This window comes from Neolamprologus multifasciatus, chromosome 15, assembly GCF_963576455.1.
Source record: "Neolamprologus multifasciatus chromosome 15, fNeoMul1.2, whole genome shotgun sequence".
Lineage (NCBI taxonomy): Eukaryota > Metazoa > Chordata > Actinopteri > Cichliformes > Cichlidae > Neolamprologus > Neolamprologus multifasciatus.
In genome coordinates this window covers 8607484-8679572 of record NC_140453.1, presented here as the reverse complement: position 1 = coordinate 8679572, position 72089 = coordinate 8607484, and the positions used below count along the sequence as shown (strand labels likewise).

The 72089-nt window shown below is 40.8% G+C and overlaps 3 protein-coding genes across 4 annotated transcripts; 1 reads left to right on the top strand and 2 right to left on the bottom strand.

Moving 5' to 3' along the window:
• Positions 1–21515: 21515 nt before the first annotated feature.
• Positions 21516–28875, bottom strand: aldh8a1 (aldehyde dehydrogenase 8 family, member A1). The gene is made up of 7 exons (XM_085132906.1): positions 25989–28875; positions 24996–25143; positions 24647–24802; positions 24407–24556; positions 23476–23732; positions 22171–22332; positions 21516–22079 (listed from the first exon to the last, which is right to left on the bottom strand). Exons 1-7 carry the CDS (start codon positions 26133–26135, stop codon positions 21627–21629), a joined length of 1473 nt encoding a protein of 490 aa, XP_084989032.1. The 5' UTR covers positions 26136–28875; the 3' UTR covers positions 21516–21626.
• A 112-nt stretch (positions 28876–28987) lies between these two features.
• hbs1l (HBS1-like translational GTPase) lies at positions 28988–53978 on the bottom strand. 2 transcript variants are annotated; one of them, XM_085132904.1, is made up of 18 exons: positions 53704–53942; positions 53018–53086; positions 52659–52790; positions 52212–52463; positions 40808–40916; positions 40382–40587; positions 39376–39541; positions 38497–38614; positions 36240–36386; positions 35233–35307; positions 35001–35118; positions 33463–33531; positions 33242–33346; positions 32669–32759; positions 32329–32437; positions 32072–32172; positions 30134–30278; positions 28988–30046 (listed from the first exon to the last, which is right to left on the bottom strand). In XM_085132904.1, exons 1-18 carry the CDS (start codon positions 53744–53746, stop codon positions 30035–30037), a joined length of 2067 nt encoding a protein of 688 aa, XP_084989030.1. In that variant the 5' UTR covers positions 53747–53942; the 3' UTR covers positions 28988–30034. The 2 variants fall into 2 exon arrangements, with proteins under 2 accessions (XP_084989030.1, XP_084989031.1); XM_085132905.1 differs by lacking the exons at positions 28988–30046; positions 30134–30278; positions 32072–32172; ... (9 more) ...; positions 40382–40587; positions 40808–40916 and adding an exon at positions 45431–51917 and having other exon boundaries at positions 53704–53978.
• An 8746-nt stretch (positions 53979–62724) lies between these two features.
• On the top strand, positions 62725–69465 carry myb (MYB proto-oncogene, transcription factor). Its single transcript, XM_085133826.1, has 15 exons — positions 62725–62855; positions 64453–64570; positions 64697–64768; positions 64866–64958; positions 65655–65875; positions 66316–66544; positions 66631–66690; positions 66775–66879; positions 67284–67544; positions 68001–68089; positions 68198–68312; positions 68427–68522; positions 68847–68945; positions 69122–69205; positions 69288–69465. Exons 1-15 carry the CDS (start codon positions 62833–62835, stop codon positions 69399–69401), a joined length of 1779 nt encoding a protein of 592 aa, XP_084989952.1. The 5' UTR covers positions 62725–62832; the 3' UTR covers positions 69402–69465.
• The last annotated feature ends 2624 nt before the right edge of the window (positions 69466–72089 follow it).

The following is a 72089-nucleotide window of genomic DNA, read 5'->3' as shown; positions in this document are numbered from 1 at the left end:
CAGATTAGACATACAGCCCTACCTCATCAGGGAGTTGACAAAATTGCTGACTATACAAAAATAACAGCAGGTTATAAGCTAACATTGTCACAGCTAATGTTAGGCTTGAGTGTCCTAAAAGTCACACCCTATTACAAGCAAATTGATCATATTCTTACATCATATGACAGTTTATTTACTAAGTGTCACTAAGAGTACACCCACTCCAAAGATTGTTTTATGAATGCCACCGAACAACAGCTAACAGCAGCTAACACTGGTGATCAAAAGTTAACATAGGCTAACATTAGCTTACCGACAGTTCAGCGTATCTTCAACCTCAGCCTCAGTATGGCTGAAAGTTTTACAGCCTCCTATGGGATAAATGATGGCGGACATCTCTCACCCAACATTGACAGCTGAGGTAAACAGTTGACTGACAGCCTTCCACAAATAGGGAAAAACTACGGAGCAGATCCCTTTCCAAACAGTAGTAGAAACACACCTGGTATGGGGCATATTCTAAATTTCAAGTTTCTGATTTCTTAACTCACTTAAAAATATATGTTCTATAACAGCCATCAAGCTAGGATTCTGCACTCAGATTAAGAGGAGAAAACAACTCAGTTCATTGCAATCTGTATTCTACTGAGATCCGGCTGGAAAAATGTTACAGATACATATGATATGCAGCTTTTGCCTTTAGTTGGATGAATGTAATATAATGTTACAAAGTCACAATGACTCGTAAATATCAATTTCCTTAACTGTCTTATTTATTAGTAATATGAACTGAATGTCAAAAAGCTCCTTATCCAAAGATATAAGTTTCATTTTGTCTGACTTTGTAACTATTGTGGAGCTTCTAAAAGATGTTGAATCGATAGCCTGGCCTATAGGTTATGGACTCAAGCATGGATTGACTTTAAAAAAAATACAATAATTCACTGTGTTAACAATCAAAAGCTTGTTTGTCACCCTCTGTCACCTAAATGATGAGGGATCAGTGTGGTCGGGTTGGACAGTCCTGGTCAGACTGTCGGTCAGAGATGTCCAGCAACTGTAAACAGACAGAAAGGTGCCATTTCTGTCATGTTCCAGGATAAGTCAGCAAGTGGAAAAATCCTATTTCAAATCGAACTATGCTTATTTTCTTGACTGCAAAACAGATCAGTCCAGTTCATATTACGGCTTGCAGTGGTCTGTGATCTTTGTAGAAACCATTTTCGAATTATTTCAAAATGACATTCCTGGGAAAACTAATGCTGATTCATTGGTTTCAGAAACTTGTTCAACATTCACTACCCATCTTCTATTCTCAGAAGTCTTCAGCTCTCTCTTTTCTGTCTCTGGCACTTCCTCTCTTCTGTATGCCTTCCTCTTGCTCTTGCCATCTCCCCAGCAGGTCCTGATGTATCCTAAGCAGAGTCTCCCAGTGGGCCAATACATGTCTACCCTACAGCTGTTGTGAGGGCCTGCTGTGCATCTATAAAGCCCTCCTTCTTGGTGTGTCTCCCTTTGATTATCTTCATTACCATCTCACTCTCCCTCAGTCTCCATCTCGCTCTCTCTTTATTTAAACCCACAGTTGGTTTCAGTGGCACAACTGATGGCACCCTAGGAAAAGTACTTGGCTTCCTTTTCAATCACTTCTCAAACAGAGGGTTATGCAATGCACGACAGTCAGCACATACGCACTCAGAGTAGGCCGCTAAACACAAACAATGCTTAAGGCCAAAAAAATTCAAGGAGAGGAGGGGAGAAGATAGCAATAGATAAAAACAAATGCAAAAAAGTCAAAGAAAATTAATGACAAGTTAACAACTGAATATTTTTTGGTGGCTAAATAAATAATCAAAACATTGCTTTTCAAAGTGACAATATACGTGAGCTTTGTTTAAACATTTAAATCATGAGTAGCAGAAAATGTGATTGGTCACTGCAGGAATGCTTTGCGTAAAAATACACGCAACCTTCAATCATGTGAGGAAATTAACTCCAGCCAAGGAAACAATGAGTGGCGAATGCTTATTGTCTGCCTAAGCAGCGCCACTCTAGTGACTGTAGACGACAAATTAGTGGAATGAGGACCATTCATTTTATTTCCCTCCTGGGAGTGCTTAATTGGACATTGTGCACAAATGTGTGTGCATGCATTTAAAAGAGTGTGTTTCATGGACAAGGTCAGTGTAGCAGAAGAATCCCCGGAAAGTTTCCCTTTCTCTGCGCAGTGATTCAGGAAATGCACCGAGACAAGGAGCTATTGTCATGAAAAACCAGCTGCAAGGAGTGTGTGTCCGTGTAAGGTCAATGCACTTTTAATGCTATTGGACTGAATCTGAGTTGTGTAAGCATTTCACTGCATATTGTACTGTGTATGACTGTGTATGTGACAAATAAAATTTGAATTTGAATCTGAGTTGTCTGACCAGCTGGATAAATCTTGTATTTATTGTGACAGGTAAATAGTAGGAGTTATGAAACAAACTTGGCCTGTGGGTTGTGAAATTGAGCACAAATTTGTAATTAACCAATTCATCCACAAAAAAATGATAAAACGGTTCAACAATTCATTGAGTGAGCAATCAAAAGTTGAAGTTGGGTTTGTGTTTATCACCCTGTGTCAGCTAAATGACGAGGGATGAGTTCGGTTAGACGGTCCTCTTCAGACTGTCGGTCAGTGACATTTAGAAAATGTAAACAGACTGACAAATGGCGCCTTTTCAGTCATGCGTCAGGAAGGGTCTGCCCCTGGTTGTGTAGTTAGGCATGTTTGATCTTTTGTGGCTGTGTTCCCAAAAGGTGGTGTGTCACCAGCTATCCAATAAAATGGCAGGAAAAGGTACAAGCGCCCAAAAAAAATGATATGATGTGACAGAAGTTCAAACAAAAGTAGGATGCAATAAAAGAGACATTGTGTTCTTGTACAATATAGCATGCAAATCTTTTTGACTATTGATTTATGCATTTAATTTCATGATAACTGAGCAAATAGATTTATGACAATGTGATACACATACAGTATTGTGCAAAAGTCTTCCGTCATTTCTTTATATTTTCTTAGGGAAATAGGAAGTAGTTGCAGAGTTTGCTGAAAATGGCTGAGCCTGGGACTTTGATGTTTTCCCTCACACTTTATCTGCATCTTTTCATGTAGTGTGCATCAGATCATCTCCAGATTGTCTTCACCTCTTCGGTGGTAATCCGGCCAAATAGTAATTTCTTGCCTTGGTCAATTGTAATTTCCAGCTGGAAATCATTTCAACTATCCATGATTTCCAGCTTTCTTTCATGTAGATTTCCAAACACAAACTAGTAAAGGACATGACTAGGATACATTTTAAAATTAGGGTTTTTTTGCTAAGTTGTCTGTATTTACTGGTTCATTCCTTGAGTTAGGTGCAAAAACAATCAAACACACACAGAGACAATCCTCGTTAAATGATCAGGTACAAGAACTGGACTAAAAATGAGCTACAAGAGGTGGCTCAAGACTTTTGCACAGTGGTGTACCTATAGACCTTTATATACCCGGCTGATTATAGGGGTTAAAGAACATGTTAACCATAGCATTTTATCTCCGTGGCTGTTTTGTCGGCTGCACCTGATTAACACATCTGAGTTGAGCTTCTTATGTGTTTCCTTCCTGTCACCATCTGTTCACACGTACATATGCATACAGTTCCATATGATTTCCTTCAAGTTTTCTTTTTCTGTCATTTAAGTCTTTTCATAGACTTAATTTAAATGTGGGAGGATTAGAGATGAAACTGAAAGCATTAGCTTGGATGATGAGGTCTTTTATGCTCCATATGCATATTTTGGTGTATTTATGTGTGTTTGTTTGTAAGTGTAGACAAATGTTTACCTGGAGAATGGCCTGAGGAATCAGAGGCCAAACCGTGCCATCTGGTCCTACAGCCTGGAACTGACCAGTCAGCATTAAGTCAACAGCTCTCTCTCTCTCTCCATCTCTCTGGTTCTCCCTTCTCTCCCCCTTTCTGCACATATCCACCCACGCACTGACAGACAGGCCTTGGCTATGTGCGGTCTCAGTGGAGCTCTGATGGCCTTTGTGAGGCAGCCATGCTGGAGGCAACAGGCCCGGCTTAGTGCTCCACTGTGACATGCTGGCTTCGTTATTTCTCCATTCAGCGGAGGATTTGGTGTCATCCTTCCTCCTCTGCGTGAAAAATGAAATCAGGCTTTGTGAGCATTTTTTCCAGTGAGGCACTAACATGAGGAGATTTATTTTAAAAAAGACTGAAAAGAATATGCATTCAAATTTATCAGTATGCAGCACAACTTGATACTGGTTGAGGCTAACTGTCTTTTGTGGTCCAGACTTGTTTTGAAGCTACAGTGTGCTGATCCTGTATCGTTTTTTTCCAGTATGAAATGTAAAATGTCTGTTGATCAAACATGTTGTTTGGACCGGATTCTCTGGATTAGCTTGTAACCCAAGTTGTATAAAAATTCTTGCAACATTTTATAATAATAGCTAATGCCTGGTCTAATCAAATGCATTCAACAGTGTAAACCTTTATTTTTTGTTTTGTTTTGGGTTTTTTTTTTTTCCTGTAACCAAGTTTGCAACAGCAGAAATGCTCACCTCAACACTTCAGAAACCAACAGGTGATATGGTAGTAGCAACGTCCAACTTTTATACTGTCTATACTCCCAACCAGTGTTGGGAAGGTTACTTTTAAAATGTATTCCAATACAGAATACATGCCCCAAAATGTATTCTGTAACGTATTCTGTTACGTTACTCAATGAAAGTAACGTATTCTGAATACTTAGGATTACTTAATATATTATCATGGTGTTTACAACTACGTGAATGTACTATTGCTGTGATTTATTACTGTTACTGAAGGTCCGCGGCTCCAAACCGTAGTAAAGGGACCTCTGGCTAATACAGTGGGTTCTGTGTCGGGCTCGTAGCCGAAAACTAGCTTTACTTTGTTGTCTAGGTCAACTTTGCTAGCGAGAGACAGAGAGAGGCGTTGAAACGCTGCTCCAACGGAACTTATTGTTTTTGGAGGAAAACACGAACACGGTGTACAGTCGAGTCTTAATAGCTTACTTACAACTGGGCTCGTCAGGCTCTCTTCTTGGCTGCAGTGGTTATTATTATATTTACATGCTTCCAGCTCCCGTTTTTGCTCGGTGACAGCTCGTACTTTTCCTTTTTCTCCCTTCCTCGCTCACAGACACATAACGTGTATGACAGTCCATTCTCCCTGCAGCACGGACTACACTGCCTATGATGCTACATTCTTTAGAGCTATACCGGTAGCATTCTGCCTATTAGCTTAGCACAACAACAACAAAAAGGCCTCTCTCACCCAGGAAACACGCAGAGAGAGCGTCACCCTGTAACCATGGCAACCGTAATGCTGCCACCTGGAACAACAGAACGTAGCTGTCAAACAAAACCCAAACAGGCCTGACCCGCCACAATATGAAACAGGGAAGTACCGCCGTGTAATCCATTTATTTCAACAAAGTAACTGTATTCTAAATACCACCTTTTTAAACGGTAACTGTAACGGAATACAGTTACTCATATTTTGTATTTTAAATACGTAACAGCGGTACATGTATTCCGTTACTCCCCAACACTGCTCCCAACATACTCTAATATTCAATTTATTTTATTTCAGTTTCATTTATATAGCATAAAATCACAACATCAGTCACCTCAAGGCACTTTTATAATACAGAAAAGCAACAATAATAAAGAAAACCACACATACCAGATGATCACCTGTAAGCAAGCACTTGGTGAAGGTGGGAAGGAAAAACTCCCTTTACAGGAAGTAGCTTCCTGTAGAACCAGACTCAGGGAGGGCCAGCCATCGGCTGTGACTGGTTGAGGGTGAGGAAATGCCCAACTCTAAGGTAGGATAAACATGTTTACTGCCAGATAGAAACCGTGGCTTCAGTCTCTAGCTAATTTTTCCTTGTATAAACACCATACAGAGGGAAACCAGTGTGCCTGTTTATGTTGCATTAAAGTTTGAAAGTGAGTGACAGACACGTGCTGTCACATAGAGTCACATAGAGACTGACTGTCTGAAAGACGGTTGCAAAAGTTGGCTCTGCACTTTTTTTAATCTGGTAAGTGTATCACAGGATTTCTTGAGAAGTACTAGTAGACATCTTGATCGAACGAACAGTGATTGCTCAACTGAGTTGGTGCTGTTGAAATAATGTTTTGCTTTTTTTTCTTAAATGTCATTTAATAGCTTTAAACAACATTTAATGATACTGTAATCGATTACAAAACAAGCATGCTGACCGTAAGACACATTTACTCTTCTGCGATAACAGGTCACACAATGTGAGTCACGTATTAGCAAGTAGCGAGTGTATAGCACTGTTGGTTTCTTGGTTCAGTGCACTCTACACCCAGCATTTAGTGGGTGTAGAGTCATAACATCTTGCATAGACACAAATAATCTCTATGCGAGACGTAGCTATTGTTGCACCCTTTGAATTTAGTGATGGTGTTAGCATTTATGTTTAACTGACCTAACCGCTTACGGCTTACGTTTCAACTAAAGAGCAACAAAGTGCATAAAAGCTGCCAAACATCTATTGTGGCTTTTTTGTATCTGGCTCATTCTGACCAAACATGAACAAAAACACTAATTACTTTGAATATTTTTAATGGTTCCATACAAATTGAGTTCACAGCTGACAGTCGTGAGGTCGACGACTCTCTTGGGCCACGTTCACACTGCAGGTCTTAATGCTCAATTCTGATTGTTTGATCAAATCCGATTTTTTTGTCTGCTTGTTCACACTACAAATAAAATGTGACAGCAAACGCGCTCTAGTGTGAACCCTCAAAGCGGCCCACATGCGCGAAAGAAGACGTCACACACAACGCGCTCTGTTTAGACCAAACAGTATTGTTTGACTGATGGCCCTTAATATAAAGACTTGTTTCGGACTTTACGTTTCCCAATTTTGCTTTAAGTTATAAAGTTATTTTGTTATTTACATATGACCTAATAATTATCCTTGTTGCTGTTTTAGAGAGGAGTGGTGCTTCAAAGGATAGTTGCAGATTTCTGTCAGAATCTGCCGATTATACAGTACAAATAAAATGTTCACGTTTCCCATACTGTCTTCCCAACAGTTTCACTGGATGGCCAGGAAGCGTTCACGACGTCTTCTCGGGCGCTTCTTCGGCGCTGATAATTGGCGTCTGTCTTGTGTCAGTGACGTAAAAGACGGATTTAATATGGGCTCAAAATTTGGTCATAAATATTTTGTACTTGTAAATCGGTTTTGTACTTGTAAATCAGGATTTGTATGTGTAAAAAAAAATTTGTGTGTGCGTAAAAAAGATTTGTATGTGTAAAAAAAATTTGTGTGTACGTAAAAAAGATTTGTATGTGTAAAAAATATTTGTGTGTGCGTAAAAAAGATTTGTATGTGTAAAAAAAATTGTGTGTGCGTAAAAAAGATTTGTATGTGTAAAAAAGATTTGTGCGTGTGTGTGGTATCGCAAGAAATTAGTGGTTATATAAATATATGAGTGTGTTGTTTAAAATGGTAATGCCATGAGAGGCAGTAGTGGTTCTATGTTACATTTATGTTGTAAGGAAGAGGAAGAAGTGTGTGTCCTGTAGGAGGCAGTAGAAAAATGGATGCTCGTGTTCTGTACATGCCCCGAAAGAAAGGTTCAGTAAACCAGTTGCAACGATACTTCATTGTAAGTCTCAGTTATTGTATTTTTATTTTTTGAAGATGCAACATCTTTTTGGCGACGAGGACGTTTAGGGGGAAGGAGTTTGGGCGATCGGACAGAAAGAAAAGAGAAAAAAAAAAAAAGTGATCGAGTCGGCTACAGGTTTGGCTAGCTTTTCAAAGAATGCAAAAGTTTTCGGCTGGAAATAGAAGGCAGTAACCTCGAAGCGGAAATGGCTACAATTGGCACGCTAGTAGCGTTCGATCCAAAGAATCAGACTTGGGATGAGTATACGGAAATACTCGAGCAGTTTTTTGCAGCTAACGGGATCGACGATGCAGAGAAACAAAGAGCGATCTTAATAAGTGTCGTCGGAGCAGCGACGTACAGCTTGATGCGAAACCTTCTCAGCCCGGCCAAGCCCAAAGACAAAACCTTCCAAGAGCTGGTGCTTCTGATGAAAAATCACTTCGATCCGAAGCCCAGTGAAATTGTGCAAAGGTATAAGTTTGACTCTCGCTCCCGCAAGCCGAATGAAACCGTCATGGAATATGTAGCGGAGCTGCGCCGCCTGGCTCAGGATTGTAACTATGGCAACACGTTACAACAGATGTTGAGAGATAGGATCGTCTGCGGAATTAAGGATGACCGAATTCAGAGACGTCTCTTGTCAGAAATAGATCTCACTTTTGACAAGGCTTTGTCAATTGCAGTAGCCATGGAGACTGCAAATAAAAATGCACAGGATCTGCAGACCTCAGGTGCGTCAGCAAAATGTTTCAGTTTCACTAAAGGACAACAGGAGAGTCGTACCTTTAAAGGAGAAAGTAAAGAGTGTTATCGTTGCAAAGGAACCAAGCACACAGCAGCAGACTGTAAGTACAAACAAGAAAAATGTCATGCTTGTGGTAAAATGGGACACATAGCTAGAGCTTGTAGAAGCAAGACTAAACTGAACCAGAAAAAGTATGGATCGACATATGTAAAGAAAGAAAAAAAGCAGAGTTCACACTACAGTACTCACAATGTGGGTGAGAAAGCAGAGAACAACAAAACTGATAGCTCTGAAGATGACTCTTTCATGTTGAACTGTGTCAAGTGCAGTCAAGGGCACAAAAGAAAACTGTTCAAGTTAGGGCGTGGCAGTGTGGTACACTTGAGAAGAGTAGACCCCTACACTGTGGATATGCAAATTGATGGAAAAAAGGTGAACTTTGAAATTGACACTGGATGTTGCCTAACAGTCATGAACGAAGCAACATTCCGAGAAACAGGGAAAGACAGCAAGCCCCCCAGCCTGCAGCCCATCAAAATCAAGCTCGAAACTTATACAGGGGATCCTGTTAAGGTGGTTGGTGCAACACGAGTCAGCGTCAAATACAAGCAGCAGAAAAAACATCTGCCCCTGGTGGTGGTCGAAGGCAACGGCCCCAGCTTGCTAGGTCGAGCTTGGCTTGAGGAAATTAAGTTGGACTGGGGTGAAGTGAAAAACAGTTGTAACAACAGAAAGCTGCACCAAGTCAAAACAACAGAAAAAACACTTCAGCAAGTGTTAAGTAAACATGAGAATGTATTCAAAGAGGAATTGGGCACCCTGAAAGGAATGAAAGCTGCTATTCATGTGAAAAGTGATGCCATCCCACGCTTCTTCCGTCCACGTTCTGTTCCTTTTGCTATGCGAGCAAAAGTCGACGAGGAAATAGACCGACTGTTGAAAGAAGGCATCATCTCGCCAGTGAAATATGCTGAATGGGCGGCACCAGTAGTGCCACTCCTGAAGCCCACAGGGACAATAAGACTGTGTGGGGATTACAAGCTTACTGTAAACACCGTGGCTTCACTGGAGCAGTACCCAATACCCAGAATGGAGGACTTGTTTGCCACACTGTCCGGGGGTAAGCAGTTCTCAAAATTAGACATGAGCCACGCTTACCAGCAAATACTCTTGGATGACAAATCGAAAAAGTATGTGACAGTAAACACGTCTCGGGGGCTGTTCACGTATAACAGATTGCCATTTGGAGTGGCCTCTGCTCCAGCAATATTCCAGAGGACCATGGAAAGTCTTTTGAAGGGGATTCCTCACGTAGCGGTGTATTTAGATGACATCTTAGTGACTGGAGTGGATGAGGTAAGCCATCTACAGAACCTGGATGAGGTGTTGACCCGGTTGGAGGAAGCTGGGTTGAGATTAAAGAGGTGCAAGTGTGCTTTCATGCAAGAGAAAGTGGAGTACTTGGGGCACATAGTGGACGCCCAGGGGCTCCACCCGGTAGAAAAGAAAGTTAAAGCAATCATGGACGCACCTACCCCCACAAATGTCACTGAACTGAAAGCTTACTTAGGGTTGCTAAATTACTACAACAAATTCCTTCCAAACCTGGCAACCCTGTTGGCACCCTTACATGAACTTTTGAGACACGAGGTACGGTGGACATGGCAAAAGAGACAAGAGGAAGCATTCCAGAAATCCAAGAACCTGTTGAACTCAGCAGAGGTGTTAGTTCATTATTCTGCTGACCGTGAGTTGGTTCTCTCATGTGATGCATCCCCATATGGGGTAGGCGCCGTATTGTCACACAAGATGGAGGATGGAAACGAGAGACCTTTGGGGTTCATGTCACGCACACTCTCTCCTGCTGAGAAAAAGTATTCTCAGCTTGACAAAGAAGGTTTAGCTGTGATATTTGGCATCAAGAAATTTCACAAATACTTGTATGGCTGAGTTTTCACGATTTACACAGATCATAAACCCTTGATCTCACTGTTCAATGAAAAGAAGCCTATACCTCAGATGGGCTCACCAAGAGTACAAAGATGGGCCGTGACATTGAGTGCTTACGAGTACAACATCAGGTACAAGCCAGGAAAACACCATGAAAACGCGGATGCGCTCAGCCGGTTGCCGGTACCAGACTCAGCACCTGAGCAAGAGATGGCTGAGCAGGTTTTGATGATGGATGTACTGGATGACACATTAGTGGACACTGCACAGATCAAACGATGGACAGCTAAGGATGTCTTGTTGTCGCAAGTCCACGAGTACACCTTAAAAGGCTGGCCAACTGAGACCGATGCCTGTTTAAAGCCGTATCGACAGAGAAAGCTGGAACTGAGTGTGAGGGATGGTTGCGTGCTCTGGGGAGCCCGCGTAATTATTCCCACCAAAGGCCGAGACAAAATATTGAAACTCCTGCACCAGACTCATACAGGCATGTCGAAGATGAAAGGCTTGGCAAGGTCTTATGTATGGTGGCCAGGGATGGATGAGAACATTGAAAGAGAAGTGCAGGCATGTGAGGAGTGTCAGAAACACTATAAGTCACCACCTACTGCACCATTACACCCTTGGGAGTGGCCGGAGTCACCATGGTCCAGAATCCATGTGGACTATCCAGGGCCTTTCCTCGGGGAGATGTTTCTAATCATTGTGGATGCTCATTCCAAGTGGATGGACATTTACCCTGCGAAATCCTCTACATCACAGGTAACTATAGAGAAACTGCGCCAGAGTTTCAGTGTGTTTGGGCTACCTAAAATGTTAGTTTCAGACAACGGAACATGTTTCACAAGTGCTGAATTTGAGTCATTCATGAAGCAGAATGGAATTGACCATGTGAGATCAGCACCTTTCCACCCTTCTTCAAATGGGCTGGCTGAGAGGGCGGTCCAGACCTTTAAGGAGGGGATGAAGAAAGTCAAAGGTGATACCTTGCAAACCAGACTGTCCCGATTTCTGTTCAGTTATCGCATCACACCGCATGCCACTACTGGTTTATCACCTGCAGAGTTGATGATGTCACGGAGACTCAGATCAGTTTTGGACTTGCTCATGCCTGATGTGAAAACAAAAGTGCAGCACAAACAATTGAAACAGAAAGAAAATCACGACACCAAGAAAAGACTGAGAAGTTTCACACCAGGAGACAAGGTCTTCATCAGAAACTACTCCTATGGCCCGAAGTGGATTCCCGCAGTCATTGTGAGAGCATCGGGTCCAGTGTCTTACATTGTTACCATTGGATCAGGTCAAACTGTGAAGCGGCACGTGGATCAGGTGAGAGCAAGAGTGGCTGACACTGTTCCCAGTACACCAGACAGGGAGGTGGAGCCATTGCATGACAAAGAAGCAGTGCCTGAGTGCTTCTTGCCATCAGAGTTGGACACATCGCCACAACCTCCGGCAACGGAGTTGCCCTATGCTCCGGAGACTCCGGCTCCCGGAGACTCCTCAGTGACACCGGTGTTGCGACGTTCCCAGAGAGAGAGACGTCCACCAGAGACTTTAAAGGACTTTGTTAGATAGAGTGAGATCTTCCAGGAATAGAGCAACAATGCGCTCTGATCTCACAGGAAGGACGTACCTTCCTAGTTAATAAAAAAGAAAAAAAGAAAAACATGGAAACATATGTATGGTTGTATGGTTACCTTAATTACATGTTGATTGCTTGTTAAGCATTCTTTAGATAAACAGTTATTTTGTAAGTCAAGGGAGTTGTTGACTTAAGGGGGGAGGAGATGTGGTATCGCAAGAAATTAGTGGTTATATAAATATATGAGTGTGTTGTTTAAAATGGTAATGCCATGAGAGGCAGTAGTGGTTCTATGTTACATTTATGTTGTAAGGAAGAGGAAGAAGTGTGTGTCCTGTAGGAGGCAGTAGAAAAATGGATGCTCGTGTTCTGTACATGCCCCGAAAGAAAGGTTCAGTAAACCAGTTGCAACGATACTTCATTGTAAGTCTCAGTTATTGTATTTTTATTTTTTGAAGATGCAACAGTGTGTAAAAAAGATTTGTGTGTGGACTTAGCCAAAAAAAACCCTGCAAGTTACAAGTACGAATTTTGACCCTATTTTTCTTCCTTTCATCTGATTGGTCAATGTCATGTCAATCACAAATGTAACAATCCAACCAGAGAACAGATGGGTTTGGCTGTCAGAGGGGTGCTTTTTTGAACTGCAGGTCCTTGAAGGGTAATACAGGTTGAAGCTGGAGGATCTCTATATAAATATCCGATAGCAGCTAGGTCCCCTAACTTTCAGTTGCTGTTGAAAGGATAAAGTTGTGGTATATCAGTGGTTAGAAATACCATTATTACTTTAGGATTAGTTTAACACAAAGTCAGGGCTGACCCGGGACCATTGCTGTGAGTCACAGTGCGCAGCATAAAAGTCCTTTCACATCGGACGCAGGATGTGCTGCTAATGCTAACTGCTAACTAAAAGCAAAGGATCCAGAATTTGTTGCTGGCTGCTGAGCTCTGTGGGTTTTTGCAGCAGCTCTACCTGTACTAGATGCACCTGCTCCTTGTCTTTTCTATCTCTGACTTTATGTCCTCTACAAGAGTTTCTGGTTTTTTAGCTAGTTCTTCAAATGTTCAATAAAAACATCTATGCTAATTCATAACGAAGAAAGCTTTGTAATGAAGACTGTCATTTCCAAAACACTGCCCGCCCCCACCCGCGGTCCGCAGCGCTGTTGAAAAGGCTGTGGAAGTCCCTATATTAAACACGTAGACCTGTGACACAAAAATCACCAAACTCGGACGACCACAGACTGTTTTCCTTCGTGGTGATGAAGGAAAACGCTGGGTTGGCATGTAAAAGGGCATTTATTCCCTTCAAAGACCTGCAGTTCAAAAAAAGCGCCCCTCCGACAGCCAAACCCATCTGTTCTCTGATTGGATTGTTACATTTGTGATTGACATGACATTGACCAATCAGATGAAAGGAAGAAAAATAGGGTCAAAATTCGTACTTGTAACTTGCAGGGGTTTTTTTGGCTAAGTCCACACACAAATCTTTTTTACGCACGCACAAATCTTTTTTACACATACAAATCTTTTTTACGCACACACAAATTTTTTTTTACACATACAAATCTTTTTTACGCACACACAAATTTTTTTTACACATACAAATCTTTTTTACGCACACACAAATTTTTTTTACACATACAAATCTTTTTTACACACACACAAATTTTTTTTACACATACAAATCCTGATTTACAAGTACAAAACCGATTTACAAGTACAAAATATTTATGACCACATTTTGAGCCCATAATTTAATGCGACTTGACCATTCAAACAGCAGTCGCTTTTAAAACATCAGATATGTATTGGATTCTGTACCACATATGAAAATGACCCAAGTCGGATTTGTGACCCAAATTGGATTTGTGCTGTTCACACTGTCATACCACGATCGCATATGGGTCACACAGGGTCAAAAAAGTCGGATTTGATGCGCTTTCGCCTGCAGTGTGAACGTAGCCTTACTCGGCTCTTCTCTCTGCCTGTCTGGAGGAGGGGCGGTTTGTTAGCAACACCGTCAGCACCAGTGTTGCCAACTCCTCAGTAAGGAAAATCGCTATTGGCTGTCCTAAAAGTCGCTAGAAGTCGCTAAATGACGTCATTACCTAATTTGCATAATTGGTCATGCTAATGTAATTGTAACCTACGTTGTTGGAGAGAGAAATAACATCGTGGAAGAGCCATAAAGTGAGTAAAAAACGTCCTAAATGCAGTTAGAATTTATTTAGAACTACAAATTAAATTTCTTTTAGCAATTATTGTTTATAATTATGTCACAATTCCAACCCTGCTCCTTTATCCGGGCTTGGACCGGCAAAAGTGACCCGAAATAGGCACTGTGGTGGAGGTACTTTGTGTGTGTGTGTGTTTATAAGTAGTTTTAAACCTTGTGATCCACAAAACAGCATAAGAGTAAAAGAGTAAAAGAAGAACTGACTGCGTTACAGCACCCGCTGCTTGTTCAGAGTAAAAGCGATATGCGCTTTCACGTCTTTTTTAAAAAGTCGCTAGGGGGTCTGAAAACTCGCTAAATATAGCGACAAAGTCGCTAAGTTGGCAACACTGGTCAGCACCTGTGCCCAGTGTGCTAGAGCGCTACAAAAGCCCTCACTGCCGTGGATTTTTGTAGATCCTACGACGTAACTTACATAAGAGGCCGCCTCCCTTACCAGCATTCACACTTTTCTGTGGTGTTTCATGTGTCAATTAGCCACAATAGAAACAAATAAAATGCCGGAATTGTTTTTTTCTTCCTGGGTCCACAGTTTTTGTTGTGGTCAAAGGCAAACAATTTTTTCATTAATTAGCATTTTGTGCATGTGTCTCCCTTGTTGTCATGCCCTGTTTGTGACACACGGAGGTCTCCGCTACCCTCCTTGTAATCCACTTAAATTTAGCTTTAAGCAGCTCAGGAGTTGAGTGGCATGTTTTCCTCTTCGGGGTAACATGCCTTTATGTTCTTGCTGAGAGCGTTCAGTACTAACTCGACTCTGCTGAAAACAGTGCTCATACATACTTGATGCCCTCAACACCTACAGGAACTACACACAAAATACTAAACAGCCTCAGCTTCAGGTGCTAACCTTGCCAATTTTTCTCATTATGATGTGACACAATAAGAAGATTTTATTGATACTAGTACTGAGTCACTTTCTACGTCCCAATCAGTCCTCCCTGGGGACAAGAAGTCGGGTTGGCACAGGCCTACACACATCTTCAGTGACAGTGCAACTGTTTTTATCATCACTGACTCAGAATGTAGAGTAGATACAGATAAGGAAAAAAAAGCTTGCATGGTGCTTGATGTCAATGCACAACTGAAACAAGCACACCGCTAACTAAGACAAATAGATAAGCCTCAGGGGGCATGATTTGGATGATTTGATCAATTCTTACCCGTTCTTAAATGAAGCTAGTTCTTAATTTCCACCCTACTTATACATGAGCCTGAGAGCAGGGTGATTACTTACTAGTCCATTAGCTTTTTAGGCTATTTCTCTGAAATCAGACAGCCTAAATGCTTGTGTTAAGTCGATTAACTTCCTGGTATTGATGGTGTTATTAACTGCTGTGTTTTGATTTAAATAATTGTATCATTTCCTGGTTCTTTGCCAGTTTGTAGTTTGACTGATCATTTCCTATTAACAGTTCGCATAAGGCATCAAGCCACTTACTACAGCAGTATAAGTAGAAAGACATTTAGGTTTAAGATTTCAGGAGAATAATGAAGCACAATAGGTTACTTTCCACTCACTACAGTGTCAGGTAGATAGGGTTTTGAGGGTAAGATTCCGGACCTGGTATATGCCAGATGGAGGAAAGATGCAAAACCCCTGGCACTATCTGTGACTATGTTATTTTCAACAGAAAAACACATCATGCAGTGCGAAACACGTTAAAATACGTAAATAATGTCTAGAAGCATAACAAGGCTAAGTGTGGGATTATGTAAAAAATATTTATCATGTCATCAAAACCTGAACATGAGTAATTTAGGGCAGATCCTCCCACTCTCAGCACACACATGCACACACAGTTTCACTCCACATGACCGAGTACCTGCATGATATAAGTGACAACATGCTTTGTGTTTTTATTTCCATGTTGCGCTCAGAGCTTTCGTGTAACTGAAAGACGGGCAGCATCAGAAACGCCAGCCTACAGCACTGATGACCTCTTACTCTTCTGCCTACCATGTGGCGTGCTAATATTGACATGACTACTTCAAAACTTGCGATAAAGGACATCTGATTTTTTTTTCTTTAACCCTCTCAGGCTCAAATTAAACTTTTTGTTGCTAATGTACAACCAAGTCCTGCAGTGGTACTTCTGAGTAAAAAAAACTCATAAAATATGTATGTGGGGTAATCAGGTTGTTAGTTTTTAACTGTTGCAAATCGGCAACGCCTGCCTCGAGAGGGTTAAACTGTTATACTCTTTAGATCAGAGGAACAGTCAACAAAACATGTAGCTGGTGAACAATACCCAAAGATTTTCGTTGCCCACTAATCGTGGAGTGGTTGGTTTGATCCCGAGTCCAAGTGCCAAATTTTAAAAACTGCCCCACATATGTCATCAGAGTATGGAAAAAGGTGTGTAATATTTACATTTTTTTTGTCATCATGTCAGAAAAACAGAAAAAGTGTCCTTTTTTAAGCTTCCTGTTAAATAGGTCAGAGCAGGAACTTTAAATATCTCCCGTTCAGTCTTTTATGAACACTTTCTGCTCTTCAAGCACTTTTTTAATACAGTTAAATCCTGTATAAACATCTAATATTTCTGTGCTGACCTGGTTTCCTTTCATTGTTTGCTCTTCTGCAGCTGACCCAAATGTCTGTGTCCTCTAATGCTTGCCTTGGTTACACAATGCCAGTGAAAACAACTTTAGCTGTTCAGTGATATCCAGCAAGGGCATAAAAGTCTCAGAGATATGGTAGACGTGTGAGATGCGTCTGCCTTATCAGCAGGCAGACCTAATTGCAGTTATGCTGTAGCTGTTTCCGCTGTCCACAGTGTGCTGTATTTGTTCTTGTATTATGGTGTTAGGAGAATAAAATGCTAATTCATCTTCTAAAATGGGTATGTAGGATTCCCAGTGGTGAAATGTTAGTGATAATGAGCAAAACCTATTTGAAGGTAAGAATTATAGCTGTCTGAGGACCGTAAATGCCAAACTAATTTAGATGCAATTTTTGAACTGTGCTCAACACACTTTGTCCAAACAATTATAGTCTGGGAGCAAACACGTAGGCTGAGGAAGATCCAAAACAGTTATTAGTACAAATGTATAAAGACCCAAAGTCCTGGTCTACTTCTTAACCTCTGTGCACATAGTCTCGCAAGAGTCTTGGCCATACACACACTGCCTACCTGTTTTGTTTTTCACTGCTGAAAAATACATCCTGGTTGTTCCTGTGCTCATAATAACATCAAGGTCTAATTTTACTATTAAGTCCAGGAGCAGATATGAGCTGAAAGCATACTTAAAAAAAATCTCTTTATTCAATGAAAAAAATGCAAGAAAGTACAAAGCAGACGTGTGCTCAGTGGTAAAATGACATTCTGGCTCTATAAAGCATAATGCTGTAATATATAATCAGAACAAACACATCACTAATTCAATTCGTCCAGAAGAATAGATCTAGGCCACAGCGTTCCCGCCAACCACCGTGTACCTCGATTTCAGGTTTTTTGGAAATATTACCGCAATCCAGGAAAATAAAGCACAACGCCACAGAAAAGCAAGAAGTGCCATTATGATTCTGATTAAGCATTAATATCTGGGTGTAAAGCGCTGATAACTATATGCACCAACTTTGGACTGGGACAAAGGTGGGCTAAGAAAAAGGGTTGAGTTTCAGCTGATGAGTTGAAGCTACTTTCAGTTGCTCCCTGAATTTGTCCAGACGAAGAACAGGTCTAAGCCACAGCAGGTCGCTCCATATGTTTGATTTGGCAGATTTTCAGGTTGGCAGTCCTTCCTGACTCAACCGGGCAAACCACTGCACTATGGAGCCACGTACCCCATGGAATCATGGTCAATATTTTAATGTTTAACATTTTAAAGATGTTTAAAATGAATAGTACATGTTAAGCATGTTGAGTTTAGGTATATGATCAAATGTGCTATATATAATTAAGAAGGCAATACACAGGGTTAGCTTATTTTTAAAACAAAACATCATTCAGTCCCAGCAGCCCATTCAGGTTTCAGCGTCACATGAAGAGCAAATAACTGCTGATCATTCTTATTCTTCCTTTCTTGCTTGTGAATAGTGTAGTCTTCAACATTTAGCCTTCTGTAGCCAAGTAACACCCTCCCTCCCACTGTCTCCACATACACATGAGGTTTGCTGGCTGAGTTTGCTTAACCTGCATTAACTGCAGCATTTTCTCAGGACTCGGCTTCATCTCGGGGCTTTATCTACCACAAAAGCGACCAGGCGGTGGAAAATTCCCTAAACCCAAACGTGACAGAAGGCTTTTATCGACAGGGTGTGAAACATGGCAATCAAAGAAAAAAGGAAAACCAAAAGCTTTTAATCTGCAAAATCTGGGACATGCAATAATCCTAGGTCAATCTCTCTTGCTATAGGTCTCTGATTTTTGTCATGCACACACATTCACATTCTGCTCTTCAAATGGGAACTTGAATTACTTTTGTGTGTGTGTCTGTGTTTTAATTACTAAGAGAGAAGCTAAGAGAAGTTTTCACAGATTTATTGCGCTGGGTTTGGGCCAGAATAGGCGAGAGAACTGCTGTTGGCGGTTACTGTTCTCAGCACATACATATGAGTGCGAAGCCCCTCTGCAGGAGGCCTCTCACATCCCTGCAGCCAGCATGAAAACAGATTGTTTATATATTCTGCAGGACTAAATATTGCAGAAAACTTGTGGATATAAAATGGAAGGATGCCACCGTCGTTCCTTCAAGTGCCCAATAACTAAAGTGAAAGTTAAAGGCTCCCTATAAAAGTAAAAATCTTAAACAATGATTTACTCATGAACCAAGCCCCTTTTTACTATTTTTTCTAATGTAATATAATTATAATGTTTACGTATCAATCAATCAACACAGACATTAACATTTCCTTTGTTTTGTTTTGTTTTTTTATTTTATTTTTTCAAATGGGCATTGGCAGCGTTCTCAAAGTCACGTACGGCGGGGCGAGTCCTCCTACAGCGGGGCCTTTCCTTCTCAATGAAACCTTCACAAAAGGCAAGATGAAAGATAAATCCAGCAAAAAGGGCGGAAACGGAGCAAAATGAAATAAATGCTGACTTACTGCGTTCCCATTCTGTTTCACACATCACGCCCGTTTGGTGGGAGTGTGTGCCAGTGGAAAGCAAGTAGCCTCTGACACCTTAGCCTTACTTTTGGACGGCATCCACTTTGACACTATGTTCTAGGAAGGCATCAGAGTGTGTGTGTGCAGGCATACAGCGTGACATAGCACAATACCCGGTCCCTAGCCAAAACACAGAGGGTGGGACCCACACCCTGGCTCTGTGGTAAGTGTCACATAGAGCTCTCCGGGGGACGTGATTGTACACACTTGCTAAAAGGATAGGGCCCCCCGCCTCCCCTCCTCCAGTGTGCCCACTTTTCCTACACTGGCACCACTCCTGAATTGAAAGGAAATGCAACATCACACGTAATTATCTGCATATACGCTGCACCACTGATCAGATGATTAGCATGGAAAGATATCATTATATAATCTTAATTGTAGTGGAGGTCACATCGCTCATGTTTAGTTACCTGCTATGTAAAGTTTCTGGTACCCAGAATTTACCTTTCTAAGTTTCTATTAATATTATTTTATATATCAAAGAGAAAGCATGGATTAGATGTCATAGATGGAGCTTTGGTTCTGTCTCTCCTCTTTTGCTCCCACCTGGCAGCTCCATAGTCAACATGCTTTGCCCAATACTATCCCTCCTCTGAAGATGTCAAAACCAACGCTGTGTCTCTAACTTTGTGTCCAAACCTTCCTTTTGAATGGTTGACCACCAGGTATTTAAACTTATCCACCATCATTGCCTCTACTCTTTGCAGCCTCTCCTTTCCACCTACCTCACTCCCATTCACACACACATCTATTCTGCCTTGCCTCTACTTACTTTCAGACTCTTATTTCAGGATGTTTTTACATTCAAATTCTGGAAACTTATTGGATGTACTGCTGTGGGACTTTGAAATTTAACCACTGCCGATCATCTCCCTTTTGCTGATTTGATCACCCTCAGTTGTACTACAGTTGGGTCTATATAGTGAATTAATAGATGTAAGCACAATGACATGAGTGAACACAATAAACTATATTGCCAAAAGTATTCGCTTTGCTGCTTTCACACATACATGAACTTGGGTGATATCTCATTCTTAGTCCATAGGGTTTAATATAATGTTGGCCCACCTTTTGCAGCTTCAACTCTTCTGGGAAGACTTTCCTGTCCTCTAATTAATCGCAGAGGTTGCGGTCAGGACTCTTTATGGACCTTTATGGAAACCCATTACATGAAGTGTTCTACACACTGTTCTTGAGCTAATCTTAAGGCCACAGTAAGTCTGGAGCTCTGCAGCGATTGACTCTGCAGAAAGTTTAGACCTCTGTGCACTACTGACCCCACTCTGTGATTTTTTTTCTCATGAAAGCAGCCACGAAAGTGATTGGAACACCTGAATTTAATGATTTGCATGGGTGACTGAATACTTCTGGCAGTATATTGTACATTTTGATACCTTTCCAGAGGTATTTGTAGCTTTGGAGAACCACCTGTGCCAGCAGAAGCAGCCAGGATCATTTCCATAAAAGAAAACCATGCCAAACAGAACGTTTGGGGTTTATCTGACAATCATTAGTGAGATGCTTGCAGTAGCCTCGCCCATATTCAACTGACGTCAGTGCCTCCAACTTTGGACCCAGCAGTTTCGTGGTGCACAACAGATAAACTGAAATACATTTGCCATGTGACATGCAGCAGCCAGTTAAATATTTAGTGTAGTACAATATTTCACAAATGTACTAGAGACAACAAGTTTGTTAGTAAAACTGTTTCTAACAGTTCGATCAGACCAGAAATGCTGCATTTTTTACAGACCGTGTTACAGATTTTATTAAGACAATGACATCATTGAAAGTAAAGATTAAAAACAAACTGAACTCCACAACCTGCCATCATGACACACTGTTCTGACGAGATTCAGCTACACGTATTCAGTCACTGGGTTTTTCAGCCTGAAGCACATGGATACCTAAATGTGAATAACAAGATGACTGGATTTTTCCCCTTCTTTTTAAATATCTTTATGTCATCATGCAGGAAGCATGACAAACTGTCTTTGGGGAAATGGTGGTTCCTATATTTACAAATTGTACTGTTAAGTTTTAGTTGGCTATAGCGCACAGACACAGATTATTTCTGAAGCTCAAGAGCAGCTTTTGTTGTTTTCATTTGCAAATTTAGGCTTGTTGACAATTCATCCATAAATAATGAACATAAACTGCGATTTCAGCAACTTTATTGGCAAATGGTGGCAAATTTATATTGGATTTGATTTGTTGCTACAGACATTTTTGACTTTTGTATTCTACAAACAAACAAACTTTCCTCTCTCAGTGCTTGATAGTGATACTCTTCACCTCTGTGAAGAAGTGATAGGAATCTTTTCCTCCCTCCCTTCCCACACCAGAGTTCTTCATTCCTCCAAATGGGAGGTTCAGATCTCTCACCAGCCAGCAGTTGGTCCACACCAGGCCTGCTTGCAACCGCTGGGCCACCCTGTGAACCTTCCCCACATCCTTGGACCACACTGTGGCTGACAGACCGTAACGTACACCATTGCCCCTGGCAACAGCTTCATCCTCAGTATCAAAGGGGCTGATGCAGGTGACGGGACCAAAGATCTCCTCCTGCATGACACGGGAGCTGTCAGATATGCCTGTGATGACCGTCGTCGGCATGAAGTATCCAGACTTGTTGCGCTGCGGGAGGTCCAGCTGGTCGAGCCCCTCACCGCAGTGAATTATGCCACCTTCTGATTTGGCAAGGGCTATATAGCTACGAACCTTTGGATTTGAAAGGAGACATTTCAAACTATAGCACATCAGAAATCGAAACAACAAGTGTTCAGTCACATTCTGCATTACATGTAAGCACCTTCTTCAGGTGTTCTTTACTGATGAGCGCTCCATTTTTGCTGCTGTTGTCAGAGGGGACACCAGTCTTCCACTTCTTAGCCGCAGCCACAAACCTTTCCAGGAACTCCGAGTAAATACTCCTCTCTACATAAATCCTGCTGGTACACAGGCAGACTTCTCCCTAAGAGGAGAAGAAATGGAGAAGATAAAAATGGAGGACTTCAGAAAGTTGTTTTTTGACAACCCACCTTAAGACAAATAGTTGGGCTGTGATTGCCCCCTTGTGGACAAACTATGTTATTACACCCTCAACACATACAGAAGCTCCTGTTACAGATAATCGCCTTCATTTCTTTTGCATTAAGAAGTTCAATGAAAGCAAATTTGGGGGGAAAAAACCCTGTTAAGTATGTATTAAAAATGGACCTTCTGGGCTTTATTTTACAGTTTTTTTGCACACCGGCAATTTATACATATCAAATCAAACTCATCATGTTAGGTTGTGACGGATTCTGCAATCTAACGTATATTTAAAACACCCACCGTCACATTTCAGTACAAAAAAAAGATTAACTTTAACACTTCTAAACTGACAACAAACATTTCCAGCTATGATCTGGAGATCATGAGATTAATAACCTTGTAATAATCAAAGGAGCTTGCAAAGAAAAGCGTCTGGACTTCTTTAAGTTGCTTGAAGACGTTTCACCTCTCATCCGAGAAGCTTCTTCAGTTCTAAGGTCAAATGGTGGGGAGTTCCAGATTTAAACCTAGTGGGAGAATATCCCCCCACAGAGGGACAAAAGGACCCCCTGATGATCCTCTAATCGCCTGAGCCAAGGTGTGAAAATGGGTGTGGGTCCCAATCAGTCAGGGTTTCGGGTGAGCTCATTGTGAAACCTGGCCCCACTTTATCATGCGAATTCCTGAGGTCAGATGGCCCAGGAAGAAGCTTCTCGGATGAGAGGTGAAACGTCTTCAAGCAACTTAAAGAAGTCCTGGCGCTTTTCTTTGCAAGCTCCTTTGACTACGATGACCTGGATGACTAAGAACCTTCACAGACAACCTTGTAATAAAGAAATGATTTCTTGAACTTTTTGTTTTGTAAAAATGTACTTCACTGCTGCACATTCCCCAACAAATTTCCAGTTAAAATAACAATCTGTGGACACAGAAGCTCTAAAGACTCTCGGGCAGCTGTCCTGTCAATTGAGTTTATAATATATAAAAGCCAAAACTAAAAGTGATGGTACCCATAAATAAAATAAATAAATCTAAACAGTCCTAAAGAAAAAAAATATCCTCAGTCACATTTTGTCTTCACCTGATTGAGAAAGCTGGATTGGACGGTGGTCTCGATGCACTGGTCTAAGTCTGCGTCAGCAAAAATAATGGCTGGGTTTTTGCCTCCCAGCTCCAGTGAGAGCTTCTTACAGTAGGGGGCGCTCCGCTCGGTAATGCGCTGGGCGGTGGCTGTGGACCCGGTGAAGGAGATTAAAGGGACCTCGGGGTGACTAACAAGCGCGTCACCGGCTCTTGGACCACTGCCAAATACGATGTTGACGACACCGGGAGGAACACCTAAAAAGATGAAGACGATTGCAGACCACTGATTAATTTCGCACTACAGTGGTCCCTCGCTGTAACGCGGTTCACCTTTCGCAGCCTCGCTGTTTTTTTGTGTAATTTTCCTTTTTTTTTTTCTTTTTTTTTAACAGCGCATTGTGTTCTGCGTCCTGATTGGCTGAAGACAATTTCAATCAATCTCGTGCGGTGTCTCCTGTGCAGTACAGAATGCGTTCAGCTTGTCAAATTTAGATAAATCCTCGTTCGCTAGCATGTATACATAGTATGTTTGTAAGTTTTCTCCCCAACAATCACAAAAATGTCGACGAAACGTTTTGCGCGGTTTCATTCTATAATACTGGTCTTATTTTTCTACGGTCTGAACTTTGAGAGTGTGAAAATGTTCGTGCCTGTCTGTGAAAAGTGTATAAAGTGTGTAGTGAGGGGTTTTACAGCCTCAAAGCATCTATAATAATTGTAAAAAATAAAGTTGGCTCCTTCGCGGATTTCACCTACCGCGGGTTATTTTTGGAACGTAACTCCCGCAAGAAAAGGGACCAATGTACTCATATCTGTTCATTATGTGCAGATTAAAAAAAATAAAAAACCTTAGTGTGTTATGTTTTTTGTTTTTTGCTTTGCTTTAACTCCATCTGCATGACATTGCACTGTGGATCCTGTAGTCCTACCTGCTTGCTGCATCAACTTGCACAGCATCCAGGCGGTCACAGAGGTCATCTCGCTGGGTTTGGCCACCACTGTGTTGCCTGCAGCGATTGCAGGTGCAATCTTCCAGGTCAGAAGGTACAGGGGCAGATTCCAGGGACTGATCAAACCAGCTAAAAATAACACCAAAGGCCATTTAAGAGCACATACACAGGGCAAATGGGTCATCTGAAGGTTTCACTGCAAGCAGCCTAAGTGCTCACCCACTCCCACTGGGCAGCGGACAGTGTAGTTCAGGCAGCCCATGTGGTCCATTGGGCTGCAGTCGGTGGTGTGGTGAAGCATGGATGTCGAAAAGAAGCGGAAGTTGTACGCTGCCCGGGGAATATCCACAGTCCGTGCAGCTGTTATCGTTTTACCTACAAAGATTCCGAAGTGAGCATCAAAGGGCAAATGAAGCAGTTGCCTACACATTTTTGAGACAGAGTACAAGATTAGACATTCATGAATCAGTATTTGATTAATAAAAAGTGATTTCTGAGCCACTCATTTCTATTCCTGCATTAGTGACCTGATTTCTAAGGTGGCAACATATAAGACAGTCTAAGCAACCTTGGTCTTTGGACTCAGCTTGTGCAAACTCCTCAAGGTTGACCTCAATCAGGTCAGCCAGTTTGCGGAGGATCTTCGCTCGCTCCTCTGGGCTGCATGCAGACCATTTGGGGAACGCTTCTTTAGCTGCTGCCACTGCTGCATCCACCTGCAGGCACGAGATGAGGTATAAGCAAACTGCACAATTAAGCACGATCACGTCCAAGAATAGAGCTCGATTCCACTTTGAGAGAATACGCAGGATTGTTTAAGTGACATTTTATTGATACACTCTTAAAATCTTAAAAAGATGATCCTTTATATTAATTTCTAAGGAGTTCAGAGGACTTAAGAATATTTTTAACTACAATAATATGTACACGGATGCATTTCAACAAAACACTACATTTTTGAAGAAGGTCAAACATGAACAGCTGAAGTTAACTGATGTGTTTAATGATTACTTGATTGCTTGCTCTGCAAAGCTCAAAGGTGGCTTTTTCTGAAACCACATTTTATGCAACGCACTAACCCGAAACCTCAAAGCTCATTCAGAAAGTTTGTTCTGTTCATTTCTTCAGTCCCTGACACGGAAGAAGTCCCTCGGATGAGTGACAAACATTTCTCCTAGTGATAATGCAATGTCTAGATGAACACAATAGACTTTCTGGGACTTTCCTACCTGGATGATTAAGCATGCATCAAAACACATACACTAAAATGTACTAATATTGCTGAGTCAAAGGCCTTTAAATCTGACAACAGGATTTGTAATAACAAGCAATCCAACTCAATGCAAAAAATATTCTTGTGCAAATGTTGTGATACTGCAGCTAAGAGCAGAAAAAAGAAATTGTATTTAAATAAGACTTCTGCAGCAGCTCTGCAGAAAGCTGTCAGTCCAGCCTAATGCAAACACACTGCAGGACTTATACAGACATGTCTAAGCATATGGAAGGATTCATTCAAATCTCAACCTCTTGGTTTTGCAGATGGTTTTAACTTGATCCCCACCTCCTCCTTGCCACTGTCCGGCACTTTGCAGTAGACCTCGCCAGTTGACGGGTCGTAGGAGTCGATGTAACTCCGACAAGAGACGAACTTTCCTCCGATGTAGTTCTCCAGAACCAAAAGTGAGCGCTCTTCTGAAGTTTTTGACATGCTTGTTAATTACAGGCACCAAAGTAACACCAGTTCACTTCCCAGAGAAAACGATGACTGCACGTACTGCTAACCTGACAAACACTGGGCCTCTAAAGGAGGGGCTTACTCCCTGATGATCCTATTGCCTAACTCTTTATCAGACCTTATTCACACAGATCTTTGAGCCTGAAAGAATAAACACTTTTTCTACACACAGTATCTTAAAGAGAACCTTAATTAATATCATGGCAATATGTCTGCTCACCACAAAGTTCAGATAGTTAAGATAAATGCGGATTTCCAGTGTTCATAGACAATATTCAAGCATCTGAGTGACTTTAGGTGTGTTTAGAAAAACTGCAGAGGTCTGAAAAGTTTTATGTTTATTCTCACAGGCTGCTTCATATATCATAAAACTGGGTGATCTACTCCTGCTGGTGGTTAAATGAATGAAGTGAAGCCGTTTTGTTTCAGAAAGACAGACACAAATGTCAGGTATGTGTCGCATGACACTATTTACTTGTCTATAAGTTTAAATGGACATTGCATGCATGGCCTCACAATCTTGGATGGGCCTTGGAGGTCCAGGGCAGCCGAGGGATGTCACTGTACCCCCTTAGCTGAATTCTACTGATATATTTCAACTATAAAATACACTAATTCATACTTTTTGGTCATAAAAAAATTAAACATCCACACCCCTCATAAGGTTTTGCAGCGCTAGCTCAATTTGATCATTCAGTTCACAGTTTAGTGCATGGGGCTTCTGAGGCAATCATGTAACCGGTATGACTGAGGAGGAGACCAAGAGGATGGATCTATGCAGGTCAGGCTTTGGGAAATACCCTTCATGTCTTTTTGAAACTAAAAAGAGGTCATTCATCAGCTTGTGTAGCTCTAAAGCATGACCCTACTCGCAAATAGCAAAGCAAAGGGAAATGTGTTGGTTCACAGTCAGCCGCCAAGTCCAAACGGTGAGTTTAGTGATACCTGGAGAAGAGACGTCTCTGCTATTTTGCCTTACAGACGGACATTTTTGCACCTTTATAACTGTGGCTACATTTCTGTGACTGTACAATGTGTACATGGTTGTAATCCAACACTGCTAATATCTGAACCTCAATGAAAAGATATAACAAAAAACATTAACATAATTTACAGCACCTAAAGTGCTTTCAACTGTATTTGTGTACACAACTCCTTGAGGAAGTGCTGATTCAAAGGTGACTGCCCACGAAGCCATCACATTACTCATCCACTTACAGAGAACGTGATTCACTATTATGATATGAGCCAAAAAAACTCATACCACTAACAAAAGTTCTCATCGTTTTCCTACTCCTGGTTTTTTTTTTTTTTTTTTTGGTTTTTTTTGCAGCACATATATTTTCCTGTAAGGTGAGTAGCGTGTCTGCGTAATGACCACTAACATCCTGTGGCAACTAAGCAACTTTCACGCTGAGTTGCTCACTAGTGCAGGATTTCTTCCTGGGGCCTGTCAATGACTTAAAGATCACTTACTGACATGGACACCAGTTCCATGAAGTTAAATCCCAAAGCATACATATACAGTTTACACCTATGTAGTTCATTATAATATTTATGTACATTCATTTATATTAATGTAAGTATCTAATCATCCAGTGGCAGCACCTTGTACAGTTACTCACGTAGACATGATCAAAACAACCTGCTGAAGTTGACTGAGCATCAGGATGGGGAAGAAAAGGGATTTAAGTGACTTTAAATAGGGCATGATTGTTGGTGCCAGACATGCTGGTTTGAGTATTCCAGAAACTGCTGATCTCCAGGGTTTACAAAGGATGGCCTGATAGAAAATATCCAAAGCAGCAGCTCTTTGGGTGAAAATGTCTTGTTGATGTTTATGACAATAACTCAACTACTTGTTACAATCAAAGTCTGCAGAAAAGAATCTCTGAACTCGCACATTGAACCTTGAAGCAAATGGGCTGCAGCAGCAGACCACACCGGGTTCTAATCCTGACAGCATTGTTTAAAACCCCACAGCCTAGAGAATTGTTGCTGATCATGTCTATCTCTTTAGAATCACAACGTACACATCTTGTGCTGGCTGCTACAAGCAAGATAACAACCAACAGGTTTTGCAATAGAGCATCTTTGGGATGTGGAGGAATGGGATTTGCATTACAGATTTGCAACTGATAAATCTGCAGCAACTGTATGATGCTATCATGTCATTACGGTCTATAAGCTGGCAACAATCACAAGAAAATGTAACAGAATGGACTAAAAGAAGATACTAAGAAGTTACATGGTCATGGCCCGCATGCATTTGTTAACGCAGTGACAAAAACTGCTGAACGATATAATGAATCATTGTGTTTGTGTTCGGAGAATTCTTGTATACTCGCTCTACAGGACACGTTCGTCCTTTCATATTTCATCTCTTCAGCAGTTTTACCTCAGGGAACGTCACATTAGCACCTACGCAAAAAAACAACCACTATATTTCTGTTTTTTCCAAAGAGAAAAGAAGAATGGAAACTTAACTCTCACTGAACTTTCACCCTAAATTGTGCGCAATTAGAGGTGACAATGAGTAGGTTGTTCGTCAACATGCGTCAGAGCTTAAAAAAAAAAGTGTGTGTGCGGGTCACAACTGTGAGCATTTTGTAAAATTATTTCACATTATTAAGCCGGCATTTACATTCTAGCTGTGAGACTGTCAGGACAAAAGCCAAGCTTTGTTCAACTTCACATGCAACACTTTTACTGAAGATGGCCCTTCCAGAAAGGTTGGCTTTTCTTGGCTTATGGGATTATAATAACGAAGAGTCACTAGATGAAAGGACTTTCTCAGATGCAGAAATCAAAACTCAAACCACAAGTTGCTGATGTCATGTTCATTTTGCATTTTTTCTTCTTTCTTTTTTTTTGCACAGAAATGATACAACTCTTTGAACCCCAAACTGCACTAAGATGAGCCTTTGTTTAAAAAAAGAAAAAGAAATAAAGAGGGAAATCAAACCAGGTCTTCAAACAACATCTTTCTGCTGATTTGCAGAAGAAAATCAGTAATAATTGTTTCACCATAAATGAGAAATGCCTTCTCCAAGTGGAAATGATAATTTTCACTTTTTTGTTCTTAAACTACTCCACCCTGGTTAGAGTAAACATTTGAATGCATTAAACTTCATCCCTTCGGTTATTAAAATTAAAATTAAAAAAAATAGTTCTAGTTTTTAAAAAAAAAGATACTATGTTGCCCTTTAGAGTCCCACATAACGTAACATTAGTTACATTAGTTACAATAGTTAATTTTAGTTTTGATTAGAAAAGCCTCATCAAGGAAAACTGGGCAGTGTAAACCCAGTGCTGACCCCTCATGCATAGAAGCAGAGAGGGGAAAAACATGGACTTGTTCTTTCACTCCTTAAATAAAAGTCAGTGTTATCCGATTTATTACAGCTCCTTCAAAAACAACACAGTTAAACTCATCACTGTGAGATGCTCAGCAGGGTAGGATCGGTCTCTCAGAGTCTAAAGAAAACATTGGTTTAATCAAGTGGAATCAATTCAAGAGCAACAGGCTTTACTGACAGATAAAGGTGGAGTGAGCAGGAGCTGGGTAGTGCGCCTGTATGACTGAGGAGGATGCTCAGCAACACTGAGTTGACATGTGAGAGCTGGCGGATGCATTGGGAGTTTATTTTGTGACATCTTGCCACGCACTTGGTATCTGTGCAGTTAGTGATGTTCAGGGCAGACAGGTGGGGCAGCTGCTACACTGATTGGATAAATGGATGGATGAATAAGACGCTCTGTCTCCATGAGCGGCGTTTCTTTGATCTCTTTGAATTGCACTTTGTCTCTGGCTGCATGCAGTCTCCAGAGCAAGGTCAGGCTAGCTGGCTCTGTGTCGGCAGAAATGGTCTTCATTCTTTGATCTGCAGGAAAGAAAAATTAAATGGAGTAAGAGTACTTTATTAAACGGGGGAAGTGGGAATATTTTGCCACAGGATCCAACTCATTACCTCAGTGACAACCCCCGCGGCGATGGTAGAGCCAACATATCGCAGCATGAAGCGGCCCAGCTCCTTAAAGTCTTTGTACAGCTCTAATGACACGGGCCTCTGGGTCTGGATCTCCACGATGGCATTCATGCCCTTACTCAAACACCTCAACAGAAGAGACACACAAGACGCAGCGTGACATGAATTTGAATATTCTAACAAGAACTTGACTTTATGGCGAAAAGGGGGTTAATACGATGCCATCTTGTGGTGGCATTTTCAGTGGAGAAATGTTTTGTCACTCATCTGACTGACTTCTTCGGTCTCGGCTGACTTCAGGTTTCCCAACATCATAAACAGCATATTTGCATAATGACTGAAAGTAGAACTACTGACTAATAATGACTAACAATGGGCCATGAGGTCAGTTTCCTGATCATTAATATGCAAATTGTCATGACCATTGACCAATAGCCACCAGTATTATTCACAGAGAGTTGGGGAATGGCTGCGATCACAGCATTGTAAGATGGTGAAATATGTACCCTAAGGCCACCTCCTCGATTCAGAGATGGCCCCTTTTCACGTAAATGGCCTCCTTGACTCCCCGCTCAAAAGAGCGTTCCCCCCTGTCCATGATGTGTACATGTTCATCATTGAAACAATGTCCACTGGCCTGTAGGTCTGCTTAGGACTCGTTTTCCCTGATATATATACACAGCAATCCTCCTGGCAGTTAACAGCGTACACTAAATTCCTCTGTTTGCAGCTGGGAGCCTGATCCTTGTGGTGGGATTTGAAAGCCTTTCCCAGTTTTGTCAAATGTCCAGCTGGGATAACCACATTTACTCTGGGCTTTTTGATATGATGTTCATCTGCTTCGTTTTTCACAGTGTCTCTGGGGATTGTGTTCGCTCTGTGTAGTAGCGTCCTGATGACACCGAGTTTGTGCTCCAGTGGAGGATGAGAATCAAACCTTAAATACTGATTTATATGTGTTGGCTTGTGGTACAAGTCGACTTAATAAAGTTGGGGAAACCTGCAGTCAGCTGAGACAAAAGAAGTCACTTGGATGATTGGTGAAATGTTTCTCGCACTGAAAACTCAACGTCCAGATGTTAGGAAGCATAAACCATTTTGCATCAATTCCATCTGCTCTGGCATAAATGAAAATGACAACAGGTGCACTGGAGAGGCAACAGAGCTATGACCATAGGTCCCACTACAGGATGCCCTCCCTGCCACCTTCATGGAGTCTGTGATAAAAAAATGCACATGAGGTTTTTTTTTAGGACTCTGGCAGCGCTCCTCCTCCTGTTCCCCCTCACACCAGACTTTCTGCTGGGTTAAGGCCTTTCAACGGCCTGTCCAGCCTTCTTTATAAAACTGCCCGTTGCCTAGCATCTCCTCCACACTACTGAGACTGTGCCAACCTGGGCGAGCTAGCATGAGGCACAACTAAAAGAAAAATAAATCAGTCATGAGGGGTCAGGCAAGAGCAATGATCTATGGCCACCACCTGCAAAACCTCCTTTCTGGGGGCCGTTTTGTCGTTTCCGCTCCAGTTGAACACTTCTCACTTTCATTTACGCCAAAGCAGCTAAAAATGATGCTTTGTGTTATGTTGTGATGATTTTTTTTCTCTTTTTTTGAGCAGTGTATGTGCATCTACAGTAAATATCCAAACTACTGTTCGTGTAAAGTTTTGTTTAGGAAAAAGAAATTTCCTACTTAACTAACCACACTTCCCACACATTGACATTAAGGCGCTGGAAGGCAGTACCTTGAACATTTTATTTTGAAGGCTATTCATTGTTTCCAAGTTCAGAGAAAAGCTTCAGCGCTACCATAAACAAAGCAAATAATAAAAAACACTCCTAACAACACAATAAACAGAAACAAAAATGCTGCCGTGCATAATTGGATAGAAAATGATGATAAATTATTTTCCAAACTCACTTTGGTTTCTTCTTCAGGACCTCGCCGCTGCTCTTGTGTAGAACACTAATTAACTTCCTTATGGTGGCGGGTTCGCTGACTGTCTGGTAGTGCAACAGTACCTACACCAAGCGTGCACACATTTCTAAAGTTAAAGCACATACAACTGTGCAAAGAGCCGTTTCACATAACATAATTATGCAATTGTCATCACTAAAATCTTGGCAGAATTGTTTAGGTATATCTGTGTGTAAAAGCAGAGCTTTGTTGGCACTTACTGGGAAGCCTTGTGTGATGGGGATCTCGATATTGAAAATGAGGACTCGAGCTCTGAATCGAGTGCAAACTCGAATAGGTTCTTTGGGATCACAGAACACACAGCCCATACTGGAAGGAAGCAGTCAGAAAATATGTTTGAAAAATAAAGTACAATAAAAAAAACAAAAACCACCCTACAAGCAAAATAAACGAAGTCTGTATTTAATCAAAACACTGTAAACCAGACCTCAATACTTATATGTACTGCAAAATATAAATTATAAATTACCGTTGTTAAGAAATATCTAAAAATACTAATTCAGTTTTATATTAACACATCCTTAGCAATTAATTCTTTACTTGATCTTAATGATGTCCATGCCAGTGAGTGTCAGGCTGACGTGGTCTCCTGCTGCAGCCCAGTCCAGAGCCTCATCGTGTAGAGTAATTCCTGCAGTGCAAAGAGCACAGTGTTGTTCCCCAACTCGCCTTAAGGTGGCAGTGTTTACCACTCATCCACACCAGCAGATGCACACAAAAAAGGTCCACATGTAAGCAGACATCAGGCTTACGTTTGTTTTCTTTGTGATTTTGCATAATGTACGCATGTTTTTCTACTTCTTATTAATATCAAACTATTATTTTTGTGAGATGCTATCAATCTGTTTCCCTTCAGGTTTACAGAAATTCACTGTATGGCTGCCAAAAATAAACTTTCCATCTGTGCAGTGGGTGTTGAGTGATGCTTTGTTGTATTAATGTCAAACCATGACTAACAGACTTTGAGATAAAAAAAAATAATTGAGCTCTCATTTGATAGTTTTTAGTACAGATACTAAAAACCGAGCCGTATAAGGATTTTATTTTTCAGCCCACCCCAATGACATTTCATTTAACAAAGAGGGGAGGTAAAAAAAGCACATGAGTGCATACCTTTGACAGTGCAGGTTTCATTTGGAGGCATTGCCAGTATTTTGTCTCCAGTTTGAATATAACCAGCCTCGATCTTTCCTGTAACACAGAAGCCTGAACCCTGGTCTGGGAAGAGAAAATCCAACGTCAGCGAAATCTCAGCAATCAAACACAAATTGGAGAAATGAAAACGGACATTAAGAAAATAGACATCAAGGGCCCATTTCCATATTTAACGTTACCTTTAAAGACATCGGAGACGCACAATCTGAAAGGTTTGTCTACAGACCTCTGAGGGGCCTTGAAAGCATCTTCAGTGGGGAAAAAAACAACAAAGAGGAAGTAAACAATGAGTAGCGGTAAAATGCTGGTAAATAACATGAGCTGTCCAGTGACCATTGCCGGTGAATCATGTTCTCTGTAAGCAGACTGAGACTGGATGTTGAATGTTTTGAAACAGATGTCAGTTCTATGGAAGCTAAACTTCACATGTCAGGCGGTGTTGCGTGAATCATTTTCAAGTAAGTCACGTCTATTGCAGCAAGCTTACAGTCAGAATGCATGGATTCTGCAGCTTTCATTTCAAGAAAAAAAGTTGCACAAAAACACACTGCTGCAGCTGCAACGTGTAAACCTGGTTAGATTATCCACATTCAGTGCTAAAATTATTAAACCCTAACTCGATGCTGCGAAGCGTCTTAGGTTTTCCATCTGGTGTTTTAACACTTGTGCCAACCCAAAGAAAGGAAGGAGTCATTCAATAATTAAATATAATAAATGTAACCACCACTACACTATAAACCCTTTGCCTTCGGCTGCTGGCAGATTGCCACTCTTGCCTATAGTTAGCATGGAAGATGTCAACTTGCCTGCAACCATTCGCAAACCAAACACCAAGTGATATATAAGTTAAAAAAAGTGACAAAAACCAGAAACAGAAAATATTCACAGTCAAAGTAAAAGTTAGTGCAGCAGGAAGGCACAGCTTTTAATTCAAAGACAAACAGTCTCCACAGTCGGTGTAGGTGGGAGTACTTGTGGTCATGTCTGCGTCTTCCATGCAAATTATGGGCAAGCGTGGCAATCTCTTAGCAATCAAAGCATTCAAAGCAATTAGAAGGGGGTTTTAGTAAGGCACCTAGCAACTTCCAGCAACTATTGGCCAACTGGTTGGGTAAAACAGATTGTTCCCTGTAGCTCACAGGACCACTCTATAGACCTGTGTGACTGAGGCCTATGGAAATAAACAACTTACAGTAAATACCTGCAGCTCTTAATGTGATTATAGGGTTTTCCTTGCATTAGTTAACAGCAAGATGAATTTCAAGTTGTCAAACTTGATGATATACATATGACTAATTCTTCTTTCTGCATACCTTCAAGAACAGTGAGAGCAGAACTGCAAAGGGGTGAACTTCTTTTGACAAAAATATAAGTGCTGCAAACACACAGGCACTCCAGGATTTAACAGATTTAAGAGAAACGTCCTTAAATTTGGACTGTCTTTCTCAGGGCAATATATTTAGATTTACATAAAGACAGTTAAATCAAGAGTTTAGTCTACTGACTTATGTTCCAATTTAAATAAAGCTTTTGAAATATTTAATCCTGCTCTATAACTATAGCTGGGCATTGGTAGTGCAGTCAACCTTCTTAGGAAACAAAACTTATGACTCATCACGTCAGATCACACATTTAGAAAAGTAGAGAGTGAAAATGTAGCTTGAGTCAAAAGGCAATAAACGCTCTCGGCAGCTCGAGACGTGCCAAAGTGTATTACCAATCTGCTCCAGCAGGCTCGGCCCAGAGTACCAAGAGGTGAGCTGTGACACTGAGCTCCTGGTGGCAAGGTTTTCTCCTGACAGGCCGCTGGTGGGGATGTAGAAAACATCAGACTCCTGGAAAAGCAGATAAACACGGAATCAAAGAAAGAGAGCAAATATTTACTCACAGCCAAAATATTATACAGATGCAGAGCTATATAATAATCCTCAGACTTTGTGCCGGCTCACCTTGAATCCTGCCTGCTTGAGAAAATGGCCAAGTTTCGAGATGATTTCTTGGAAACGCTCCTGTTGCCAGTTCACCTGATGTGTAAACGAACATACAGGAAAAAGGAAAAACACAAAGAAACAGAGTTTCCCCTTCAGCACTGCTTTGATATGGAAATGTGTCACCAACATGCCAGTGATTATAGGAAACAAAAACAAAAACACAATCTCACACACACACAGTTTCTTAAGGCCTTATTCTCTCCTGTTAAGGTCTTCAACATTCAGAAGGTGTATATATATAAAAATTAAAAAAAAAACTTTAAATAGAGTAACTTCTTTTAGACTGCAGTGCTGTCTATGCAGTCCTGCATATGGTCAACCAAGTACACCCGCAGTCTCACAGGTTAGATATACCACCTTAAGCTGAAGCTGGGCAGTACTAGTTCAACAGTGACAGGCTAAAATATTGACCCACTTTTCTAAAATTCCTTCAGATGCCAGATATTACATTTCTTTAAATATATTTGCATGTAACGCTTACCGAACATCACACCACCATCACACCACCATATTTCAATCTGTTACCAGGCCTTTTCTTGATAGATTACATTAGATTTTTTAGTTGCACTGAAATGTACAGTGTCAACTTTCACACTGATCTTCAAAACTGCAGAATTATTATAGTCATGACACTGACTTTGAGTTTCCTGGTAACTACAGCAATGATGACCAATCAACTCTTTGATTTATCCATCTATACACAACAGGCCCCACAACAGAAAAGGGAGATTCTGGGCACAACTTTTGCAACAAAGAAAAAAGATACCTTAGCAAGATTTGCTGGGTTCAGCCAAGGTTGGACAAGCTGAACATTTTTTTCAACGTTAATTTTTAAACATACCTGCAGGACTGTGTGCTTATTTGCTTAAAACAAAAAGACTGCCACTCATATTGTTCATCTGTAAAAAAACAGTTGGTCTTAAAAATGCCTCCACAGTGCTTCGTTTTAGTGCAGAAGCTCTGACCTGGTCCATCTTGTTGACAGCTACAGCCAGCTGAGTGACACCCAGCGAACGCACCAGCAAGGCATGCTCTCTGGTCTGACCACCTGCCTCGAAACCCGCCTCAAACTCTCCTCTGCTGGCATCCACCACGAGCACCGCCACATCAGCCTGGAGAGAGAGAGTAAGGCGAAGGGGTGTTGAGATTGGCATGCATACGTTTCTGCAGAGGCAGACTTAAAATAAAAACCACACACTGTAAATTTTTCAAAACATATTCTGTTTGTAACTTTATAAACCACTGCTAATGTTTCCACATTTAGAAAGCATTTGCAATGCTATCAGATTTTCACATGAGCAGCACTGATGTTTTCAGAACAGGTCCTGCTTATATATTGTGCATAAACTACCCTCAAGTCTTAGGGGCTCTTTTTGTTGTTGCTTATAGTAATTCATATTTGGAGCCATGGCTCTTCTCTGAGCCCTCCCTGCCCTTCCACACACACCAATAACACACACGGAAAGTGAGAAGCAGGGAGCCAATACAGAACAGAGCACTGATGGGAGGTTTCGTACAATTCTTTTTAGAATATTTGATTATCGCATGTAAAATTTTATCGTCAAGTTAATGAAAGAATGAAATTTTCCGTTTTTTATTTTCTGTTGTTATTTTTTCTTTCAGCATTTTTTGAGTTTTTACAGCATCAAAACAGGCCCGGGAAATTTCTCAGTGTTGGAAAACACATTTAACTTGTGAAAAACTGCAATTACTTCAGCTTTCCACCCACTCCAAGCATCACAATCTAAAGCCAAAATCTTGTTTTTGTTCACCACATTTTTTTTTCCTGTAATCAGTTTTGAGCATGTATATCAAGGGATGCATCAAAGATTCAGTAGCAAAAGTGCACCGACTTAACCCTTGATGTTTATATGCACTTCCTGAGAAAATCACTGCATGAAGTGCATGTTGTGTAAACCTTTTAATGTCACCACTGGGATAGGTGAGTGCTGAGTTACTTACACTGTGTGGAAATTTAGATTTTTGCCTGCTGGCTCATCTTCTAGCCGTGCCTCCTCCTGTGTCACCATTTCTTTCTTTTAACATTAATTGAAGCCATGTTCTACATCACAGTTTGGACATTTCACGTCGAGTGTAAGCCAGCGTTAAGATGCTGCACTGAACACATGCGTCACAGCAACTGGATGCTCTCCTCTAAACTCTAGTAAACTAAGTAAAAATGGCACAGTATCTTATGCAAAAAGAAAAACAGTCAAAAGTTGAACAGACAAGGAAGAGATTGCAAAGAGAGCATGCCCTGAAAGCCAAATTTATAGCTAAAGCACATTAAATAAAAAGAATTAAATCAGCTGACTGACGGGGGAAACCCTATTACTGATATTGGTCATAATGAATGCCCCAAGTGTTTCATGACAAAATATTTTATACTTTTATATTATATACAAGTATAAGCAGGTGGCATTACAGAAACTTCTATTCATTTTGAGAAAATACATTGAAAAATATCCTCCTAAGTACATGACACACTGTCACCTTGATTTGCTTACAGCAGAAACCCCTTAGTCACTACATGAAGAGGTAAATGTGAGGACAGTCATATGGTAAAAGAGAAATTACACGAGCTCCCCAAAGCAGACACAGACAAGCACACCCATGCCTGCAAAAACACCTTGCGATACCAACACCCAAAACCACCAAAGTTATTTCAAGATGTCAGGGTGCGGAAGGAGGGAAAGCGGCCATTTTAATCGAGAAGTTTTCAAAGTCAGAAAAATGTTTTAGGATCGGTTAGAATTGTTTAAATGGTTGAGTCATATTTGCAGCTAACCAATGGATTGAGTAGAGTACAGCAGAAGATTCGATAAACAGCAATCTATTTTTTAGAAATAGGTTACTGAGCACATAGGTTACTGAAATGGGTATTTTTCAAACTGTATCCCCTTCATTATTATCACATTATATTTATTATTCATCTCATAAATTATAGATGCATTCAAGCCACTTTTCACAGTTTCTGATTACTAACCTGTACATAGATGTAGCTTTCTAACTTCATTACTTACACTCCTTCATATTCATCTGTACCCTCTTCTTATGAGGTCTGATTTTGTATTTTTGCAGCACTTTAATTTCATCAGGCACGTCCATTTTGATCATTCGTAAACTGTAAATATGCAGCCCACCAACATCTAGCAACATCTCACTCACAGCCTTGATTTACATGTACTGATCAGGCTGTTTGAAGAGCTTTTCATGTTATACCTGTGCAGCTCCTGTGATCATGTTGGGGATGAAGTCTTTGTGTCCTGGTGCATCCATCAGTGTCACCACTTTAGAGTTTGTCTCAAACTTTGTCATGCCCACATCCATTGTAACACCTCTGAAGCACAAAAAAAAGGGGGGGGGGGGAAGCCAACAATTCATTTTTTAACCATTTTGATACACTTGAATATGAGAAAATTCTAGATGTTAATAGCGTGCTAAAGTGGCTGGAAGGCCTTATAAGGGAATCCAGATTTAAAGTCCTGGTCATTTCCTGTGTAACTGCACGTCTGGTGGGCGAGGCTCGTAAGTATTACGCATCTGCTTCAGAACTTAGTGATAAGTTGAATATGGATTCCCACCCATGTCACTTTCTGTTTCTGCCGTATTTCGCTTCCGTTTCATTCTGATAATAACAACAGAGTGCAAGCAGGGACAGATTTTTTAACACATATTTCTTTATGATAAATGCCTTGTGTACGAAATAAAAATTCCATGTCACGTAGGAAAAACAGCTTTCTTGTAACAAATTAACCCTTTTCATCCATCCAGAGCAAGACTGACCGACTGCATCGATAACTCAACAAGGCTTTTCTAATCTAAAGAAGCTTGAGCAAAAAAAGATTCCAAGTTGAATCTCACATCTTTTAGCATAATAGTAGTTACCTGTGAGCTAATAAATCTGATTTTACCCTCAACTTGGAATGCATATATAGGCAAACATTTTTTTGGAGTAATAAATATAATGTTATGTAATAAAAATATGTCCTTAAAAACAATCAATGCACATTTTCTCTGCAAATATAAATTTGCTGATTATTATGTAATAACTGTGCACGCATCTTTCACTTTGTGTGCACTTTCATAGTCAATATATACCTGTCTCTCTCCTCGCCCGTTTCATCCAGAACCCAAGCATAGGCGAAGGAGGCTTTTCCTGCCTTTTTCGACTCCTGCTCGTACTTATGCATGGTGCGTTTGTTGACATTGCCGAGCAGATATAGCAGGTGGCCCATCAGTGTGCTCTTACCCGCATCCACGTGACCTGTAGAGAGAGGACTAGCACTGTAATCATAGCGCCGAGTTGAGGAAGAAAGTCATTCAAAAAGAAAATAGCCTCTAAGGGCGGGGAGTGTTAAAGGACTCTGACGAGCAATGGAGGGAGGGATAGACAGATAAGGAAAAGAGGAAGAATGTGCTAAGAATGATAAGGCAGGTGGGAGAACTGAAAATGATAAAACAGCAAAGGGAAGCCACAGATGGGAGAAGGAAATAAGTAGAATTGCACAAGTGGCAAGGGGGGTAGAAAGAAATGGGAAGAAGGATCGAAGGTTCTGGGGGAGGGGGGGGGGGTATCGTGGTAAAACGAAAGGTTTCATAGGCTGTGGGAAACTAGAATCATCTGCACTTCTGAAACTACCAAGTCACTTTTTCTGCTGTAACTGAGAATGAGAAATAATGATTGAGCAACTGAGCTGGTCTGAAGCTCGACTCATTTACTACATTCAACGGTGACATAGGCACAGCCAACCAAACAAGGGCAGCAAGAAGAGATCTTCAATATGATTAACTGCCCAACTGTAAATCGAAATATCAAGGCACTGAACACAGGTTCTAGAATATGAGGGGAAAAACCAACTCAACCCAAGAAGTGCCCGATTTAAAAAAATAAAAAAAAAAGGAACTCCCACTCAGCATACTTTTGTGTATACTCCCAAATTTCGAAGCACTGTGACTGCTGATCTTTCTCTTCTTTTAACGTATAACTTGGATTTGCATGCATTCAAAATACCCCAAAGTGTTAAATGTTAAAGTACTATTTAACTGAGTGGTCAACAAAATAGTTCATAAAGGTGGAGCATTAATATTAGTATTTTCAGCCTACCTATAACTACCAAATTTAACAGAGGCTTGCCCCCTTGTCTCTTCTCTAGCTCAGCTTTGATATTGATGGCCTGCCGTGCCTTCCCAGATGAACGGCTCGGGGTGGGACCGGTCACGGGCTCGTCCCCGTTGGACCCTTTAGATGGCGTCTCGGGGCGTTTGGAGGCAGCTTCTGTAGCTGTGACGACAACACCGTTCTCCCCTGTGCTGAGAAGAGAAATTGAAGTGTGAATACGCTTCTTTGCAACAAGTGAAAATTATGTCTCGCAAGCTCTAATCTCCTTCTAACCAAACAGATCAGTCTTTAGCTTTTGCTTCAAATGAAATCCCAATTTTGCTAAAGGCTTAAATCACAGTCAAATAACTTTTTTTTTTACTGTTTTAAGAGAACAATCTGAACATGACAACAGGGGAAGGGTTAAGTTACCTTGGAACATCAAAACCCATAGTCTGCTTCTTTCCAGAGACGGTCATGCGGGCCACTTTTGGTAAAACTTCAGAGTCCAGTTTATTGTGAGAAGCATCTCTGCTTTTAGCTGAGAAAAATAAGAGACACAAAAAGGCAAACAAAGGCCTCCATGACTCACACTTTCTCCAAGGAGAAAAAGGTTTTCCGTTTGTTTCTTTTTCCACTGTGGTCGCTTACATCTAGACTTTTCTGGGCATGCACTAAGATCAAGGTTAATATAGAAATATTAGCTAAACTAAAAGACATTAAGATTCAATCTTTCAACAATTATCAGAGTAAGTGAGTGGAGCAGCTTCAAACCTCAGATGTGTCTAACCAGTCCAGAGAAATAATGTCAATATTTATTGTGTTATTAAGTAGATAGTTTTGTCTGTGAAGGTTCTCAGTCATCCGGGTCATCGTAGTCAAAGGAGATTGCAAAGAAAAGCGTCTGGACTCCTTTAAGTTGCTTGAAGATAATGTTTTACAACACTCTAAAACAACCATGCACACATCAGTGATGTCCAACAGATTCAGGTAATGACTATTTTACTGGTTATAGTTGCACGTTGGCATATTCTTGAGAGCAGTAAGAGTGCAGATTGCAGTAAGTTGCACTTTGAGCCTCATATCTATCTGATTGCTAGTTCATATTATGCAGCAGTGAGACTTGTTGAGGTCACTGCTTTGTCATCCCAGTCCCAAATGGCCACCGGTCCCAGTCATATCAACCCGTTTCTGATTCATTTAGACTGGGCTGCACAGCCAAGCCTACTGCACACAGTGTGTGTCTGTGCGCGGCAGTGACATCCTGGTTCAGAAAGGGTTAATTTCAGAAGTGGCCGTTGCCTCCCGTCTCCACGTAAATAGATCAGTGTGACACAGCATTTCGCAGAATGAATCTTTTGAAAAGGTGTCACCTCAGCAAGTGCAGCACTGAAAGTGAATGCATCCATTATCACACACGCACAAACGACTGATTAAAAAGAAAATATGTCCATATATGCACAACAGAAAGCCTGAACTGCTACAAGGTGAAAAGGGCCTAAGATCTAATAAACTGCCACTTCTATTAGTCTTTATTTTATGTTCCTTTCCTTGTTGTATCAAAATAGGATAAACTCCCACACAACCCCCCAGCATTTCCTTCCTTCAGCATTTCTATAATGTGTTGGAGTGAAAAAACAGTGGATATACCTTCATCTTCTAGCTTTTGTTTAGCATGAATTTTATGAAAACATTACAACTCTGTCAATCCTTGCATGTTTATACCTTTTATTCATCATAAAAAAATACCCTGAGGGAAAATGAGAGGAAAGAGGTGTGATTCAACAGAATATTAATGGACTTTCTCTAACCAAACACTCTCTGAATGACTTGCTCTGCATTAGAGAAAAAGTCCCTTTCACTCAGAAACATTGCGACACAAGTCAGCTCACCACACTCTAGTGAGGCTTTTTAAGTTAATGGCATTTGCATACTGTTGATTCCCACACACTTATCCATATCTACTTAAATGTGGAAAAAGGGGACAACCAAAGCAGAGCTTGCAACAACTGAGATAAAAACTGAAAAACTACACTTAAGAAATGACAGGTAAATCTAATCGACAAAAGAAAAAGATTCAAAAAAGTACCACCGTTGCGATTAAATTACAGCAATTTTAAAAACACCACCGTCATATGAAATCTACTGTTTCAGTTTCACCTGTCCTGCAGTAAGCAGCAACATGAGATGGAAAAAGTACTCTCTGGGGAATTTTGGTTCTTCGTGCAGCTGGGGGCTTTTCTGGTCCTTGTTCAGCGACACAGAGGTTTCTACCACCTGTGTCAACAGGACATCAGGCCACTTGAAAACTTGAAAATCACTTACAATTCTGTATCTAAAGGAGTTGGAGCCCTCTGTAAAATCCAGTCAATTGCAAATCACCCAAAAACCTACATATTAATTGAAATTGGTACAAAGATAAAACATTAAGGGTCAAATTGGGAAATGATATTGCCTTTTAAAATATGAATGTTAGCAAAATAGTTGAGATAGCAGTGCAAAATAAAACTATATATCATTTTCTTTGGTGTATAAAATCAAAAATATAGAGGACTCTCTATATGTAAGGCCGTAAACCTTATAGCTGTGATCCTTAAGCAATAAAGGGCGTGACATTGTAGTGCAGGGGTGCTTTGTAAATTGTACACCTACCAAATGTTATTGCTGTCTATATGCAGAATACCAAGTACTGAGGACAATGTAAAATTTACAAATACCAATACTGAGCTTCAGGCCCCGAGACAGGGTCCTTGACAGACAGCGACTGACAGTCTGTCAGTATATAAAAAAAAACAGGCCAGCAGCCATGATGGTACAGAGACGGTGTGGGTTTGTGCATTTGGATTACCTGCACAGCTGTAAATGGTATATACAGATTCTGGACCAGGATCATTTTTCATTCAATCAATTGATTAATATGATTTGACAGTAGTTCAAATTATGGTCAACTGATTTCATTCTTATTCATGTTTCACATAAGAGTCACAACTGTTTTTGGAAACAAGGCTAACACTGCCTCATTAGAGCAAGTAAGAATGATACGACAACTGGGAAACTCTACCAATCTACCAATACACATTGTGATAAAAAAAAAAAAAATACATCATGCTCTAAAGTATGTGACGGGTTCTTTGCTTTTTTTAAGAAATTAGTTTTTTCAAAAAGAAAAAGAAAAACCAAACATTCTGCTGTACTCCTTCAAGTTCTTAAGCAAATGCCAACCCCATTATTAACTGTGCATGTTGCTTTGTCAAAACACTGCAACACTTTTCCAAACAGGATGGTAACATGAGAAAAATGATTCGGCGCGATATAGCTCCGAGGCGCAGAGCAGGATCTTTTACCTTGTTTGGACTGGTAAGTAAACACATGGTATCCTTCTATCCAGGATTTCTCTATTATAGGGGACCCTTAGTGTGACTGAATGAGTAAGTGAGTCATCTTATTCATGACAGAATAAAGGGAGTGCACCCAGGATATGCAAATCAACCCTCCCTTGTCTGTCTAAACACAGAAACGCAGTGCAGACAAAAGAAAAGGTGAGGGGTGGGGCAAAGACTACACCAACCACTTGAGGCCGCTACAGCCTATGAGACATAAGGTGTGTCGACTTTATATCAAAATATCTAAAGAGAGACAGGGGTGGGAGTGGGGAGGAATAGGGGAATATTTGAAGTGAGTCACCTAACATTTCTGAATCTGCGCCAGTGTGCCAGTTTCAACTCTAATTTGTATTGTTACAAAAAAAGAAAAAAGGGAAATTAGTAATTAAGAATATATGTAAACCAGTTTAAATCTATTGTTAATTACATGATTTCAACCATAAAGGTTGGAATAAAAATCCATGGTGTTCTTCGGTTTAAATTTAGTCCATCTTCTACCCTAAACTTGTGGATCTATTCTCAATGCGACAATCTGGGAGTCAAACTTCATTCATGTTTGAAAAATAGATGGAAACATGAATGAAAAAGAGACTGCTGGTGGAGGCAAAAGCTATGAGTAGGATCTGACCCCTTTCACGATGAGTCATACAGACCCACAGTGTCAGTACCACAATCGAAGATTTCATAAAATATATATATCTGCATCTGTGACTTCCACCTACTCAGCAGTTAACCTTTAGTCCCAGAAGCTACTTGAAATTCTCACCTAATGTGTTTTTATAGTTCAAAACAGGTCTATAAAGAGACTAAAGTCTCTGACCTACAGCACGACAACCTACAACTTTAATGTACACTGTGGTTTACACTGTTGTCTAAAAAAAGAGAAAGAAATAACTATGTCAATCTATTTTAAGTGACATTGTTGTTCAGTGCTTTCTTGTTTGAGGAATCTAGAAGTGAACTTTAATGACGGACATGACTGCACATCTGCCCCTTCTGCAGAAAGAACACCAAAAGACCCGCATGGAAAAATAAAGTCTCTATGCCAACTTTAACAGCACCATGCATCAAGCAGGGTAATGATAGTAACGATAGTGAGGTTTTGAAATGACACATTGTACTGTGGCTGGACTCAAGTACACACATTCTCAAGGCTTACTGTACATAAGCTTTTACCTTATTCCTGTTCAAACCTACATTTTGAGTCATAATTATATTCCTACATTAAGTACTCTGTCATCTGTATGTTGTTTTCTGCACTTTTACATTATAGAGTAATTGCCACTGGATGACTTATTTTTCTGCTACAGTGTTTCATATAAAACTAGTTGGAGAAACATTTCAAATCTTAACTACTTTAAGAAACTGTGACTCTTTTTTCATGCACATTTGTTAAGTTATCCCAAAACCACAACTTAACAACCCTCCCACCACCAAAAAAAGGTCAAAGGGTCATACACTACATGTAATGCTTTAAGAATAAAACTACAGAAGTTTTAGCTTAAGCAAAAGTTGATAGTGATTGGGAGAGCCTAGAAATCTGAATTTACCATTTATAACAAGCTGCTTAAATATGGTTTTAACAACACTTTATTACAAGGTACACCTTGTTAACCCTGGTTTGGACCCACTTTTTTTTCTTCAGAACTGACTTAATTCTCAATGGCATAGATTCAACATGGTGCTGGAAACATTCCTCAGAGATGTTGGTCCATATTGAGGTGCTTGCGTGACACAGTTGCAGCAGATTTGTTGAATCCACATCCCAACATCCTTGATGAGAATGTCCCGATCCACCACATCCCAAAGGTGCTCTACTGGAGTGAGATCTGTTGACTGCGGAGGCCACTAGAGCTAAAATAAAACTGATGTTCAAGAAACCAGTCTGAGATGATTTCAAATTGCTCATGCTCAGTTTGAAATTCAGCACATTGTCTTAACCATGTTTACATACCTAAATGCATTGAGTTGATGACATGTGTTTGGCTGATTAGATATTTGTATTAATGAGCAGTTAAACAGAAGTGTATGTTCTGAATAATATGCAAGGGCTTGCACACAACTTAAGGCTGAACTGTTTTGCCAACATGAAAAAAAATCCCCAACAACAACAACAGCAGGGGTGACTGTAATCTTTTCTGCCATCGTCAGGAATGCATAGAGCCTAACAGCTATATTATTAATAAACACCTCCTCGTAGACATACATTTTCCACATTTTATCCCAATTTTTGCAAATTTAGAGCATGTCTGAATGGAAAACAAAAAATATAAATGTCATTTAATAATTCATGCAGCTAAGCAGACTTTGGCATAAAAAGTAGCATTCTGCTAAAGCATATAGGATTTACTATATGACACTCCCCATCTGCAAACAATAACTGCAATAACTAAATGAGATCCAAACTTGAAAAGAAGCACTTGGTCACATAGTTTGACGGTAACTGCAGTTAGATGAGACTAAAAACTTCCCTGCTGCTGTTTGTTTCACTGAAAGGCATTTTATCCAGTTTTTCCCCCAACACATAGCATGGATTTCTTGGGTGTGTTGCTTGGGCATGTTACCAATATATGTCTGGGCAAATGATATGTCCAGGCAGGTCGCCCAGGCATACTACAGTCTGTCCAATCCCATGTATTGCACTGAAGCCTGGCCATAGCGGGCAATGCTGTTGGATTTATACTGACATGTTAGTATTAGGGGCGGACGTTATAGTCTCAAAATTATATCACGATATTACAGAATTGTAGTGGCACAGCATAAGTCAACTGTAAGCAGAAAACTAGCCTATCAGGTTTTTCCCTGGATCATTTAAGTGGAAAATAACCACTTAACACTTTAACAATAACTCACACTGCAAGAGCTGCACAGCACTGTTACACAAACAAATTCAACCATATTTTCTACATGGGATATTGTATCCCAGTTTGAGCTTTTAAACCAGTTGCCTAAAGCCCTGGTTTTCCACTGTGTAACCACATCAGTAATTTCCATCCACCGTTTGCTCTTACTGTCGTATGGAGCATAATTAGCAAGTGTTCAGGCAGTTTTCGGTGGAGTCATTTGCTGACATTTGGGACGATCATCCCTGCTAGCATCTCTTCCTTTGTAGAACTTTCTTGTACTTGACGGGTTGTTTCTGCCTCAAGTGGTGAAACACATTTATTTGTTGCTTCCACCTTTAGCTGGAATAGTTTTCTTTCAGTTTTCTTTCTTTCTCAACAACCCTCTTCTTTGTTAGAGGGTTGTTGAAGCAGCTCCTTTTCAAATATTCAATCGAAAGCGCACATGTGGCTCTAAGAAATGCCCGAGTTTGTCCCCTGGTTGGATGCAATAAGAAACATAAACGCCTGGCATTAAATTTAAAAATAAATTACTATTATACTTGTATTACAATACAATACCACATGGCACAGCCCTAGCTAGTATGTCTGCCATCATGAGTCAAACTGAGCTGTCAATGCCAGACTTGAAAAAATCAAATCGTGATCAAGATACATTTACTGAAATGCAGGAAGATAGAAAAACTAAAGACACACCAGAGTCTACGCATGTATAATTTAAAAACTATATGTTTACACTGTTTACACTGGCAGAATTGTAAATTAGCAAAATAAGGAAGTGAGATATAATTACAGCCTATTATATCGTGTTTTACAGAGCTATAATCTTACTAATTCACTTACTAGGTTTGCAACATACATTATTACCACACAGACCTATCACAGTTATTGAGGTCTGTGTCAAGTCTACTGTTACAATTCTGGGATGTGCACATCAGAAAATGATGTAGCCTAAGGCTTGGTGATATGGGCCTATGCATCGAGGAGTACTCTGTTACCTGGACAGCAACTCCACTGCTTGGGGGAAAATACAAAACAAAACACAGGACCACAAGCAATTAGATTGTTCGTTGCACGTGCCTGCATACACACATGCCTCCACCTGACACAAATAAAATCTAATTATAAAATCTTACCACAGCCTGGACCCTGACAAAACTTTAAAATAGAGTTATATTTACTGTCTCAGCTCATATTAGTAGCTGATATTTGGGACAGAAAAAGAGCTAGTGAGTGCCTTCAAAGTTTTTTTTAGCTACTGGAAACCGCTAAACAGCTTTCAGGCAAAGTATGAGAACCACTCACCCAAACAATTTCATATTCAAAATCACATTTTGTGACAATGATTGCATAGTAAATACTGAACAGAGAGATTCCTTGATTTGTAAGTCAAATATTCCTAACAAAGATTTCTTTATTTATAAGTAATATGTGGTCGTTTAAATGTGTAACATGTTTACTTAGTACAGTATATATATATATATTTGCACAATTGGTATTAGGAAGTAGTAGGACTAGCATGTTAACTCCTGGGAAAGTGTAGCTGTTAACAAATTTGGGGAACTACTGTGCATGCCAGCTGCATGTTTTTAAAAAAAAAAAAAAAAAAAAAAAGACATTTAGGATTTGTCTTGCATTCAACCACAGCACCGAGGTCAAATGTTCTGAATGCAAAATTTTCCATTTTGCCCTTTAACAGAACACACACCACAAAAAAGACATAATACTGACGCATGTAAGTCCAAGTGCATCTGCTTATTTTTGACCACTTGTTAGAACATAGTATTTTCCACAGAGTTGGCACCACTTCAAAACCAATCATAGTTTGTGCAACATATATGCCTTGCAAGAAATGCAGAGCCTGTAAAGACACAAAGAGGATTTGATCTGTCACAGCCGCTGAGAAAGCTGTGAAAGTTGAGAGGCTTGATCAGATTTTCCTACGTAGGTGGTGTATAAGAGGCACAGCAGTCTATCGGCTGCTGTGCAGAGTCGACATGTGCTTGGCTTGACATTTTCTCCAAGAGTGCAGCTTCCTGCACAAACCCACACAGCGGCTCCCCTTGAGAAAAAAGGACAAATAGCTGCTGGACAAAACCACTTGCTAATAACAACTTGTTCATTTCTCGATTCCCTGAAAAAAAACACTATAAAAACACTCTGGACCTGCACCTTTTCACACAAAACAGACCACAACACATCCAGGGCATCTAATTATTTCCAAACACCATTTTCCAAGGACTGCAAGCTTTGTACACTGAAAAACCTGTTTCACCTCTAATGTTTATCTTGCTATTGTTAACACTAACTGTCCTTTATCATTTATCATCTCCCTCAGGCTCTCCTTTCTGGAAGACACCCCGGGGGTCCAGTTTACTCTCTGCACCTGCATGACGTTTACTCCTCTTCTACCAACATGAATTCCCACACTTAAAACAACAATGAATCAGTAAAAAACAAGAGTGTCAAAACCAAAAATGCCTCAAGACACTTTAGCATAACCGTTTAAAAATGGAAGCTTTACTGCAGATAAACAATAATGTTTTCTTTATAAAAATGTCTCTTTAAAAACAGGCAAATGCTCTGTTAACTGGTAAAGATACCACTATGACCAACTGTTTATTGTCCTGTACTGGCACTTTACTATACAATTATACATTAAAATAGAGCACTTTTAATTCATTAGGTAGGATTAGTTCCTTACAACAAGCCAAAAAACGTGTTGCGAAACACGCACATTCACAAAAACTGAAGGAGAAGACTAGACAGAGGTTCACTCAGAGCACATAAATTCAATCATCTTTATTTCGAAACAGACAAATTAACCTTTGGCAGTGTGCGAAGACACACCCAGTGTAAATTAAACCCATGTATACAAAACGAAATTAAAATCTTTTACTACAGTATGAAGGCATTCACTTTGACTAATTCAGTAAAAGTATTGTAAAAGTATATAGTGCTTCCATGCAAAAAACCTCAGTTTTTCAATATTTAACAGTTAAAAGATTTTGCTTGTCTTTGTGTGTTCGTTTGTGTGTCTGTACGCATATGCGTATGTGTTCCTCTTCCCTCATGGGAAAATCTCCAGGTGTCCTCTAAACCAAAAAGTCAAACCCATGATCTCAAACACAGGCAGCAGTAAACCAGTACAATGGTTAACTGATCCATATTCCAATAGCTGCAGCACACCTGCAAACAAAGTCAACCTCTTTTGTCTTTTGAGGGTTCATGCAGCTCAGAAAAAAAGTCACATCTAGAGTATACATGAACTTTCTCTTTGCTGTGATCATAAAAAAATTAAAAAGCCATTGGCCTTCGAAGCATACAAAAATAAGACTACATTTAAAATGAAGGAGAGAAAGCTAACTACAGCAATAAGAAACAAAGATCTTTCTAAAAGTTCCTAAAATACTTAAATTGTTCTTTGAAGGTTTGCTTGGGTTAGCTAAGATTATTGTTAAGCTGCCAGAGTGAGTTCATTTCTCTTTGTTCTGTATGTGTTCACTTAAAAAAAAATACATAAATGCTTGAATAATCTTCTTTCTATTATTTTTTTAACCAGTGATCAGAGTCAGCATGTCATTTTGTTGGACCCAAAAGTTCCTTTACTCCCCATAAATGAGTGCAGACTTGCAACCCTGAGTGCTGCATCTCTGGGTTTAGTTCAGTGATAAGAGCAAAAGGGCCCAGATAGAAGTGGGGTTCTCATTCAAAGCAAGTCGAGTTAGCACCAAGGTAGATGCAACTGAATTAAGCGCTTTCCTTGTGGCTACCTGGTGAAAGCTTTCCGCTGATTAGCACGGACGATGTCATCAGGCGAAGGGGTGTCGAAGCGGAAAGGTACAATCGGCAAAAGTGTGGGAAGCTGCTGTTTGGATTTCTCCTGCGACTGAGAGAGGAAGGCCTTGTAATAACTTGCTCTCCTCTGACCTTTTATTTTTCCCTTTAGTACATTTTTCATCCTCTTTTGTCTTCTGCTAGTCTGAACAGACAGAGTAATCGCAAACACTGATGGTTTTGCAAAAACGGAAACATCCAACCCCAATGCAAAAGCAGCTGGAGACATGGGTGATGGGAGGTCACTTTCAAGCTGATGGAGACCTTCTCCATGTGACTGGGCCATCAGTGAAGTCAGATCAATAGTGTGACCTGGTTTAGGTTGTCTGAAGATTTGGTGGTATGGTCTGTGGTCGAGTTCACACTTGGCACCACCCTCTGTAGCACTCTCTTCTGACATGCCAGTCTTCTCTGGTTTTGCTGGTAAAAAGAGCGACGTGAGGGAGCACTGTGACCCATTTGAGGTGGTTGAGGTTTTGCTTTTGTGTTCAGACGCCATATGTGACAAAGAGAACTGCTCAGAGAGACCAGGTGGTTGCTTCAGTGCATTTTCTGGAGATTCAGAACTGAAAGGCTTGGGGGAAGTTGAGAAACTGTTGCTGTAATGCTGCGAGGCAAGCTGGGACAATGAGACAGTGCCAGCCAGACATGGGGGAGTGATGCTAGTTATTTTTGATGAGGAGAGAGCATTCGCTAGTCTTTCAGTGCTTTGTGATTGAGGGGAACTCTTCTTTCTGTTTTGGTGCTGGGAAGCAAGTTCGCACAGGGATAGTGTTTGCGCTGGTGCAGCCATTCCCTGAAACATTGCAGATGGTATGCTGCTTTGAGGAGTAAGGAGAGAGTTACTGAAAGCTGGGCTTCGATTTGAGTGCTCCTGGATTAAATCGGCCAATGTCGGGCTACCCTTTGAACCACCCAGCATGGCTTTGCCTCCAACCCCAACAGACTGCTGATTTTTCTGCACAACAGAGCTGAGACTCCCAAATCCAGGAGGAGCAGCCATAGAAGAGCCTGCAGATGCTGTCTTGGGGTTGTTTAGCGATAGACTACTGAGTGAAACTGAAAGGATGGCGGGAGGAGAGGCCGGTGATGCTGATAACGTCTTTAAAGATGCCAAAGCTCCCAGTGAAATACTACTCTGACTAGACACAATGGATGCTGTTATTGTTGCATTTAGTCCTTTGTTGAATGAGGAAACGTCCAAGCCCTGCCTTGTGTCAGCTACTACTGACCCCTTATTCTTTTGCTCGTGCTCAGAGATGAGCTGTGCCAGACTACCACCACTGCTAACACCTGGGCTAATGTTTTTAAGGCTAAAATCCTGCTTTTCACAGCTGCCGGCATTTGGTTGAGATAAGAGGTCACATAAGCTGGGTGCTTTTAGTTCGGGTACATGTGGATGTGCATGTTTGTGCCCATGTGTGTTGGCTTCATGTGCCTTGGATGTCATGTCTGTGTGAGAAGCAGACAAGCAGGCTCCTTACCTTACAAAAGCCAAGTGCAGTTGTCGAAGAGGAGGGGTGAGGGGGACCACAGAGCAGAAGTCAAATCAATCATTTAGTAAAAAAAGAGAAAAAAAAGACAGAAAGAAGGCACTTTGTTAAACATTTGTATCACTATACAAATTTGTGTGAAATCAACAAAGAACACTACTGGCTGTTAGGCTTCCATACACCCAATAACGACACATATTTATATAGAAGTACTAGCAGCAGTGACCTATTTTGTTCTTAATCAGTGAAACAATTTTATTTTGACCCACTCAAGGTGTACCTTTGTCAGCCACAGCCTCTTGTTTGGTTCTTTGTGGTTGCGGCGCTTTGTCCTGGTTAGTTCGCTCTACTGTACCAGTCTCTTCAGCTGTACTTCTGGTAACTGGAGCGGTTTTAGTGTCTTCAGACAGTACTGCGTCCAGTGCCCTCTGTGGGTCAAATCCACATTTTATGGCTGCCTGGGTCAGGACTGAGTCCGGCACTGCATCTCCCAGCACAGTCCGCATGTGGTCCAGACAGGAATACAGCTTGGCTAAAGAGTACAGCAAACATTGGACACACGCAATAGATTTGTGATCCATACAAAAAGCACAAATTTGAAAAAAAGACATCAAAAGTTTAAAGGACAAAATGAACTGGTGCATGGAACCTTTAATTGTAAAAACACAAAAAACAAGTTGAGAAATGTTTATATTCTGAGCCGCAGTTGTGTGCTCAAAAATACTACCTTGATCAAGAGGGTTGAGATTCTGGTTGACAGTAGGGGACACAGGGACAGCCTCATCTTCAAATTCTTCCTCCTCTAAAGGCTCTTCCCTTGGTGCATGTCTTTCTTGACGTGAGTAGATGAACTGATTTGCTAGATAAGCCAAAACCATTTAATTTTAATAGTAGATTATACGTTATCATATATGATGTCTACTTAATGTTGCATATTTTCAAACTTAAACTGGAAATGTAAGCAACTATTGTTATCAATGAGTGTAATGAAAAAAAGTTATTTATTTGAAAATGCAGTGTATGCTTAACTTCAGACAGATTCAAATTAGTCTGCTCCATCTTCACTATGCATCAATGCTAACCAACCTGTTGCTGGTGAAATGCAACAGTAGTCATCCTCCACAGACTGTCCATACATGTCATCATCTTCAAAGTCTGAAAAAAAAGAAGAAAAAAAAAAGACCAACACTTAGATGGATACCTTTGCTCATTTTGTTGTGCCTCACACAAACAGTCGTATACACAATTGCAGTAAAGTCCCTTTATGCCAGCTGCGACTTTGCTTTGTCAGCAACTTTATGAATGCCACTGCACACTGGAAACCTGGAGATTTTCCTCTAATCGCTTAACTCTAAGCTTTATTTACAGAGATTGGAAGATTTGAATGTAAAGAAGTAAGGAATCTGGTGTTATTGACACAAACAAAACACTGGATTGTTAGCAAGCTAGGCAAGTAGCTAGCAATAACCTGAGTAAACATTAGTAAATTTAGTAGTTACATACACCTCACATCAAATTTTTTCACTATAACGTTAATCGAAAATCTTGGGTTTGCGTGGGTATTAGTAATTACTGTCGTTATAGGACAATTTACCATATGCTAGGTGCCAAGTGACACGACAGCAATGGGATCTTGCCAGTTAAACGAGCTAGCATTAGCCGCTACAGCTACTGAGTAACTGTAAACTTTAGCTTAGCTGTAAACAGCTAACTGGTTTAGCTCTTTGAGGCCTTGCCGCGGCACTTAAATGAGAACCGTTTTTGCCATCTACCTTCATCGTAGTTGTAACCTCGAACATTTCTATGACGAGACATGTTGATTATGCCTCCTCTCTCGGCGCCACTGTTATGTTATTCGGTTCACGGACATGTGTCCACTGCTCAGCGAAGCTCCTGCAGTTGCTGCTGTGTGAAGCTAGCCTACCTTAGCAGGCAGGTCACAATAGATTCGACAGTCACGCAAATACATAAATGTAACCACAACACAAAAAAAACAATTAAAAACAAACAAACAAACGTATTTATTGTAATTACGTGATTTCATCGACGCCGAGCTTTTGCATAAATAAATTAAAAAAATAATAATAATAAGTTTTTTTCTTCGCTGACGTAACTTCCGTTTGTAGTTGGCATAAGATCTCAACGGGTTTCAAAACGTTTACGCTGTCAAACCTATATTACACTGGATTTATTTACAGCTACAACTCTGCATCCGTCAGAGTAAAGTTCTGCAAGCCTAAAATAGTAATATAAGTTGCACCCCATATATATATATAAAAAAAAAGAAAAGAAACATTGCACTACACGTCGAGTTTAACAGTAAATAATAAGAAATAACACAAACCACAACGGAGAAAAAAAATAAATTATGTCGCAAAGAAAGAGAAAACAACCCATAAAATGGAAAAGTTATAATAAAATTACTCTTTAAAATAAAGTGAATGGCTGGGAGAGGACTCTGTCTGACAGAGATAAGGGTATCACGGGAAAATAAGAGAGGTGTGAGGTGGTATGAAATACAGTCTGTAAAGTGTTAGATTTTCTCAGGTGTTAAGTGTCCATGGTGTGAAGAGGGTGGGGGATGCAGCATTTCCTTTAAGCCCTATAGTCTTTTTGCCACCAGGCATCAGGCACCTATAGCAATGACTGAAAAAAAGAGAGAAGAAAAATTTTTTGCAGAGCTGGGCCTCACATGTGGTGATGCTCGCTGACCTGTGGTTTCTCAGGCTGCGCTTGAATTACATATTTTTATGTTTAATAGGAACGATACTTGTAAATATTTGCTGCACTGAAGCAGAGTGAAGTTTTCCATTTTGGTAGCACACTGTCATATAAAGATAGAAGCAAATAGGTGAGGAAAATCAGACCAAAACAAAGAAGGGGGGGGGGGGGGGGTCTTTGTGACTCATATCAGTAATAACTGACCTGGCTAAGTTTTCCTGTAACAGCAAAAGCTAATGTTTTTATTTGTAGTTCCACGGCCTTTAAGATCTGTGGACCTTTAACTGTGAAAAAGGCCTGACAAAATGTTGTTAAATAATGTTCTGATTTGCAGTTTTTTAGTCTTTTTCATCATAACTGTTTCCCGCTTGGATGTTTACGAGGGGATAACCTTTTTTTCTCTTTTCTGAACATATTTGTAACTTGTTTTCAGAGTATCACAAGCTAGTGAACGTGATCACTGCTTTTACAGCTTACTAGCGCTACGTTTGAAAAAAACAAAACAAAAAAAAAACAGGACCAATTCTAATTGTTGTCCAGCCACATCTTTAATGAGTCATTGAGGTGTCAAAACTCATCATTAAGGCTACAGGGGTAGGTTGTTGAATGTCATCTTTGTGAGAGGAAAGAGTTTGATCATTTGATCTTCCATTTGACCCGCAGCTCTGTGTTTACAGTGTATACATGAGAAGAAGGCTGATGACTGTCTCTGTAATTTCGATGACTTACTGCAGAGATTTCCTCTCGTTCCCCACGGTGTTCCCAAACACCACGTTGAGTCCACTTGTCAGAATTCTCAGCGAATCCCGTGCAGGCCTGCATGGCTAACAGCTGAATCTGGCCTTCCTCCGCACCGATGAAGTCATACCGTTCTTTTTTTACAGGGTTTTTTGACCCAGCTCAGGTGTTCAGATTTTTTAGTTTTAAGTCATACGAATGAAACACCATAATGATTCAAGCAAGCAAACAAACAAACCAAAACTTAATGTAAAAGGGATAATGCACCATGCACTCTCTCAAGAAAAAGAAGAGATAAAAACAAGTGAACTAAAAGAACTCGAGCCTGCTCACATGACCTACTATGCACATACAAATTTGAATCCCACCTTTGATTTTGGGGTGTGAATGACTATTTTGTCAAAGGTTATCGCCTATGGTTAGGGGCCAACCCATCTGAGCCCACACTACACCTCGAACAAGCACTCAGTGACATCATATTTTCCTGCTATCTTTGTACCACAAGAAATCTATAGCCTGTCTACCACAAAGGGGGAGAAGCGAGAAGTGTATATGTGTGCCCTTTTTTTTTAGTAACATTTCATGTGCTTGTTTATCTGCGAACTGGTCTGCAACATGCCCCTTTTTTGGTGTCAGATATGCTTGCAGATGTATCCATGTTTTGTTTTTTTGATGCATCTTATTGCCTCAATGAAAGGGAGGATGATGAAAATGTCAGACAATAATCTGATAGCAGCGATGCAGGTGAGGTTTACAGCATGCATCTGCACGGTGAAATGAAATATGAGGTCTGGCGTGTCTCCCCCTTGCTAAAAATAGAACAGAATAAAGAACGGCTCCTGCTTAGGTAATTGTGAAGACTTTTTCACGATTGATGGCTCATATTGCAACTGTCAGTTTGACGAAGATCAGATTAACAGAGGTTGGTAAGAACAATGGGGGGGGGGGGGGAGACACTCATATCGGGAGGGGGACGTCAGTGTAGAAGATGATCATTTGTTTTATGTAAAAGTTTGCCCGCGCGTGTGTGTGTGCCTTTACCTGCGCATGCATGTGTGACCCTGAGTGGGTGGAGGTTTCCCCTCACAAAAAGAAAAAATTCCACTTCCTGCGTTTTGAAGTTTTAGCTGCACATCTACATGTCAAAATAAACAACTGCATATGCATACATGTGCAGTTGTTGTTCATTGCACAGTTTACAGGGTCACACAGGTGACAGAGGGAACTCTTCCTTTACATCAAAATGTTTCTAGGACATTGTACAAACTAAACACTTCAAACAGCACCTGATGCAAGATGGAAATGGAACATATTGCATAAGGGAGAAGACATGTATGCCAAAAAAAGAAAAAGAAGTCAATTGAAACTAGAGAAGTCGGTCTCTGCAGCGTTTCTCTTGCATTGTCCTTGGTCAACATAACCTTATGAGATTCAAAACAAAACGGAGACTTGTTAAAAAAATGAAAAAACGCCACAACTTCAACCAACCAGTCTTTGACACAGTGCTATACCAAATACGTTGTTTGTGTGTGTGTGTGTTTTATTTGCTCTCTGCCACCTTGATGCAATCACATATAGAGATGAATCAAACGTGCGTTCGTGTTGCAACAAGGAGGTGTGATCATTTCACACCTTCACACAGGATCTGAACACTTGTTTCCTTTCAAGGGTTTTTGAGCACTCGCCGGACAAATCTCTGTTGCCGCAGAGTTTACAGAAAGTCTGATCAATTAATCAGTGGCAGATGAGTGGGATTTCTGAGAGAATGGATTCTGCGCCGATTAAAAGGATTAAACAGATGGATGGACAGATTGCTGGAAGAATGATGGGACCAGAGGATAATTGCTTTGTTTGTTTTTAAACCTGTAAATTATATCATTTTTGATTAAAATAAAAATAAAGATGTTTGCGTTTGTCACACCACCTCCAAATGAATTACCAAACATTTCACGGGATCTGCATGATAGCTCCCGAGAAATTGAACACGGTGGTGTCTGTGGAGTCAAGTGAAAGCAGAGGGTTGCAAATTTTGGTGACAACAACATGTACATTTGCAAACAGATTAGCCTGCTGTAATTGTAGAAGACAAAGCCTCTGTGCATGTGCATGGGGAGGGGGTGAGGTCCCTTTAAAGGTTGGCAGTAGGTACCGGGGAACACTTTACATAATTTTCCAAGGGCCCCAGACATGATGGGAGCGCAATTTCACAGGAACTCACCCTCGGGGAAAATGCAAAACATACACCCTTTGCAGTCAAGTGGGCAAGTAGTCCAAACAACTAAAGTACACACAGATGATACATAAAAGGTATTTAAAGTAGCAGGTTGAGAAATTAAAAGATAATCGCATTCAAATCCATGTGAAAAACATGTGTTTTGTTTAATTTTCATGTACTCGCTACATTCATTAAACATGTATTAGTAGCTAAAATATGAAATATCTAACAATCGAATAAAAAATAAAAATTCCCACTGGTTTTAGGCACGTGATATATTTTTTAATATACACATTTATTCTCATTTAACAATTAGTAAATATGTAGCTACACACCCACACATAATCACGTTAACCTTTCTGATGTTCCCAGTGCTCGCTTAAATGCAAACACATACAGCCTTCCCGACACTGTGCACAGAATCTTGTAGGATGAGACCATGAGCCATCATTAAAATCATTCAAATGAACCACCCTGTGCACACACTGTTTTGCAAAGGGGGTAGCTATCACAATACCTCTCCTTAACCTGCCCAATAGCACCCATGCAAATGTCCCCAGCTAAAGAGTCAATGGGCTTTGGGCTTCCTCCTCAGCCTTCTACAAAGGAATTTTCATATACCCCTGCTCCTTTCTTTCAGTTTGGTTTCAGATGACTCAAGGTAGTTTTACATATTACCCTCAAAGAAAAAGATACATCTGGGGCCTGTGCAGAAAACACACACACACTTTTAATTTCCGTCTTTTCTTCCAAGTGATCCCAAACTCACATAAAGACTGGTTGTTTACTGATGTTGTGGCACTTGAATGTTTCTGTGTCCTACAGAATGTTATTTCTGCAGAAATATCCTCAAACCATCATTGCGCTTTAAAAGGATCTGTTGATGCTCAGAGAAGGTTACACAACCATCTCTGGAGTTTAGACTTCTTCACTTCACAGGCAGGCAGAAAGAAGAGGAAGTCAGGCAGACAGAAGAAGAAAAAACGCCAGGCCATTATCACCCTTAACAGCAGTGATCAACAAACAAAAGATCTCATCGCAAGCAAGGTGTGTCACAAGATCTGAAGACCTGTTTTGCATTAGTTAATGTTAATCCTTGTTAATGGATCGTCAGGAGAACACTGCAACAGACAGCAAGGAGACAGCCACCGCTTCTGCAGGTTGCAAGACAAGCCAGGGGATTGCTGGAAAATGTTTATTTAAAAAAAAAAAAAGCAGAGAAGTGTTGTGTTTGCACAGAGGACACTACTGCTTCCATCTGTGAAACATGGTGCTTTTTAATGTCAGGAGAAGCTGAATTTGGAACGACACCATTCTGGCTCATGTAGCATAAAATTAGCCCTCTGCACACAGTTTGTCCCAGCAAAGAATGGTTAAATGTAAAAAGTTAAAGGTCAACTACACTTATATTTTGCGGGGGGATCTTGGATTGCAGTCTTACAGGATAACAGCTATTTAATTAAAGTTGAATTTGAATAGATCAAAAAGTCATGGCTGTACACAGTGCTAAGAAATAATACAGAGTGGACACTGAGCTTGCTAGGTCGGGTAGAGGACAAGCAGCAAAATGTGTTTTATACAATGGAATAATAATATACTACAACACAGTAATTATGACCATTTTGCTCTCCTCAGCTTGATGTAATCAGCTGACTTAAAGCAGTCCTCATTTTACCCTTTCCAAAAAGATCTATGAAAAAATGGGAATTAATGGGGAGCCCTTGCTTGTTAATAACAAAAGTTGGATCTAGAAAATGTGTTTTAGTGTTTTAGTTAAAAAACCTTTGAGAATTCGTTTGGGGAGCAATTTAAAGATAATTTTAAGTGATTATTTTATTCTTTATCAGATTTTGATCATCAAGTCAACATGTGTAGCCCCATGCTAGACTACGTCCCTCTAAATATCCATGACTTTCAATGCAATGCATCAAATATATGAATTTTATACATAACACATTTGAAATTATCCACACAGCCGTTATTTTTGTCTCATTTAAAGTGGTTGAAGTTAATCAGAGAAGACCAGAAGGGCTGTGTTCATGCAACTTGAGGCCCCTTTCACTTAGTATGATGTTCAAATTCACAGGCCCACAATCAGGAGAGTCCCAAACACTGTGGCAGCATGGTGTGTATAGCAAGGCATGAAAGCAGAAAGCAACTGCTCTCCAAAGAAACACAGCAGCTTTGCAAGATTACGTCCAGAAAGGGTTATATGTAGATAATCCTCGATAGATGGGATTGTTATTAAATGTACAGTAAAGCATTATGTTAAAGACAGGAAACAGGTGATTTACAGTAAAAGCTTTATTTGTGAAAAACAATGTTAGTGGCATGCTTTGGGCCACTAACCAAACCATTTTTTCTTTTTTTTTGTGCACTGATACACCAATCAGCCAGTTTCAGATGATAATAATGGTGGACACACCCACACCAAGCATAGGTTCACAAACTCACACATTCTTATGCATGCTCAGAGAAAAACCCATATTTGCATGAAGGAGCCTGAATAATCTGCATTTGCAAGGCACACCTACACATATCACTAGGGTAGGTCATTAGTGGGTCATTAGTGGGTCCTTTTAAGTTTTTGATCAACAGCAAAGGGGCTGCATCTACATCTCAAAGTGATTAAACGACTCTCCACCAGCAACGCACAATACGTCCTACCATTTAGTAAGTAAATAGTTTAAAATGCATTATAAGCACCCAAGAATACTTTTCTTCCCTGACCAAATGGTTTATCTGGGCTCATTGTTCACTCAATTAAGACATGTAACCCTGTGGTAACAATATGAGTTGATCCCCTCAGGAAAGTAAGTTAAATATGTACAAATTTTCTTTAGTGCCATTAACAGTTAAAAAAAGAGGTGAAATTGTACATGCTTTGTCTTATATGCTACTTTTCCCTCATTTGTCAAAGATCTGTTTCTCCCGAGGGAGACAATAAAGCCTAATCTAACAGCACATTATCTAAGACCAGTGCTGTTCGTATATTTTCATATATATGTTGTTTTAACACACATAGCTGTCTGTTTCTCACTCCTTTTTGGTATTAGAGACCCTTCAGTTCCTCTTCAGCCTGAATGCAAACAAACACAGCTTCAAACTAACAGACATTAGAGAGCTTAAGGATTCTTTAGGTTTTATCACTGGCTGTGTAAACACTGCGGGTCGTTCAGGTACTTGAGGCAAAACTGACAGGACTGTAACTTGTGTACTCAGGAGTTGCCTGCGACGTATGAGGACAACCAAAATGAAGATGAAAAAAATAGATTAAGCAATCTAGTAGGGCACACTTTGAAGTTGTAGTCTACCTCCTTTAACTCATGTCCAAAGCTATAAACTGGAAAAAATTGTACTTGCTTCACTTCACTGAGCCATATAAGCACTTTTAGAGGCTGCATTAAGTGGCGAGTTTTTAGTCTACAGTAATGTGTGTGTGCATAAGCCTCCATCAGCCTGTTATTATCATTACTTCTCTGGAACAATAGATTGGTATCGGGTGATGGTAATCACAAGTGATTAGGACAATACGGCTGCGTATGTAGGAACAATAAGAAGACACATTTAAACCAATAAAGCATTAACCCACCCACCCCCCATGAAATGAATGGTTGAGTAGAGACAGCTCTAGCAATTCAGAGCTTCACCAAAACAAACTACACACAATATGTGACAAATGAGTTGGTTAAATAAAGAATAATTCTGAAGCTTTGCGGTATTACTAAGAAATAAGCAATATATTACAAGCCACGTGCATTAATAAGCGCAAACTCATCCAGTCTGTAGTTTCAATATTGATTATTTTAAGAAAATTCAAAGAGAAGAAATCAACCTAAAGAGGCAGTCATGTGTGGTTTAAAGGTGCCTATCCTGTGAGATAAGTGCAAATAAAGTACCACAAAAAAAGTTTAGTGCAATTGCAAGTTCTGTAACTTTTTTTCTTTTTTATGGGCAAACAATAACACAAGGCCTGTTCTATGTTTTATCACCAAGAAACATCTGTGGAACCAGGAGGCACCCTACAAACAGGTAGGCAATCACCACTGGGCTCATTGTAACTTCACTTTCCTTGCATACCATAAACCTATTTGTATTGTTTTCTTCAGACAGATGCATTTCCTTCTCCTTTTGAGTGACCTGGCTGGTGCGCTTAAGGACACGTTTGAGAAAATCAACCAGGAACTTGTATTACAAGACAGGACCAACTCTCTCACACTATATTGGGCACTTATTAAGGAGTCCTGCTGCTTCCCCAGTTTGATCTATCTCTATAGAAGAAACGATCAAATCAATAACTAGTAAGGTTCATGACAACTTTTCCTTTTGGCTTCGCTGCTGCATTGTACCCTGACCTGTTCAGAATTATATTAATAAAAGAGCTATTAAACTTCCTCTCCTGAAATATTGCATCATTAGGCAGGTTTCATGTGTACTATCTGAGTAGAGGCTTACAAAAATAAGGTCAGAGATCACTTTTTTTATCATACAAAGTAGATCCCATATCGCATTCACTTATTAACCCTATTCAAAGCACATTTCAAATAGGCATCTTCTGGCAGAACGATATGTCATACAAATCCTGTATATTTTCATTACTTTACTTTATACTCTCTCCACTGGGAAGCTGATATCTTTTGCCATTATCTTGTGGCTGTATTGTAATTTATTCTGACTTTCATATCCCCCTGAAAGGAGAGGAAACCTGTCACACACACCATTAATAGGGTCAGACCTAAATCCAATGTATTTAATTTGTCCTAATAAATAGAGTGAATGTGACCAGTTAGCTTAGCATGTATTGTATCTAATTTTATGTTATAATGGTGTCTACTAAAGCCAGTTGTGGTTTTGATAGTACGGGGTCTCTCACTGCAAAACTCAACATGCTTTCAGGATATATCTACGAGAAACATCACATTTTCTTATAGGGGGCATCTGCTTGTCCATTAAAACTCGGACTTGCTTAAACTGTAGACAGAGAAATTGTCTTGAAGAAACGCCCGGGGGTCCACAGCCTCAAGCCACGACCGAGAGGCGCCAAATACAGACTGGAGGCGCGGCGTATTGGTGAAGGGCGAGCACAAGGGGCGGGAAGGGGCGGGTCCGTAGAATCAGCGGTCGCGTTTTAAAAGTGAAGCTGAAAGTGAGGAGCGAGAGCAAGTCAGTGCTGTCTGTCGGCTAGGTGCTTACCGCGTTCACCAAACACCGTCAGCAGACTTTAAGCATGATTCGGCGGTCCAGAAGCAGGTAAGAGAAACATGAGCAACGACTTTAGCAGCTTTAAAGCTTTCCTTTCTGTCTCTCAAAGACTCACAGCTATTACTGTAGTTTTCTCGTGAGGCATTATTTCACTTGGATACGGCGTGAAGTAAGTGCGAAGAGTGCATCCTCTTGCCCTAGCTCGCGCGTGTGTGTTTATGTTTACATATATATTTTTGATATATTTTTTACTTCATATATACATTATATACATATATATATGTGGTCAGCCTGTACTGTGCGCGAGCCCTTTACTTTTCTTCAGAGCTGTGGAGCGCTCGCGCCAATGACAGGTGGCTGGTCATCGCTCGGCTGTGACAGTGCTGTGCCGTGCACGCTTCGCCGTGTCTTAACTCGCGGATAGTAAAAACAGGCTGCAAAGCAGTTCATCTGCCACCGATTTTCGCTCTTTTCGATGAAAACTTGCACACGCTACACACACGACTGCTTCCCAGCATCTCCGACCGAGCGCGAGGAGCGATGGATATTATTTTGGAAACCTGCGCTCTACTCCACGCGGAGACCCAATGCTATTTTTCTCCCTTAAATTACACACATTAGGTCTTGTGCGCGAATCTCATGTTTGAGATGTCGGGGAGCCTTTTTGAGGAGTTTCTTTGCACACACACAAAAAAAGCCACCGTTTTATCCTCATCGTAATTAGAAGAAACTGCACCCGGAGTTAATTTGATTGGTTTAAAAGTAATTATCACTTCTTTTCATGAAGAGCCGATCCAGCTGATTAATCGTTCTTCTTGAGAGCGCTGTAATCATCTTCTATTGTTTGCTTGCCTTTTTGTTTGTTTCACGCTAATTATCTCATTTGCGCTGAAACGCAGAGGTTGTTGGATAAAATTGAGAGAAGTTGTTTATTTGTTCGCCTCTGCGAGTAGTAGTCACGCATTTGGGCAAAAGGAAAATAAGGAAGATTATGGCGTGTAAATATCCTTCTGTACGCATGCACACACACACACAAACACACACGCACGTACACACACAGTGGGGTTCCTCTTCACCTGTCGTACTGTATGACAGCACAACTACCTACCTGTCCCGCATTCTGATTAGTTGACCACATTGTGTGTGCGTGCGCGCGCGCGAACGTAAACTCTGTGTGCACGTGTGCGTGTGTTTCCGTGTGCGCATGGCTGTGCTGTACAATGCCCTGTGCAAGTTTGAACAAGCCAGGGTCACAAAATTATGATCGCATGTGCCAATCCAGGTATCTGTGGAAACTAAAAACACTGGAACCTGTTCGTCCTCCCCTTCCTCCCCCCCCCCCCCTCTCTCTCACACACACACACATGCACACCCCCTGTGGGTGTCTTGGCTAAAAGCCTGCAGCCAAACCTTCAAGAATGACTGGTTTTCTCTCTGTGTTGGAGTTAAGCGAGTGACTAAAAGAGAGGGCTGAGTTTTTTTTAATGCACCTCATAAAGAGATTAATAGGGAGTAGTTTAGAACAAGTAAAGTACTTATTGTCCTATTATTCTCCTGTCTATTATCCTACACTCTTCTTTTTCCACGCAGACTCCACCTTTTTTTTAAAATCTTGCCCTCTGTGTGTGTGTGTGTGTGTCTGCAGTCTGTACAGCAGTGAGGATGACGAGGAGGAGACTGAGATGTATGAACATGATTATGATGGATCATTGCCCAAGCCTGGGAAACGCCAGCTCGGCAAGACACGCTGGACACGAGAAGAGGTATATACACACACGCGCGCGCACACACACACACACACACCCACACCTGTCAATACAGTTCAAATTCTGCTGTTCAATACTAAATATTAGTGACATATTTTTAAAAAATGTACTCTCTTTTTTCAGGATGAGAAGTTGAAGAAACTTGTTGAACATCATGGAGCAGAAGACTGGAAAGTAATTGCAAGCCTATTAACTGTAAGTAGCAGGCATGAGGCCCTGATTTGTCTGCGTGCAACTTCCCATTGTGTGGAGATGATCACAAACTGTATTTTGTTTTTCTCTCTCTACACAGAACCGTACAGATGTGCAGTGCCAACACAGGTGGCAGAAGGTTCTCAACCCAGAACTCATTAAAGGACCGTGGACCAAAGAGGAGGACCAGAGGGTAAGAGCACACTGTACTTTTGGGGGGGTTTGGGGGGGAGGGTGGCATGGAAAACTGTAAATATAAATGCAAGATTAACTTGCATGTGGAGTTTGTAGTGTGCTTTAGCCGTGTGTTATGTTATAACAGTCATTAGTGGTGACCTTACGGTGTAATTGTTAGAGTGGGCTTTATACTAACTGGATACCACTGAGATCAACAATTACTTTGTGTTCCTGTGTTTAAAGCAACTTCTCTGTAGCAACTCCTGAACTGTGGTTGCACACTTTTACTCATCCTTACACAACATATAACACGTTTAGGAGTTATATTTCCACCCAGATGCCACTGTAATGATTAGCAGAGTGGCTAATGTTCCAATGGAAACTCCCTCACCGCTCACCAGCAGGTGTTCTCAATCACTTACACTAGCGAAAGATCAAGAAAGAGAGAGAAGGAGGAAGGAAAAGCAGTGCATTTAGTAAAACGTCTGAGATTTTTATGGATAATAATTGTTTTTATTTCTTCTCTCCCTCCTGTTTTCATATCTCTGTACCACTCTACTTCTCCCTCCCCTCCCTGTTATTACTCCTTCCTTCCTCTTTCCCCATGCCCCTCTACTACCATTCACTTCTTCCTTTTCAACACTCTCCCTCCTCCTCCTCCTCTCTTGCCTTTCCTCTTTCTCTCACCCCTCACAACCCTAAAAATCCCCAGGTGATCGAGCTGGTCCAGAAATACGGCGCCAAACGCTGGTCAGTGATCGCCAAGCACCTGAAGGGGCGAATTGGCAAGCAGTGCCGCGAGCGCTGGCACAACCACCTGAACCCAGAGGTTAAGAAGACTTCCTGGACGGAGGAGGAGGACAGAATAATCTACCAGGCGCATGAGAAGCTGGGCAATCGCTGGGCAGAAATCGCTAAGCTGCTCCCTGGCAGGTGAGGTGGAGAGAGGGAAGAAGAGGCAGAAAAGGAGAAGCTAGATGAATCACTGAAACCTTGTTGGTTAGCTGTGCAATGTTGCGGTTAAGAGGCTGAAATGGAGGGGAGGGCACGCCAATAAAAGTGAGCATGAGAGAAAATGGAGTTGTGGACATAGAACGCAAGCTGGGAAAGAAAGGTTAAAAGGCTAAGTTAGGACGTGGGGGGAAGGTGTAGAATGACAGAAGAGAAAAGAGATAAATATGTGGTTATTGTAATTGCTTTGCACTGATAACCTTAACAATTGCGCACATTTTTAAGTATGCGTGTATGTGTGTGACTGAGACTTTTCCTATCTCCCTCAGCGTGTGCGTGCGCCTGCATTGATAAAGCTGCTGTGTGCAGCTAGAGGATGTCACATCACCTTTAAGTTAACACATGTCCCTTATGACCCGCAGGACCGACAACGCTATAAAGAACCACTGGAACTCCACCATGAGGAGAAAGGTGGAACAGGAGGGCTACCTCCAGAACACAGCCAAGAACAGCAGCCCCTCGCTTCCCGCCAGCCGCACTTACGTGAAGACCAACAATCAGATCATGTGCTTTCCCCAACAGCCCGGTCACACGCAGCTGACTTCCAACTTGCCGCTCAGCTACGCCACCTACCTGTCTGACGCACGTAGAGTAAGTGGGCTTTAAACCAGAATTTAGGCAGATCTCCGCCCGCAAGACCTTGCATTTATTAACGTCTGCTTCTTTCTCTGTAACAGGTGCACTCCACTCCTCTCCTCTCATTCAATATGAACATACTCAACATTCCCCAAGTCCAGGTAAGAATCGCAAACCTGAGCGGCGATCGAAAGATGAGTTGTTTGGATTGAATTGGTGCTCACGCATTTCTTCTGCTCTTTCAGAGACACTATAACGAGGAGGACCCTGAGAAGGAGAAGAGGGTGAAAGAGATCGAAATGCTGCTCATGTCAACAGAAAATGAACTGAGGGGCCAGCCATCACTACCGGTGAGTCACACTCGGATCTGCGTCTGGATTCAGGAGGGTGAAACATGTGACAGCACAATTTATGTGTTGGTTTTTTTGACCCTGGCTTTAAGGACAGTGGTTGGACTTGTGTTTTTTGTGTGTGCATGAGGAGGAGGAAACATCTGGGTGGTCTGTTTCTGCAAAAAGTGATGCAATAGGATCTTATCACCATTTCTTTTGGGTTTGCATGACCCCTTGTGCAATTCTCTACTCAACACTTCTTCTGTCGGCCTTTACATTAAAGTTCCCCTTCTCATTTGATCACGGTTGAGCGTTCCCTGCGCTTCTTATATCTGTGCTTCCTTTGCACTCGCTCCTCTGTGCTTCTGTGTTTTCAGGTGATTATTCTTTTCCAGTCTGTAACATTTTTTTCCTCTCTCCAGATTTGTTCGTTCTATCAAAACTGGACCAACCAGAGCTCCATGTCCAACAGCTCAGAAGGTGCTGCTCTGCCTTTACCTCATCACCAGGCAGCCAGCCAGGAACTGTCTCTTGACCAGAGCAGCTCAGCTGAGGACAGCGCCCCCACAACACCCGTCGAAGGCATTAACGGCAACAACAGCAACAACAACAACAACAGTCCCCACAACAGTCCTGCGTTCTCAAATCCAATGCCGGGGCTTATGGAATCCATGATTGACTCAGTAAGTATCTTCCTTACACTGTGTCGTGCTATATTATGTTTTTATTTTTGTCTGTCATGATCAACTGGAACCAGTTGAAGAAGATGCCCTATAAATTAGAAACACAGATATAATAGCGGGCCTTGACCCAGAATTTCCCACCCTTTTCCCAGAGCCTGTTAGCTGTGGGTTCTTGGAAAGGAGCGCTCTTAAAGCAGACAGGGTCTTGCCCAATCGGTGCTCAGCAACTGCTAAAGAATCATTGACTGGTTTCATGTCGAATGCCAACCCATGTGAAGTCACAAATCTACTCTGTTCACCCTCACAGGTCACATGACCCGTGCTTACACAGTCACCGCACAAAACTAGTGTTTGTCCCATTGTTTAGCTTAGCTTAGCGTGCTACACGAGTTGCCTGGTTGTCAAAGCCTTGTCAGTGGTCTTTAATTTAATGTTTTCTTCCTTTTTATTTCACAGTTCCTCAACCAGCCAGTGAGCCCAGAACACTCAGACAATCTACCCTTTAACTCGCCTGTGCCTGCAAGCCTCCTAAATGATAATGAATTGTAAGAAGCTTTTGTTCTCATCACTTTTATTATGCAAACCTGTTATTGTTATATGAGCCTTTTTTAACAGCTGTTTTTTTTTGCGCTTTTTCTTTCCTCTCTCCTCAGGCTCATGACGCCCAATATGTGTGAGTCAATTCTGGAGTCAACCCCACGTACACCCACGCCTTTGAGATCAGCCTCGACCCATCAGGAGATCAAATATGGCCCTGTTAAACTAATGGTGAGAGACTTTAATGTGTGTATATATCCCTCGGTGCTTAAATTGACATGCAAACTGCTGCTTTCCACACTGCATTGTCCTCGGGACTCACTCTGAGGTTTGTGTTGTTTCCAGAACACCACTTTGGGGCAGCAGATGGTTGGGTCCATCAAGCAGGAGCCAGTGGAAGATGCCATTAAGCATCCTCCATTTAAGAAGATAAAGCAAGAGGTACTTTCCACCCTACATATGCATGTACAGATATGCATAAAAAAGAGCATGCGCATATGATGTGAGACTGACATAAGAAGTGTTATTTTGTATCTTAAGAAAATAGCGAACAAGGGTGAAATAGCAAACCCAGCCATTTGCATGTTGCAGTGACAAACGTGTTTTGTTTTTGTTTTTTAGTTACATTTTGCAACACGTTTGACATCAGCTTAAAGAATAGCTTGAGGTTAATTTTTGTAAGCCAAGCTTGTGTGACTTGGTTACAAAAAGAGGAAAATGTGGTGCTTTAAATGACCGTGTTGTGTTTTTTTCCGGGGGTCCTAGGTCGAGCTCCCATGCAAGAGGAGCCACTGCATGCAGTGGGCAGGGCAAGAACTTAACAGGCAGCTCTTCTCCCCCAGTCGCCCAGCTCAGGAAGTATCGGTAAGCTGACGTTTGACCTTAAGTCAGACCTTCTTATGTGTTTTTGTTTTGTTTATGTGAGTCCATCAATGAGTACGCACAGGATCAACCCTAAGATCCTTTACTATGCACCCCTTTTCAGTCATTGTACTGTAATTATTGTGTTGTTAACAAGTGTTGTTGCATTTTTCTTTCAGGACCTACTTACAAGCTCACTCTTGAACGAAGACGGACACAAAATCTACCAGCTCCCTCACAGAAGCCTGAATAACCCACTACAGGTTTGTGTGTAATTAAATCATAAATTTATAAAATAGCTTTGCATGTTAACATAAAAACTCATCATCTTCGTTTTTCTTACAGCAGCAACAGCTGGGTTCCTGGGATCTGTTGGCCTCCGGGAAAACAGAGGAGCACATACTGGCCTCGGAACACAAGTTCTTGAGTGCTTTCCCTTCAAGGACACTGATGATATAGACTGAGATAAATGCTGATCCAAACACATCAACTTTTCCTGCACTGGAGTTTAAAAAAAGAAAGAGGAAAAAAAGCCCTTAGCTCAACCAGGCTAAGGTGTTAGCTCAACCAGCTGAAGCAGTAGAAAATGGTTGGAGCAATGGATGGATCAAGCAGATGTTTACTTGTTTACTTCTGGAACACAGGCGTTTACGGCATCACTGGGTTCAAAACTCAAAGAGTTTTCGCTTTCACCTACACTTGTGGAACAGACGGGCGGATACATATTTGCGGTGGTACAGTCATTGGGAGAGGCTATATGCCACTGATTTTTTCACACTTACATTTGTTGGATTTGTACCAACCAAAGACTTTTTTTAAGGAGGGAGGGGGGTGACTTTTTTAAAGTTTTTAAATTTTTAAATTTCCACACTTGTTGAACAGACGGGCGGATACATATTTGCGGTGGTACAGTCATTGGGAGAGGCTATATGCCACTGATTTTTTCACACTTACATTTGTTGGATTTGTACCAACCAAAGACTTTTTTTAGGGGGGGAGGGGGGGGTGACTTTTTTAAAGTTTTTAAATTTTTAAAATTTTCTTTGGTTTTATTGTATTACAAACGGGGAAATGGTGACCATGTATGCCTTGGGCTGTATTATTAATTACACATGTTGATAGTAATATAAAGAACAAGCTCATTAATTTATTGATTTTTTTTTTTTTACATTATGACTTTGTTGCTGTTGTTTTACAATTGGCCAATGGAGCAGTGTTGTATTTCAGAGTATTTAAGCCCTTTTAGCATTATCGTACATCCAAAGTCATAATGATTATTTTCTAACTGACCTCTGTATTTCAAACATGAAACAGTTTTTATTTTGTTTTGGTTTTTTACCTTTTTTTGTCCTTTTTTTTTAATTATTAAGGGGTTTTTAATGGGTCTACTGAGAATTTCAAGTGTTTGGTCTTTGCCACCTCATGTAAACACTCCACTGCTGAACAAGGACTGCTCGGTCTGTTCTCGCACCACTATGCAACTACAATTTTTATACTTTTTTTTATACAACAGAAAGGGGCCAGCCTTTTTAGTATTACCTGACAACCACATCGGCGCCTTTATTTCATAGGAATTGAGTTTTCATTTCATGTTTTTTTGATTTATTTCTGGCCTTCACAGTATCCCCCCCAACCGGGAAAAGATTCAATGAACAAGCAATTCTTAGAATTTAGATACATATATATATATCTACAGAAAGAGAGAGAATTTATTTATACATTTGAAAATCCGAAATGCATTTATATTTGAAACCTGAGCTTCACCCAGTAAGAGTAAGACCAAGCTGCACTTGAATTTTATATTCTCCTTAAAACTGTGAGAGTAGCAAACACTGATATTAATGCTACAGCCAAAATCCCATTTTTTTTAAAAAAAAGAGAAAGAAAGAAACATTTCTTCTGATGGATTTACACTGTTGTAAAAGTACACTCAACAATCATTTTGTGTCCTTTAACGAAACTGCAGTAACTCGTGTCAAACACTTAGCACACTTTTTGTAAAAGCATTTACACATGCCAAGTTTTTATACTTCTACTTTTGACTGCCTACTCAATAAAGTGTGCTGTTTTTATAACAACCTTGTGTTCAGTGTTTAATCTCTGACGTTCAGCGTACTAAAGTTGATAGCAGTTCAAACACAGCTACTCGTGGACAATAATATATGGAAATAACATTTTCATATATTTAAGCTGTAATGTGCAAAGTTCAGCCCAAGAAGCCTACGTTCTCAGTGTAAATAGCACTCCAAATAGCCGCACCATTATGTACAATAATTATTGCCTTTTAAACTGAATGAACTTTTTATCCTCTCCAAAGTGTAATCTATCTCTAGTATTCAAATTCCTCTACGGATTATAGTATTCAAATAGCCCTCGCTTTTGCGCACACATAAACTGATACAAAGGTTTGTTGTCATAAAATTGTGTGGACCATATCATATCATAAAACCTTCTCTCCCATCTGCCGCTCACCAAGTGAGTATAGAGTTTATCAGCAAGCAAAGAAAATAAGCAAATGTTTCCAACCGTTCCCTCTTTTTCCATGGATAAGCAGGGACCACTCAGGTGCATGTCCCAGAAATACAAAGAAACATTTTGTCCTGGACTGCTTTCACTTTTTTGCTTTGCATAAACATGCTATCAACTCCTTTAAACACAGACATATGCACTAACATGACTGTGGGCAATGTGAAAATTGTTATATTACTCGTCGCTGCTCGCCAAAAAACGCTCGTAAGTATGAGCTCCACATTCAGTCTCTTGAGGAGACTTTCTTTCCTGTGAGGCCTTAGCAAGCTAAGGGGCCCAGACTCAGACCAGGAGCTATATTTACACCCCCTCCCCATCCACACGTTCTCACATCCCCCACAACACCTTCAGCCACCTGCACCCCCCTCCCAACCTCGCCCTGATCCACCACACTGCCCGTAAATATAGATTCCCATCTCTTAAGTGGTAGTCTCAGAGGGATTCATAAACAGAAATGGCAGTCATCAAGACGGACATATCTAACAGGAACTGTGATATTTAAGACCGGGGCAAACAGAAATAGTTTCTTTGTGGGTGTAAGCATGCTTAGTCCATCCACATGTTCACAATGTTGTGGTTTTTAGCTATTGTAACAACAATGGTTGAAAAAAAAAACCC

Coding starts and splice junctions, on each gene's coding strand:
- aldh8a1 (XM_085132906.1), bottom strand. CDS start 26,135: ATGTCAAAAACTTCAGAAGAGCGCTCACTTTTGGTTCTGGAGAACTAC. Junction 24,803..24,995: donor AGCTGAGTCCAAAGACCAAG/GTTGCTTAGACT, acceptor GAATCTTTGTAG/GTAAAACGATAACAGCTGCA. Junction 23,733..24,406: donor CAAGTTGATGCAGCAAGCAG/GTAGGACTACAG, acceptor TCATCTTTTTAG/GTGTTCCTCCCGGTGTCGTC.
- hbs1l (XM_085132904.1), bottom strand. CDS start 53,746: ATGTCTCGTCATAGAAATGTTCGAGGTTACAACTACGATGAAG. Junction 52,464..52,658: donor TCTCAACCCTCTTGATCAAG/GTAGTATTTTTG, acceptor TGTACTCTTTAG/CCAAGCTGTATTCCTGTCTG. Junction 40,588..40,807: donor ATGGGTTTTGATGTTCCAAG/GTAACTTAACCC, acceptor TTCTCTTCTCAG/CACAGGGGAGAACGGTGTTG.
- myb (XM_085133826.1), top strand. CDS start 62,833: ATGATTCGGCGGTCCAGAAGCAG. Junction 62,856..64,452: donor ATTCGGCGGTCCAGAAGCAG/GTAAGAGAAACA, acceptor GTGTGTCTGCAG/TCTGTACAGCAGTGAGGATG. Junction 66,880..67,283: donor GGGGCCAGCCATCACTACCG/GTGAGTCACACT, acceptor TCCTCTCTCCAG/ATTTGTTCGTTCTATCAAAA.